We start from the raw sequence: 72,089 nt of genomic DNA, 5'->3' as shown, positions 1-72,089 counted from the left end.
AATGGTTGCCCTCCTTTTCTTGATGTCCTCATTTCTAGGAACGTTGATGGATCTTTCTCCCATGAGGTATATCAAAAGAAGACTCACACTAAGCAGTATCTTCATGCAAGTTCCCATCATTTCCTTGCACAAAATATAGGTGTTCTCAGCACGTTAGTCACTCGTGCTCTGAAAATTTCTGACGAAGACCACTTTTCTAAAGAAAAGTCCCATCTCCTTAATGTTTTTGTCCATAATGGCTATAGTAGGTAGCAGGGTATCAAAGCCTTCCTCAAAGTGAGCAAAGGTCCCAAGATCAAGAAAGAACCCATTGACTACAGTTCAGGAGTCCACATCCCCTTCATCCAAGGGACAACTGACAAGATTGCGAGAATCCTGAAGAAGCATAATATTTCCTCGACCTTTAGACCCCTCAGCACCATTAGGAGTTCCCTCAAGTCTGTTAAAGACCAAGTGAACCCCATGGATATGAAAGGTGTTTATATCATCCCTTGTTCCTGTGGAACCTCTTACATAGGTGAAACTGGTTGTTCTATAAACCAGAGGATTAAGGAACACATTGCTGATATTAAACATGGGAGGACAAAATCCTCAGCTTTAGCTGAACATGCAGAGAAGACTAAGCATCATATATGCATTGAGGAGGCTAGGGTTATTGCTAAGATTCCCCATTTTCATCATCGGAAGTTTAGGGAAGCCATTGAAATTGAGAGGTCTTCTAGTAATATTAATAGGGACGACGACTAGAAAATTAGTAGTTGTTGGATTCCCGCCCTCTCTTCTTAATTCTCTTTGCCCCCCCCCCCCCCCCCCCCCCCCGCTTTTTTTTTGTTTTGATATATAAATAATAATTGTTAACACTCTGATAGAATTTGTTCTTGCATTATAAATATTTTTGTGGTAATATTAATATAAATATTAATAATTCTAATATTAATACTTATACATAGTGATTTAGATATATTGTTTATAAACAATTTTACATTATTATTATTTATTAATATGAGTAGGTGCTTTTTATATATTTAATTGTTATTATTATTGTTTAATCCTTAGTTATGTGTATATATATATATATATATATATATATATATATATATATATATATATATATATATATATATAAAGTAAAAAGATAAAAAAATAAAAAATTATATATATATAAAATTAACCCTAATATACAATTTTATATTGATTTATATTAATATTAATTTTTATTCATAGTGAACTATTTATATATTGTTATTATATATATACAAAATTTAACATTTATATTATTTATTAATATGAGTAGGCGTTTATTAAGAATCCCACACACACACACACACATATATATATATATATATATATATATATATATATATTCAATCGATATTATTAATTTTAATCTTTTGTTATTTAAAAATAAAATAAAATAAAATATGAATTGAATATTATCAGATATAGTTTTTAGTTGGTTAACTAATAAAATAAAAAATTATATATTTATATATATTTTATTAATTTAAATATTACTAATTTGTCCCCTCTCCCTCCCATAGTCAAACATAGCCTTTTTCTTCTAGTTGTTAGGTTGACGTGTCTTCCTATTTAACCCTCTTCTTGGATTTGTTTCTTCATCATGTCCTAAAGATGAACCACACTTGCTGGTTCTAAACGCGTCGACCCAAATCTTCAATGTCACTTCTTCCGAAAACACTCTTTATACTCTTTATACATTATGATATGGATCACAGAAGCTTGAATTAATTTAATTTTTTTATTGTTTAACTTTTTTTAAATTATTATTATTATTATTATTTTTTTAAATAATTAAAATAAAATTTATAATTAATATTCAATTAAACCATTCTAATTTAATAAATTATAAATTAATTGTTTTATATGATGTAGTTTTCTTTAATTAATATTTAATAATAATTATTGTTATTATTGACTTAAACATTTTTTATTATTTAATTTAAAAAAAATTTAAATTTTAAACCATTTTAAAATAATAAAAAATAAAAATAAATTTATGATGAATATTTAATTAAACAAATATAATTTTAAACAAGAATAACATGTAGTAAATTTCTCTAAGGTTGTTAATATTGCAACCTAACATAAAAATAAAAATAAAAATTTAAGATTGCAGATATTAGTTAATTTAAAACTAATCAAACAAAATATTTATTAGGAGCCCAACTGTCACTCGCTAGAATTGATCATAGGTTGAGTGTAAAACAATGCTAATATAGAAAGCCATATAATTATTTTAAATAAAAATAGTGAAATAAAATGGATAAATTATAAATAAATTATATCGCCTAATATATATCTCGGGTAAATTTTGTATATATGAAATCAAAATATAATTTAATAACTAGAGATATAGATCCATTTGTTAAATCATTTAATAAAAAAATTGTAAATGATAACCAATTGAATTAAATAGTTAATTGAATTCTAAAATGAACAACATTCACATTTAGTCTTGAATTATTACATCTACAAATGAAAGCTCCAATACGAAAATGGTGAATTATTAAATCTTTAAGTTATAAACATGCACAAGTTTAAATTTTTTGAATAAAAATGCACAAGTTTAAATGACAAAACCAATGATAGTGTTAATTCTACTTAGACATGAAATCAAAAGTGTTTTAGCTTGTGTTGGAAAAGAAACTAGTACAAAAATGTGACTCAACCTTTTTTCAAAAATTTAGAACCTATAGCTATGTGGCAAAGATCAACTCAAATAGTTTTTACAATTTCAAAGGAGATAGTTCTTGCTCTTGAATTTTATCAACAAAACAATAAAAAAAATATACAAATATAGAATTGTTATAACATTCGAATTGATGAGGACTTTCAGCTTTTGGGATCTGATTGTTCACTACTTTAATCACCTACAAAAAAAACCATGAGGTTCAAGCATGAATTCCCAATTTGCCTCGATATTTAGCATATGCAATTGCTCAACTTTGTTATAAGTGTTAACTTTGTTTTCTTCTATTTGCTTATGCTTGTGGAAGAAATTTCGTTGGGTCTGTAGGTAGTAATTTAGTTTACTTAAAAGATGTCTAAAGCCTTGGCCACAATGAATATTTAGCCATAAAGGCAAGTTTAAACATTAACAAAATTAAAGAATTTTGAAGAGTTTTCTAAGGGATAATTTTTTTAATAGAAGAGAGAAAAGTATAAAATAAAAAATTGAAATGGTTCACATATTTTATTATGTTTAAATAGAAAATGGGGAGTTTTTGTTTGTGCCAAAAAATGACGACACACTGGATGAACGAGTTATCTCTATTTATAATAATGAAGAGAAGTAAGATATAAGTTTGCATAAAGAAAAAACTTATGACTTATTAAAAATTCACGGTGAAATTTTATGGCCATTCAAATAACAAGACAAACGGACTTGTACTCATACCTTTTTATTTCAAATTTATACTTGAGTTGAGTGCAACACAATGCCTTGAATCAATCTAGCTAGATCCAATTGAGAAGTGAAAACATAATTAGAATAATATGCATTAAAAAAGATTCAAATGATGAAGTCATAAATTTAAGGAATCAAAAGACTAGTAATAATTCTTGGAATTAGAGCATTTGCATTGATGTGGAAATCCTTCCATGAACAAAATAAAGAAAGCAAAATGTATTGAGAAACTTTGTCTGTATTGAAAATTGGATATTAACTAGCGAAAAACAAGCGTCAAGATGTTGGTCCATTGAATAAAAATGAAGAATTATTACTAATAATTTGAATGATATGATACTAGTCAAACAATTAAAAAAAGTAAACATGAATTTGTTGAATAAACAAAAATCTCATCAGCTTTATCAAATAGAAAAAGTAAACACTTTATTAATGCATGGTTTCATGATAGCAGATGTTGACAAACAAGAACATGGACATTAATATTTTAAATCTACTCAATATATATTTTGGGTCAAGTGTTAACAAGTGATCATTGGGCCACTTCAATCATCATAGGTCATTTGACTTAAGAGTAATTGCCACAAAAATCATGAACTAAGTTTTTGTCTAGATTGCATGTCAATAAATATGAAGTAGTGCCACCCACAATAACAAACATGGCTGAAGAAAATGTATTTTGAGTAGCAAAGACTTTAGTTAATCCTTTAGCAATGAAAACTACATTTGTCTGCACTATTATTCCCTAGTTAACGATATTTAATGAAAATTGTATGTATATAAATTTGACCAACCAAAGAACTTTATTCATCATTTAATAGAATTGGTTTTTAATTGTTTGAGGATAAGAATCAAGTTTTAGGTTGTTAAAATAGTGGAAAATTTATAGAAACCTAAGTTTTATAAATAATTATGATATGTGCGAAAATGATAGAAACATAGCAAAAACCCACCCAAAAAAAACAACAACATGCAAGCGTCATCAAGAATAGAATATAAAATTAATTAATTCTCATGATACCTGTAACTATGAGAGATTTCCTAGATCACTAATGTGCAAAAATCTGAAGCCTGTGTTACTAGAAACATGATCATGATACATGTTTGATGTTATATTGTTTTTGCAATGCCACTGTCATCTTGAGATTAGATTGATATATTAACCAATTTTCCTTGGAGAAAATTTTAGTTGAAAGTAATTAGTAACAAGGACATCTTTTAAAATTGATCAAAATTTTGGAAATGATAGCCTAGAGACAAAATAACTTTGAATGTAATGTCAAGTTAATCTTCTAGAAAAACAAAAAATAATTAGACTATCCCATCCTTTGGTAGTTACAATAATTGAAATATTAAACTACAAAGAAGAAGAACTAAGTAAAACAGGGTTTCACCATTGTAGCATAAATAAACCTATACTTTCTGTTAAAGAAATCCTGTTGCACTATACATTATTTCACTTGAGGAAAAGAAATCTTGAAAAATAACACATTAAGAAAGAAACATTAGATATTATAACATATCATAGGAGCTGCAATCAGTTTGACTTCATATTCATAAATATCTAAGAAAGATATAACATTACACTAATAGAGTCAAAATTTCAAAATCTCCAAACCCTTTTCATATGGTTTCATTCTCCTTAAACAATAGATCAAAATTACTTTCAATTACCACATCTAACTATGAAAAATCCTAACTATCATAACTAAATTTTACTTAATGACTTTTCTCAAAATGTTTACATACATTTTTTTTGTAAATGAGAAACCAAACAATTTCTAAATTAGTAATTTAAATAAAAACATGATCAAATGCAAAGTTCCATGCACTAGTTGTTGGTACACCAACCCTCTAGGCTTCAAATGACTACATATAATATCGAGGTCATGAAATTCCATTGGAAAGGAAACCAAGGAAAAGAGAAAGTAGGGTAGCATGAAGAAGGAAAAGGTCAAAAATGGATGTATAAATCCATCCAGGAGGAGCAGTGGAATATCATGCTCTCTACTGCTCATGAGAAACCACATAAAGAGGAGCGTGGCACTTCTGTCTTATCTAGAAATGGAGTTCCAAAACAAGCAGGGATATGACCACCTTCACAATCTGATTTACCAATAGCAAAAGGTTAACATCATTGAGGACTACTATTCCCAAACCCATGGAGATAGGAGAAGGGTTGAGTGACTCAGGACGATCCACAATTTTGTGTTGGGGGCCTTTTGGAGACTGATATTTTTTTTGTAATAGTGTAAGGGACCACACAAAGGGGAGCAGCATGAGAGAAAAAAATCCAATTCACAATAGAGAGACTGGCACAAGAAAGGGAAATGCGGTGGAGGAAGGCACCGCGTGTGGAAGATTGCAACGTCAAGTAGATGAGGACACATGTGAGTAGATATCGACAATTAGGATTTGGCGATGTTTGGTAAAGATCAGGAAGGTTTCCCTAATGGAGGAATCATAATATGTTTGTAGAGGGAGAGAGGTTGAAGGAGTAGCAAACAAATTGTTAGTATATATTTCCATCAAACACTATTCAACGATTGAACAACATGTGACAACTTTAAAAAGTTGTCAGAGAATATATAAACCATCATTCGACGTGGAGGAAAACAAAAATGAAGGAAAAACAAGCCACGGAGGATCAAGAAGCTATTAATGACCAATAAGAAGATTTGGCTGTCTCAGTTCTAGGGTTATCTAGAAGAACGAAGAGTCGCTTATGTTGTGTCTTTTGTTAAGCTGCTTTAATTGATCATAGTAGTCAGTCTTAGTTTTTTTGTATGTATATAACTACTAGGAAACATACATGTAAATAAGATGATCTATTTTAGAGTTGATAATTTTTTACTCTACAAAAAATGATGCAATGCATTATCCTTAGTTATGGTTGTAGAAATTCCTTGTAGATTCAAGTTGTAGATTGTAATATGCTAAAACAATTGACTTGAATATACTCTACTTATCAGCAGAAACAATAAGCCATCGATGAAATCACGAAGCATAAAAGAGAAGGAATTCAATCACACATAACACAATAACATTATGGGGAAAGCCACATCTAAAAACCCCTATCATCTGTATATTTCATTAATAATAAAATATGAGAAGATTACAATGCTTTTCTCAAGCCTAAGCAACCTCTGCACTATCTCAATCTATCTCAATGCTTCACAAACAAGCTCCAACCAATACTTAGCCAAATCTACTGCCTTCCAACCCCTATTTTCTTCCGCAGTTTCCTTGGGAATTAGCCCATATTTAATTTGGAAATTCCTCATCCATAACCGTGCAATCCATCAATAGGAATTCCTTTGATTTCATGCACCATCAGTTTAATTTAGATGATTTTACAACTGATTATACATTGTCATTGAACTCTAATCTCAACTGGGTCTTTATATGATTTGAATGAATGAGTTAATTATGAGTGAATCTTCAATTTACTAGTTGAGCAGTGCTAGTTACACCCCACTACTACAGGTTACACCCCACTACTAGATCTCCCACTAATTCCTCCATCAATTGGAACTATTTTAACTGAATTTAACTTAGTTAAATGAATTAAATCATTACAACTTAAAATAACTCAACTTGAGTCCCTAAAATTTAGGAACCACTCTACATGACTATAGTTAAATATTACAAGTTGCTATGAGAATTATAATTACAATTTAATTTAAAGGATAAAATTAAATTAGGATTTTCTTGTTGCATTTTTCAACACTCCCTCTCAACAAGAAAGGGATTATCTTCTATGCTGATCTTGCCTCTAAGAAACTCAAATTTTCCTCTTGACAATTCATTTGTCAAAATATCTGCATCTTGCCCCACTGTAGGAATGTAATCCAACAACATGATGTAGAATTTTCTGCAAATTCTCCACAAATCTACCTCTGAGATCTATGTAGAAAATATGACTGTAGATTAACTCGATAATGCAATATACCAAAGCAAAATACTATAATCTGCTTCTACTATCAATTTGTGGAAGCTTAAAGATTGAGCAAGAATGAGTTGAACACATATAACCAGAAGAAGAAGAATCAATGCACATGAAACGAAAATACTCAGGGGAAAGTCTTAGCTAAAAACCCCACTATTTGTATTATCATACAAGGTGGAAACACATCAAAATTATACAAAACCTTAACTCTCACAGCTAGCCAGCTCTCAGTATAATCCTCCTGGATGCTCACAGGTAAACAAAGCTTCTCACAAGTCTTCTCCTCTACCCTCCAAGCTCCTATTTCCTTGCGCAGTTTCTCTGGGTGATCCTCTTGTTACCAAGTGGAAGGCTAATCACTCACACTGATTCTACACCCTGTCAGAACTGCTCAATCCTCAAGGAACCTTTCCCTTGACTGCATGGATGAGTTTCCTTTTTAGGACAACACATGTAACTGATAGTAACCTGTCCTTGACATTTAGCTCAACTAGGTATTTCTAAAAATAGACATGTATGAGCTTTTGATGAGAGAATCTTTAGTTATCTGGAGTACACTGGTTGAGTGCATGCATGCATCAACTGACTGATAACTCACAATTAGTTCCTCAAACAGTTTGGAACTAATTTAACTGGACTTAACTCAATAAATTGAGGTAACTAATTACAGCTCAAATATAACTCAATCTTATCTCCTTAATTAAGGGATAATCTCCTTAATTTAAGGGATAACTGTTGCATGATTTCAGAAATACTTCTAACTTGAATTTCTCCAAATAATTTTTTTTTGTAAGCTGCGGTAGATCTATTAATTATAAACATATATAGTACAAAACAGAGGAGCCTCAATCTGCCCCGAGGGGAAACCAGATCTGTTGGCTCCTATCCTTCCGAGAGTCAATGAAGTTATCATTTTGAGCATTGTTCAGTATCACAAGACCAAAACACCTCTTTCCCCAATTGTCCAAAAAGTAAACCAGTTTTTCTCAGTCCTACTGTTCCTACCCAGAGAACTGTTCATATCTATTATAGACCCAAAAAACATTTTCATATCTACTATAGACCCAAAACACAGAATATTGACTTTCTAAACAGAAAAAGAAACAGGAAACCAGCCTTTTAATTCTCTGCATATCCATGATCCCTTGCGTTGCTGTCTCTGTCTTTCTTCATCTCCGTCAGCATTGTTTTAATTTCTTTGAGGAGTTCATTCTGCTGTCGCACCAGCTCCTCCAGGCTTGCAGCTTCCTGTTTTGCAATCGCTGATGCTTGCGCAATCTCCAGCATTTCCGACGCCACCTGCTCCAGGGCTTTGGCAAGGAGGTGTTTGAGGACCCAATATGTATGCAGGGCACGGCGGTACATAGTTAGCCTGCCTCGTGTGTTGCCAGGGTCTGGCAGTTGCGAGGCCCATTCGTTCATTTCCGGGTCCGAGGGCTCTTCTAAGACCCTCGCCTCCATCGCGTCCATGATGTTTCTGATGTCCGCATTGGTCTCCATGTTGTATGCTTGTTCCGCTTCATGCATTGCTGTGCTGGTCGTCCTGTTACCCCTCCTTCTCCTTGTCGGCGTCCTGTTACCTTCGTCTGCGCTTGTGGGTTGCCGGGTTTGACCTCTTCCCCCCTGCTCCTGCTTCTTCCGCCCTCTTTCTTTTCTAACATGCCTCGGTCCCCTGCTGCTCTGGCCCGAATCGAACTGTTTCCCTTTGCAGTCTTCTCCTTGCATGTAATCCATCTCCTCAGAACTCTCTATTTCAATTCTCACGCAATCTTGCTCAGGGTGCCTTCCCTCTGCCGCTTCCTTTCCTTTTTGGCCCGCTATCCCCCTCCGGTCACTCATTGTCGATCTTTGGAGTCGCTGGTTGCTATCTCTCTTCCAGAATTCCTCTGCTTTCTCCAACTCTCTCGTGTTACTAATGCCTGTCCTTCTTCCTTTGTTTCCCCTTATACCTGTCTCGCCACCTTTGTTTGAATGATGGGATTTCTTCCCGCTTCGACTGGCGTCTTTACTTCGCATGATGTCTGTTGTAATGGGAATCGTTTTTTGTTTTGGGCGTCGTCCCTGTCTTGCTGCAAAATCATTAATTCCTGCTGTCCGTAATTTAAATGTGCCGTCCTTCTGTCCTCTCCGATTTTCCGCCTGCTCTTGCCAATTACGCCCTCTCCCGATCCACGCGGGGTGAAGATTATCCTTGTCCTGCATCATTAATATCACTGCCAAGCAGCTGCTTTAGTCCTTCCCATTTCGCCAACGTGGACTGGGTTATCCAGCTGTCATCGATTCTATCCATTGGTTCCTTGCACCCCCAATTTGCCAGGCAATCTGCGGGTCTATTACCCTCCCTTCGGACATGCGAAGTGATTTTATAATCTATTCCTGTTAGCATCTCTCCAATGTCCCGGACTATGCTTGCGTTCCTCCAACTTGTCACCACTTTCTCCCAATTCTTCCCTTGAATTAGTTTCCGGATCGTCTCGATGACCAGGGTGGAGTCTCCCTCGATTTCAACCTTCCTGTATGCATTTCGTCTGGCAATTTTGAGACCTTGGTAAACAGCCATAAACTCTGCCTCATTATTGGTCATAGTTCCTCCATTTTCCGCATATATCCACTCTGTTTCCCCCTGTTCATTTCTGAAAATTCCGCCAAACCCCGCTGGACCCGGGTTTCCTTTCGCAGCGCCATCGAAATTGAGTTTCACAAACCCTTCTGGAGGCTTTCTAAACACTGTACTGCTTTGATTAGCTAAAGGTTGTCTCTGATTAGTTTCCCGATGATAAATCATTCCCTGCTCTAGGTTCAATTTCTTTAAGATGGCTGTCTCTGCTTCCGAGGTTTTCCAGTCCTCGTCGGCCCAGTTCTCCGCTAAAATTGACTCTCGAATTTGACTCAGCGTACGCTTCCACACCTCCTCCGGCCCTGTTGACTTCCCTCTGAAAATTCGATTGTTTCTCTCCTTCCACAAATTCCAGATATTAAAACCCGCAGTGACACTCCACGCTCTTCTAACTATTTTGCTATGGAATTTACTTTCTCCCCAATCCCCTATGGTTTGAATTATGTCGTTCGGGTTTCTGTTTGTTGTGGAGAAAAGATTTAACGTTTTTCCCCACTGGAATTGCGCCACACTACAGCCGTTAAGGATGTGTTCCTGCTCTTCTATAGCCGATTCACAGAGATGACATCTTGATGGACCATAAAAACCTCTTTTCTGGATTCTATCCCACGTTAGAATTCTCTTTCTTCCTACCAGCCAGGCAAACAATTTAACCTTTGGCCACCATTTTGTTCTCCAGATCTGTTTCCAGATTTGGTCTTCCTCTCCCTGATCTTGATGGGTTTTTACTTTGTAGGCCTCCTTTATAGTGAATATCCCTTTTGTTCCTTTGCCCCAGCGGAGTATGTCTCTGCCTTCTCTTCTCTTTATTTTCCTAGAGTCCATTTCCTTTCCAAAGGTTGTTTTTTGTTCTTCAGTTGCACTCCTTTCCCATTCCTCCAAAGGTTTCCAGTGTCGCCATTCCTCATTGCCTTGCTCAGCAATCCAGTAATCATTAACCGTGATCAGGTTTCTGTGCATACCTATTCTTTGGAGTTCTTGCATACCTGGAAGATTCACCATTTTTCCTCGTTGTTGCCAGGCTTCATCCCAAAACCTCGCTATCTGTCCCCCTTTGATTTCCCAGAATATATTACTGTCCACTAAGTCTCTGTTTTGAATGGATAAGTTCCATATATCTGATCCCCGAGGCATATCTTGCTTCCTGATAATTTCTTCCGGATTGTTGGGCATATTATATTTAATTGTCCAAATTTCCTTCCAAAGATCCTGTCCTCCTTGTAACCATCTCCAGCGTAGCTTGGCTGCTAACACCTGATTTAGAGTCCCTGGGTCTCTGAGGCCTAAACCTCCCTTATCCTTAGGTTTGGTTAGGCTCTCCCAAGAACATAGGGCCCACTTCTTTTCTTGCTTCGGTCCCCCCCATAGAAATTTCCTGTACATCTCTACAAGTTTATTACATATTCCTTTAGGAGCATTCATCACTGATAGGGAGTATATCGGTATTGCCTGAATGGTGGCTTTAAGAAGAACCACCCTTGCTGCTAAGTTCAGAGCTCGGAAAGTCTAGTTTTCCATTCTCTTCATGATTTTCTCAAGGATATTTTTCCAGTTCCCTATCCTGATGGTTGAAGAGTCTAACATTGTGCCTAAATATTTGGTTGGGAGCTCTCCCTTCCGATATCCCAAGACTCTGGTTAGATGATTCTGTATGGGTTCCGCTATGTTGAAGAAGAAAGTTCTGGATTTCTCATTATTGACCTCCATCCCTGTGCCTTCCATAAATACCTCGAGGATTTTTTTTATCCTTTTCACTTCTCTCAGGGTTGCTTTGCAGTAGATCATTATGTCGTCCACAAACTGTTGGTGGGTGACAGTGGTTCGATTTCCCCATAATCTGAGCCCTTGAATGTTTCTTTCCCTTAATTCTTTTTTAAAATATCTGCCTAAACCTTCTGCTGCAATGATGAAAAGAAAGGGAGATAAAGGGTCCCCTTGTCTGAGGCCTCTTGTTGCATTGAATGTTGCTGTAGGCGCTCCATTTAGCAAGATGGAGAAATTCGGAGTAGAGATCATGCTTAGCACCCAATTTACCCATCTGTCACAGAATCCGAAGGCTTTAAGGATCATTGTTAAGTACTTCCAGCTTAGCCTATCATAGGCCTTTGATAGGTCTAATTTGATCAGCATGCCTTTTTCTTTTTTTGTTTTCAGCGTGTGAATTACTTCCTGAGCCACCACTAGCCCGTCCAAGATCTGTCTCCCTTCGACAAACCCGGTTTGCTCTGGAGAAATAATGCTTGGAAGGATTAGTTTCAGTCTCTGAGCTACTATGGACGCCACAATCTTATAAATGACATTACAGAGGGCTATGGGTCTGAATCCTTCAGCTTGGTCTGCCTGATTAGTTTTAGGAATAAGTGACAGAAGGGTAGCATTTATTCCTGGCCATATTCTTTGATTTATCCTTGCTTCCTCTACAACTTCCACTACTTCATCAACAATAAAGTGCCACCCAGCTTGGAAGAATTCAACCGTGTACCCGTCTGGTCCAGGAGCTTTATTTCGCTTCATGTTTTTGACAATCTCCTCCACTTCTTCCTTCGTAATTTTCCTCATTAGAGCCTGATTTTGGTCTCTTGTCACTACTTGTGGTATTTCTCTGCTTATCTTGGCTATGGCCTCTGTTCTGTTCGATTGTGGTTCCTTCAATATATCTTTGAAGTGGTTCACTAGCACTTTCTCAATCTCTTCCTGCTGAAGAACTCTTTGTCCTTCTTTGTTTTTTATTGAGAATATTCTGTTTCCTTGGCGATGTTGGACCATGGCTTTGTGGAAGAACTTAGTGTTCCTTTCTCCCTCCCTGAGCCATTGAACCCTTGATTTCTGTTTCCATAAAATCTCTTCTTGTTTCCTTCTTTCCTCAAGCTGATTTAGAATCATCCCTTCTTCTTTTGTTCTCTCTTCCTGTATACCTTCTAAGATGTCCATTTGTTGTAGTTCTTCCATTTTCTGCTCCAATTTCTTTTTTTCCTCTATAATATTCCCAAATTCTTCTTTGTTCCATTTCTTTAATTTGGTCTTCATTTCCTTCAGCTTGAGTTGAAATGTATGCATCTTATTTTTGCCCCTTTGTTCACTCGTTCGCCACCATTCTTCTAGTTTTTCCATCAATCCTTCATTTCTTAGCCAAAAGGCTTCGAATCTGAAGGGTTTGTTGGGGGGCCTTTGCTTTAGGTCTATTTCTAGTTTGATTGGCCAATGATCCGATCCTGCAACAGGTAGGATTGATGCTTCAATGAATACATCCTTTATCATTATTTGTTCTGAGATTAAGAATCTGTCGAGGCGCGAAGCTATTTGACTAGCTCCTCCCCTTCGATTGTTCCAAGTGTGATTTCCATTTATGGTCTGGATATCAATCAATTTTTGTTCTCTTATTAAGTCTCCAAACTGTTCCGAAACCTTATCCAGTCTCCTTGTTCCTCCTCTTTTTTCCCCTGTGGCTTTAATCAGGTTAAAATCCCCACCTACTATCCACTGTTTTCCTGGCATCAGGCATCTTAATGCCTTTAAATTCTGCAAGAAGTTTTCCTTTTCATTCTGAATGTGCGGGCCATACACCCCTGTAACAATGACCTCCTCCGTCGATCCTATTATGTGAGTTGTTCCTGTTAGAATTCGTGGGAAACTCATCCAGTTACTGAACTGTATTTCTTCTGGATTCCAGATTATTACCAGTCCGCCGGCGCTTCCAATAGCATCCTGTCCCATCATTTCATACCTATTTCTGTTTCTGTTTAAAATTTCTCTCATCTTCTCAGTACTTACTTTGGTTTCTTGTACTATCATTATACTGGGTTTTTCTTTTTTCAATCTCTCATTTAGATACCTTTGTTTGCCTCTGCTATTGAGGCCTCTTATATTCCAGGTTGTGATTATCATCTTAACAGTTTTCGGGGGGTTTGGAATACCTCTGAAAGGGGTATCACTCTTCCTGAACTTACAAGCGCCTCTCCTACATCTTGTATTGTTTCACTCATAGGTCTTCTCCCTCTTTTTTTCCCGACTTTGCCAGCGCTGCCCGCTCCTATGTCTGGTTTCTCTGTTTTTTGACTTTCCCTCTCATCTGTAATTCCTTTTTTTTCCTTGTATCTTTGAAAAGCTTCTTTATACCTCTGCTTCTGTTCTTCTGGAATGAATCGTTCATCAAGCCTCCTCCATTCTTGTATCAGTTTCGCCATTTCTTGTTCTTCCTCTTCTCCTTTCGTGCGCTGTGTGTCTATCTCCATTTCTCCTTGGTCCTCTTGGGTTTCGCTTAGGTTTTCAGTACTCTGTTCTTTATTCCTTTTATCTTTTCCTTTGCTTGCATTTTCGCCAATTATCTCCATTTCTTCCACTTCTTCTTCCTCACTTGCCTCTGTCTCGAGATCTTCTTCCTGCAGAACTGTAAACTTGTTTTGTGATTCAGTTTTCTGGGTTTCCTTTTGCTTTCCCATCGGCATCCTTTTATTTCCTCTTCTTCTCCTCCTTTGGATTTCTCTGAAATCCTCTTCTTCTACCTCTGTTGGCCTTGTTGCAGTTCTTCTTGCGATCTCTGCTTCCCTCTCTTTTTCAGCTAGTGTTATGGGGCAATCTCTGACTAAATGGCCATACTCGTGGCATCTTCTACAGCGGAATGGGATATGTTCGTAATCAATGGTTTGTTTCCACATCTCATCATGATATTCCAGTTCAATAGATTCTGGGAGAGGTTCTGTTATGTTCATGTAGGCACATATTCTAGCATAGGTATTATATTTGCCTCGCTTAGTTGATTCTGCCACTTTAACAAAAGAGCCTATTGAATTTCCGATACCTTTAAGGATCTCCGGATCCCAGAATTCTGATGGTAGGCCAAAAAGTCTTATCCATATTGGGACAGCTAATAGCTTTTCCTTGTCTGGGTTGTAGCATTCGACCCAGTGTCTCATGAACAACCCCGCATTGTTCATGAAGTAGGGGCCTTCCTTAAATATCCGAGTCCTATCTTCTAGATTAGAAAATATGACCGTGAAAAACCCCTTCGCTCCCAACTTGACTTCTACATGGCCTTTTGGTTTCCATTTCAGATTGATCCACCTCATAAGATCTTTCTCAGCTGGCCAGTATCCTATGAATTTACAAATCAAAGCATAATCTCTCATATAGGTTCTGTAGTTTTCTAATTTATTGGGCGGGATTACGAACCTTGGTGTGTTCGTTGACCTTGGAAGGCATTTGCTTTGGATTCCTGCTCATCTTTGTGCTCCAGCTTCTGAAGTCTCTCCTGCGGTGGTTCGATCTCCTTCGTCTTTCCTTTCTTTCCTTGCTTCTCCTGTTATTACTTCTTTATAGGAGGGGATCTCTCCCCTCCCTGACTCCATCCCCATTCCTTCGGGTCAGTACCCTTGTTCGTTGTTTCACAGGTTGGTATGCTCCCGTAAGTTAGCTTGAAGAGGTCTGATCATCCAGATTTGTCCTGCTGCTCAGGACTCTTCCTTCGATGCGTCCCCTCTTCCTGAGAAGCAGCCAAAACCTATTCCCCTGCTCTCACGCAGCCGACCCGCCGACGAAACCCTAGCTCCGCCTGCTACCCCGTCGCTCGAGTCCTAGCTCCCCCGGCTCCGAATTTCTCCAAATAATTAATCCATAATGAATTAATTAATTAATTTCCAAGAAGCTGGTGAAACTAAATTCGAATTTAATTCACAATTTTAATTCAAGGACAAATTAAAATTGGAATATTCTGTATTCTATTTTTATCATTTCTTGTTGCTATTTTCAACACTCCCTCTCAACAAGAAAGGAACTCAACTCGATCCTGATCTTGAATCTTTGGAATTTTTTGCATGGAACACTTCTCTATAGTGTTTTTGCTCCAACAATCTCCAGAAACAAAAAAAAACATCCAACCTGAATCAATATGATGCATTTGTTATCAAAGTCTCTGACTGCTATTGCCTTTGTCAACTGAAAACTTTGCGCTTCTGCTGACTCAACCTTTCTGCATTGTTGTCAATCCTTCTTTGTGCTCTTCAATATCTAACTGCTTTAGCCTCTGTCACTTTGATTCCTGACTGCATCAATCCTACTGATTCCTCCCGCTACTATGTACTTTGGGCTCCCGTAACAAGGTATGATTCATGAGATAAAACCTCTCATTGGACCATGCCCGATTTTAGCCTTCTTGGGACTATCAATTCACATCGCCCCACCTCACACCTATAGGTATGGCTGCATGTGATCCCTCTGCCCACTTCTCCAATTGTGGCTCCTCCACAATTGTTTGAGACTTCTTCTAGGACTGCATGTTGAGAGGTAATTTACTCTCCGTCTCAACCACCAAGTCTCTAACATTTGCCTTGCTCCTCAAGGCTTTGCATGCATCTTGAACCTCAAGAGCATACAGGTTCTTGACTCATGAGCTGATTTGCTTCATCTGTCTCGTGGTGATGTGTCTAAGGAAAACCTTTCCCTTACTAAAGACAACATCGTAGCCTTTTTCCTCCAACGTTGCGACTGATACCAAGTTCTTCTTCAGTCTAGGCACATACTTCACATCTGTCAAGGTGATAGAAGCTCCATGCTCCCTCTGAAAAGCAACCATGCCCATTCCTGAAACACTAAACTTTTTGTCATCACCCATCTCTATGCGAATCTTTAGGTCTTTCTCCTCCAAGGTACTGAATAAAAGTTTATCGCCAGTCATGTGGAATGAGGCTCCACTGTCAAGATACCAACCACAACCCATCATCGATGACACCATGCATGCGATGAAGGTGAAGTCCATTTTGAACTGAGAGGCTAATGCCTCACCTTCCGATCCTTCTGAGGATCCTTTCTTGGACTTCTTCGATGGGCAATTAGTTGCATAATGACCCATCTCATGACAATTAAAGCATCTCACTTTAGACTTGTCAACCTTCTTCCCTCCATGAGAAGAATTCGATTCAGAATGGGATACCTTCCCCTTCCCTTTCCTTGCCTTACTTGCTAAGGCCAAATTTTCTTCATCATCATCCTTGGATGAAGAACCATCTCGTGTGCTCCTCCTGATCTCCTCCTGCATGAGATTCGACCATAGTCTTTCCCAATCCGACAGTTTCTCCCTTCCATTCACAGAGTCCTCGTAGCTATTCCAGCTCTTTGGAAGGCCAAGGAGACTGAAGCTCACCATATCATCATCGACAGTAGTTATTCCCACACTTTCAAGCTCATCTCTGCAAGTGGTGAGCTTATTCAGATATGTGGAAATAGTATTGTTGTTCTCCATATTGATTCTTCAAAGCTAATCCTTGAGTGCCAATTTCCTTTGGTTGCTAATGTTCTGGTAGAGGTCCTTCAATGTCTTCCACATTGAATATGGAGTATCATTCCCATGGAGACTCGAGACAATATGGTCTTGAACTCCCTCAAGGATGATCCATCTCGCCTTTGCCACACACTTCTTCCACTCAACCAACTCTTGTGCATTAGTTGAACCTGACTTTGGGATTTCTTGATCAATGAAATCCTTCAAGCCGTTGTCTTCTAATATAGCCTCCATGTGATCTTTCCATGATATGTAATTTGATCTGCCTTCCAAGGCATGCTCGAGTCTCAAGCCATAGAACGCCATTGGCCAACCTTGAAGTATGATAAGAATTCGATTTGCACCTGCAACCTCGAACTTCAAACTTCGAATTCTCTTCTCCGTATACTGTTCACAGCTCTGATAAACTTGGCTCTAATACCATGTAGAATTTCCTGCAAATTCTCCACAAATCTACCTCTGATATCTATGTAGAAAATCTGACTATAGAATAACTCGATAATGCAATATACCAAAGCAAAATACTATAATCTGCTTCTACTATCAATTTACGGAAGCTTAAAGATTGGGCAAGATCGAGTTGAATACATATAATCAGAAGAAGAAGAGTCAATGCACATGAAACACATAAAATACTTAGGGGAAAGCCTCAGCTAAAAACCCCACTATCTGTATTATCATACAAGGTGGAAATACATCAGAATTATACAAAGCCTTAGCTCTCACATCTAGCCAGCTCTTAGTACAATCCTCCTGGAAGCTCATAGGTAAACAAAGCTTCTCACAAGCCTTCTCCTTTTCCCTCCAAGCTCCTATTTCCTTGTGCATTTTCTTTGGGTGATCCTCCTATTACCAAGTGGAAGACTGATCACTCACGCTGATCCTACACCCTGTCAGAATTGCACAATCCTCAAGGAACCTTTCCTTGACTGCATGGATGAGTTTCATTTATAGGACAACACATGCAATTGATAATAACCTGTCCTTGACATTTAGCTCAACTGGGTCTGTTCTGAAACAGAAATGCATGAGTTTCTGATGAGAGAATATTCAGTTATCTGGAGTACACTGGTTGAGTGCATGCATGCAACAACTAACTGATAACTCACAATTAGTTCCTCAAATAGTTTGGAACTAATTTAACTAGACTTAACTTAGTAAACTGAGCTAATTAGTTACAAATCAAATATAACTCAATCTTATCTCCTTAATTAAGGGATAATCTCCTTAATTTAAGGGATAACTGCTGCATGACTTCAAAAAGACTTCTAACTTGAATTTATCCAACTAATTAATCCATAATGAATTAATTAATTAATTTCCAAGCAACTGGTGAGACTAAATTCAAATTTAATTCACAATTTTAATTCAAGGACAAATTAAAATTGGAATATTTTGGATTCTACTTTTATCATTTCTTATTGCTATTTTCAACACATGATTCTCTTCTGTACACAATCTCGCAGATTGTGATACAAGATGTTGATATGCTTGGACCAATCATGAAAACTAGATTCTCAGAGAGTTTGATACAACTCTGATTGTCACGGTAAATCATTGTAGGATCCATCTGCTGACCAAATAACCCAACAAGGATCTTCCTCATTAAGATAGCCTCACAAGTTGCTTGACTAGTAGCCATGTACTATGATTTTGTTGGACTAAGTGAAATTGATCTCTGCTTCTTGTTGTGCCAAGAAACTGTTGCTGACCCAATAATGAATATTCCCCTTGATGTTCTCTTCCTATCGGATGGACTCACTGCCCAATTTTCATCTGTGAAGCCTTGAAGCTTCACTCCCTTTGTCCATCTGTACCAAATACCAAACTAAGTGGTGCCTTTGAGGTATCTCAACACATGGTTAGCTGCCTTCCAATAAAGTTTGGTTGGCTTAACCATGGCTCGACTAAGCTAGTTAACTACAAAAAAAATGTATGGTCATGTGTTTACAAAATACATAAGTGAACCCACAAGCTACCTATAAATAGTAGCCTCCACTACTTCACTTGAAGTAGCATCCTCCTTCCTCCAGTTACCTTCTAGATTAGTCTCCATGGGTTTGCTTCTCTCCATGTAGAACTTCTTCAATATCTCATTGGCATACTTGCCCTAAGAGACAAACAATTCCTCATCTCCTTGCCATACTTCCATACCAAGAAAGTAATGCATGAGCCTAAGGTCCTTCATCTCGATTTCTTTTGCAAGATCCTCTTTAAAAGATTTTATCAGCTTCTCATCACCTATCAGAAACAAATCATTGACATATAATACTATAATCAACACTTTACCTTCAACCACAATATGGTAAAGGTTCGCATCTGCTTCACTTTTGGTGAATCCCAATGTAATGAAATAGTTGTCAATCTTGGTGTACTAAGCACAAGGTGCTTGTTTTAGTCCATACAACACTCGCTTGAGTTTCACACATGCGAATCTCTGTTGAAGGTCTCAAATCCTTCTAGCTACTCAATATACACCTCTTCCACAATCATGTCATTAAGGAATGATGTCTTCACATCCATCTAATGTATATTCCATCCCATCTGCACTGACAGTGCTAGAATAGATCTGATTGATGAGTACCTTGCTACTGTAGAAAATGTCTCCTTGTAATCAATTCCCTCCACCTGAGACAACCCTTTGACCACAAATCTGGCCTTGTGTTTCTCCACACTCCCATATGCTACTTTCTTTACCTTGTAAATCCATCTAGAACTCACCACTTACTTGTCTACTAGTCTTGGGACAACTTCCCAAACATTGTTTTTGATATTGGAGTCATACTCCTCAACCATGGCACCAACCCATACTGGTTTCTACACTACTTCCTCGAATGACGATGGCTCAATCTCCACACTCTTGCTTATCAGATCCATGTATCTAGTGTACCGATCTAGTGACCTCCTCTTCCTGCGATGTGAAGTGGGTACTCCTACACTCTCTTTAGCATCATGCATCAATTTGTTAGCCTCATTGGTGTGCTTCCTTCCATCTCTAGAAGTCTTTTCATGAGTGGGTGTTTCCACTCTCTGCTCCTTTGCATGTGGTTGCTCCACATCATCGTAGGTTCCTCCTTTGGAGATACAATTTCCACTTCTGCATGCAACTGAAGCTCCCTCTCAAGGGAACATATCATGGCCTTCTCTTTATCGAAATTCACATCTCTACGAACCACTATCATCCTATTGGATGGTAGCTACACTCAATAATTGTGAGGTGTATCAGTGTACCCCACAAATATGCCCAACTCAATTGTTGGCTCTAGATTTTTCCACACATCCTTGGTAACATGATAGTAGACTGATGAACCAATGATTCTGATGTGTGCCACATCTCATCTCTTACTTGAAAAAGCTTCTTCTAGTGTACTCATCTTGAGAATTGGATGAGGGCCTTTGTTATGCAAATAAATAGTTGTGTTTCATGCTTCAGCCCACAAGTACAACGATAGACCCTGATCATGAAACATCACCCATACCGCACCCATAATACTTATGTTCTTGTTTTCAACCACCCCATTCTGCTGTGGTTTATGAGGTTCTATTAACTCCTGTCTAATGCCTTTTGATGCACATAAGTTCTTGAATTCATTTGACACATATTCTCCACCATTATCGCTTCTCAGAGCTTTAAATTTCCTACGAGTATCTTTATCGACAAGTGCCTTAAATTCACAAAATTTAGAAAATGTCTAATCTTTATTCTGAATGAAGAAAATCCAACACTTATGAGAAAAATCATAAGCAAATATTACATAATACTTGTGCTTGGCCATGGACGTTATCGAGAACAATCCACACACATCTGAGTGAACTCTATCAAGAATCGCTTGCACTCAACTGTCTTTATCATGAAAAGAAGCTTTGGTATACTTCCCTAATGTACACCCTTTGCATGTCTCTCTGCTCTAGTGTACCCTTGGGAAGTCTTTTAGAAATTTTCTGCATGATCTTCAAAGCTCTATGGTGCAAGTGACCCAATATTCTATGCCACAAATCATCGATGGCTCGACTTTGCACCTTCTTTGCTTTGGTGCTCAAAACAACGTAGTCTTCTACATGAAATTTGTAGAGGTTATTCATCCAAACCTCGATCCGCTTCACTTGTCCTAAGGCTATGTGACAATTGAAAGCATTTCCCTTGCTAAATATCACATCGTAGCCATGATCCTCCAACATGGCAATAGAAACCAAATTATTCTTCAAATCCAGGACATACATGAAATCTTTTAATGTGAGAGGAGAACCATACTCCCTCTGAAAGGTAATAGTACCGATGCTGATCACGCTATACCTCCCATCATCTCCCATCTCGATGTGCATCTAGAGGCCCTTCCCCTCCAAGTCGCTGAAGAATTCTTTATTTCCAATCATATGGAATGAGGCTCCACTATCCACGTACCACACACTACCCATCACCGACGTCAGCATGCAGGTGACGAGGGTGAAATTTAGTTCGAATTATGAATCAAGAGCTTCACCTGTCACTCCTTCTTAGACACTCTGTGGCATAGTTTCGTAGCTAGTGAGAGTTAAAAAATTTAATCTTTGACATGTCCTTCTTCTTGCTGCCCTAAATGGAATATGATTTGGAATGGGATGAATTCCCCTTCGCTTTCTTCACCTTCCTAGCTAAGGCACAATTCTCCTCATCACCATGCTTTGATGAGGATCCATCTCTGGTGTTCTATCGAATCCCTTCTTGTACCAATTCGGACCACAATCACTCCCATTGTAGTAGCTTCTCCCTCCCATTAAATGAGTCTTGGTAGTTGTTCCAGTTCTTGGGAAGTCCTAGAAGTGCTAGGCTCACCAGATCATCTTCAACAACCATAACACTGACACTTCCAAGCTCATCCTGACATTGGGTGAACTTGGTCAAGTACTTCGGTATCGTGTCACCCTTCTCCATCTTGATATTTATGAGCTTGTCCTTTAGTGACAACTTCCTATGGTCACTATTGTTTTGAAATAGGTCTGTCAAGGCCTTCCACATTGCAAATAGTGTTTCCTTACCATGGAGGTTTGAGGGAATATTATCTCGAACTCCTTCTAGGATAATCCTTCTCACCTTTTCCACACACTTTCTACACTCTTCCATATCTCGAGCATCAACTGGCTTAGGAATATCATTGTCTATGATTTCCTTAACTCCGCTATCTTCCAACACTACCTCCATTCCTTCCTTCCAGGACATATAGTTCGAACTACCCTTAAGGGCATATTCGAGTTGTTGAAAAATGTGTAACTAGGTTCGGTCTTCATAAGAATGAAATTTACTCTTGTAATTAATAAAATTAAAAGAAATTATTATTATTAGAGCATGGGTTTCATGCTCGAGTTATTTTTTAGGTCAAGAACCCATTAAGTGCTTCTAGGGTTAGTCCTAAGTTTAAGAGTCATTTTCATATATTGAATACCCTATGGGCACATTGTATCTTGTAAAGTTTTTTTTTTTTGTCTTTAAAGTGTTGAAATACCTCCAAGATCAAGTAAGCCTAGAAGTTGTCAAGTTGGCCAACATGAAGAGTCACGTCTACCCTTGAAAGGAGCCTATATATAGAGAGGAACTTGTCGTCCATTAAACACACTCACTCATCTCATTCTATGTCAAGAAGAAGAAGAAGAGAGGTCGAAGAAGAAGAAATGAACAGGAAGTCGAAGTGCTTGGGTTAGTTCCCTCTCTCTCTTGTAAAAGTCGAAGTTAGGGTTTCTACACTGAGACTATCTCTGGTTTGATATTGGAAGAAAGAAAGAAGGGAAGGCAAGCGAAGGTCACTTAGGGTGTCTCACTAGACGTAAGTCTCAATAAAAGGCAAGATATGGGAAGATAAGTCTATATGAAGGAGATCAAAGTCTCTAAAAGGAGCAACAATAGTTGCCGGAAGACAAAAATTCAGATCTTTAGTAGGATGTCAAGTCCTTGTAGTGGGATGCCAAGTTGATCTTGATCTTGGAGGGTATTTCTCTAAGTCACTAGGTCATGGTATTCGTCAATTGAAATATCTATAAGAAGAGAAGAGATTAGGGTTTTCCCCTCAAGAGGAGGGGTTTTGGCCCTGGCTTGCAGCCTATATACCATGTCATTGTTCTTATTGTTTTGGTAGCTATTTGATGTATCTCACAATGTAATAACTAAGGAACAAAGCTAATAAGGAAAAAGGTAACACAAACAATTATCAATTTAAAGAGAATTAACATAATTACTACCCTAGTGAATTCTCAACATGGTTTCAGAGCTAAGGTTATCTAAGGACATCATGAAGATATACTATACATTGAAGAAGCTCATTAAGAAGATCGCAATCCATCTCAAGAAAGGTATAAAGGGAGCATGCAGTTTCTTATTTACTTCAAAGAAGGTATCTGTCAAAGAAAAAAAATGAAGGTCTCTTCTCGGCTCTCTTTGGCACATTCCAAGATAAAGACATTTGGGTAATTGAAAATGATGTATTAAGGCACATGACTGGCCATTCCAATCGATTGAATACCTTATCAAAAGGAAAATCTTCTTATTCAATGGAACTTGGATATAACAAGAGCTATCTCGTGAAATTCATTGGATCAACCTCCATAAAACTAGAAGACAAAAGCAACATTCAACTCAGTAACATTCTATTTGTTCCGAACTTACTTTCTATTTCAAGTCTAGAAGATAAGAGTGATAGAATAGCGTTCATTGATGGAAAGATCATTGTTTGGGGAAAAGACTCAAGTATAGATCAAGCGAAAGTTATTGGCATTCGAGAAGGAAGACTCTACAGACTTATATCTCCTGTGGCCCAAGCCCTAGTTCACATTGAAATTAGCCCATGTGAACTTTGGCATCGAAGATTTCGTCATCTATATTTCAAAATCCTTCCAACTCTAAGTTCCATAGTAGATGGAAACCCTAATATGAAGGAAGATCATGAAGGTGTTTATAAGGGATGTGCATTGGGTAAGAATACCAAGAGACCATTTGGAAGGAGTGCTTCACGGTCAAAAGAAATCTTGGATCTCATTCACTTCGATGTATGTGGCCCTATGACTCTTAAATCACTTGGAGGTCATCTATATTATGTCACATTTATAGATGATCCTTCAAGAAATACATAGGTTTACTTAATGAAAAACAAGGATGAAGTATTTACAAAACTTCAAGAATTCAAACCTGAAGTGGAGAACCTTAGAGAAATAAGAATGAAAATTCTAAGATCTGATAATGGAGGAGAATACACATCCAAATAAATTATAGAATTCTGTAAGGAGTTCGGGATTAAAAGGGACCTGATAGTCCCATATAATCCCCAAAAAAATGGAGTTGCAGAAAGAAAGAATAGATCCATTGAAGAAAGTGTAAAAACAATGTTAGATGATTAGGATCTACCTAAATTTCTGAGGGGAGAAGCCACGAAGAGAACTGTTTGCATTAAAAATTGAAGTACCCACATATCTCTAGACAACAAAACTCTGGAAGAAGTGTTGGGTTGTGTTATATTCTTTCCACAACTACCCCACGCGTGGGGTGCTGCCGGGGGGTCACAGGAGGAGTGGCTACCCCCCTTGTCGGGGGGTATACAGGGGGCGGTAGCCCCCCTATATGGGGTACGGGGCAATAGCCTGGGAATTGTTTTTTGGACCCTATATTAGGTGGGTGGACCTACCTATAGTTTGTGAATGGATTTCGGACATGGTTTTGGGCATGATGGTTTTCAGTCCATGGTATTTTGTAAATTTGGTCAAGGGAACTACACTTATGTTCTAATCCAGGTTAATGGATTAGGGTTTATGGATGCTTTGGAATTTATATATATGTATTGTAACATTGAAAGGAATAATGAAAAATCAATATGGTAGTCCTGGTTTTAGGATCCAGGGGAAAATCTCTGTGTATATCTATTTTATGTTTTATGCTCTCGCCATTGTTTATTTTCTATTTTTTAGACTTTGTATGTGGGTAATTTCTATACAGGGATAAAACCTAGAGAAAGAAGCCATCAGTGGACCATCTCCGGATCTTTGGGTGTGCTGTATATATCCATATACCAAAGGACAAAAGAAAGAAGATGGATCCTCCTGGCATGAAGGGAACACTTGTTGGGTATAACAACTCATCAAAAGCTTATAGGATCTACATGACATATGGACATCACATAGAAGTTAGTCATGATGTTATATTTGATGAGAGCATAACATTCAAGAAATCAAAGGAACTTTCCATAGACTCTAATGATGAATAATTTCCGATATTTGAGGAAGAAGTTGACCAAGGGAAAGAAGAATCACACGATGAAGAAGAAGGTCCCTATGAACCTGTTCAACCTGTGGTCATCCCTGAAATAGAAAAAATACCTAATTGGTTGAAATGTACACTACTTGATGCAGAAGGTCATGGAGTAGCAACAGGGTCATTTAGAGAAAGCAAGAAACCCAAGAGATATTATGGATATGCTTCATACATGAAAAAACTGATAGAAGAAGAACCATCCTCCTTTGAAGGGGCTATAAATAATCAAGAATGGAAGGATGCCATGAATGAAGAGTATTAATCTATAAAGAATGGAGCCTGGGAGATCGTATCGAGGCCCGAAGACAAATTTGTTGTTACTTCCAAATGGATCTATAAGATCAAACATGCAATTGATGACCTATCTATACTTATCTATGACGTGATGTTAATCCACAATAAATGGTTCAAAACATGTGGATAAAAAAAATTGATATGTGGTTTCTCTAAAAAAATAACTTTATTAAACATTTTTACTATTTAATTGTTTAATAATTTTAAAATAATAAAAATAAAATTTATGATTAATATTTAATTAAACAATTGCAATTTTAAATAAAAGTTGCATCAATAATGTTAGGATTGCAAATATGAAAACCTAAAATAAAAATATATTTAAGATTGCAAAAATTAGTTAACTTAAAATCGGTAGAACAAAATATCCATTAAAAGCTCACGTGGATTATTAAAAAAGTACTTGTATAAATTTGAATAACCAAAGAATTTTATAAATTTGAGATAATGATTCTAAATAAATTATAAAAATTAATTATTTAATACTTTATTTAATTAATATTTAATACTAATTATTTTTATTATTAATTTAATTATTTTTATTGTTTAACTTTTTTTAATTTTTAATTTTTAAATATTAAAAATAAAATTTATGATTAATAATCAATTAAACCGTTATAATTTAATAAATTATAAACTAATTATTTTACATGAGGTAGTTTTCTTTAATTAATATTTAACAATAATTATTGTTATTATTGATTTAAACATTTTTATTATCTAATTTTTAAAGTTTTAAAATTTAAAAAAATAAAATAAAATTTATGATGAATATTTAATTAAACAAATATAATTTTAAACAAGAATAACATCATTAAATTTCTCTAATGTCGCTAATATTGCAACCTAAAATAAAAATAAAAATAAAAAGTTATGATTGTAAATATTAGTTAACTTTAAACAAATCAAATAAAATATTTATTAGGAGCCCAATTGTCACTCATTAGAATTGATCATAAGTTGAGTGCAAAACAATGCTAATATAGAAATCTATATAATGATTATAAATAAAAATTGTGAATAAAATGGATAAATTTTGTATATATGAAACCAAAATATAATTCAATAACTAGAGATATCGATCTCTTTGTTAAATCATTTAATCAAAACAAACTCTAAATACTAACCAATTGAATTAAATATTTAATTGAATTCTAAAATGAACAACATTCACACTTAGTTTTTAATTATTATACTTACACATGAAAGATCCAATAAGACAATGGTGAGTTATTAACTCTGTTAGTTATAAACATCCACAAGTTTAAATGACTTGAATAAAAAATTTAAGACAAAACCAATGATAGTGTTAATTCTACTGAGACATGAAATCGAAAGTGTTTTAGCTTGTGTTGGGAAATAAACTAGTACAAAAATGCAACTCGACTTTTTTTTTTCAAAAATTTAGAACCTATAACTATTTGGTGAAGATCTAGTGAATTAGTTTTTACAATTTCAAAGAAGATAGTTCTTGCTCTTGAATTTTCTCAACAAAACAATAACAAAAACATAAAAATATAGAATTGTTACCAGATTTGTATTGATGGGGACTTCTAGCTTTTGGAATCTGATTGTCCACTTTTTTAATTACCTACAAATAACGATGAGTTTCAAGCAGGAATTCCCAATTCCTTGAGATTTAGCATATGCAATTGCTCAAATTTGTTAGAAATGTTAACTTTGTTTTCTTGTGTTTGCTTCTATAATGCTTCCGCTTGTGGAAGAAATGTCTTTGGATATGTAGGTAATAATTTAGTTTCCTTAAGAGACTGAGAAATAGATTTTATAAATTTTATTCATGTATAAAGCCTTTGCCACAATGAATATTTAGCCATAAAGGCAAGTTTCAGCGTTAATAAAATGAAATAATTTTGAAGATTGTTTTAAGGGATAAATTTTTAATAGAAGAGAGAAAAGTATAAAATACAAATTTGAAGGGTCCATGTTTTTTATTATGTTTAAAAAGAAAATGGGGAGTTGTTGTTTTGTGCCAACAATTGACGACATACTGGATGAACGAGTTATCTCTGTTTATAATAATGAAAAGAAGTAAGATATAAGATTGCATAAAGAAAAAACGTATGACTTATTAAAATTTCATGGTGAAATTTTATGGCCATTCAAATAATAGGAAAGAAGGACTTTTACGCGTACTTTTTTATTTCACCTTTATCATGAGTTGAGTGCAAAACAATTCTCTTAATCAATCCAGATAGATCCAATTGAGAACTAAAAACATAATTACAATAATATGCATTAAAAATGATTCAAATGACGAAGCCATAGATTTAAGGAATCAAAAGACTAGTAATAATTCTTGAAATTAGTGCATTTGCATCGATGTGTAAACCCCTCCATGAAAAAATAAAGAAAGCAAAAAGTACTGAGAAACTTTATCTTTATTGAAAATTGGATATTAACTAGCTGAAAACAAGAGTCAAAATGTTGGCTCGTTGAATAAAAATGAAGAATTATTACTAATAATTTGAATAATATGATACTAGTAAAAAAATTAAAAAAAACATGAATTTGTTGAATAAACAAAAAAGCGTCAAGATGTTGGTCCCTTGAATAAAAATGAATAATTATTACTAATAATTTAAATGATATGATACTAGTGAAACAATTAAAAAAAATAAACATGAATTTGTTGAATAAACAAAAATCTCATAAGCTCTATCAAATAGAAAAAGTAAACACTTTAGTAATGCATGGTTTCATGATAGAAGGTGTTGACGAACAAGAACATGGACATTAATCTTTTAAATCTACTCAATATATATTTTGGTTCAAGTGTTAACAAGTGATCATTGGGCCACTTCAATCATCATAGGTCATTTGACTTAAGAGTAATTGCCACAAAAATCATGAACTAAGTTTTTGTCTAGAATGCATATCAATAAATATGAAGTATTGCCACCCACAGTAACAAACATGGATAAAGAAAATGTATTTTTAGTAGCAAAGACTTTAGTTAATCCTTTAGCAACGAAAACTACATTTGACTGCATTGTTTTCCTAGTTAACGATATTTAATGAAAATTACACGTATATAAATTTGAATATCCAAAGAACTTTATTCATCATTTAATAGAATTGGGTTTTAATTGTTTGAGGATAAGAATCAAGTTTTAGGTTGTCAAAATAGTGGAAAAGTTATAGAAACCTAGGTTTTATAACACTTCGGATATGTGCGAAAATGATGGAAACATAGCAGAAACCCACCCAAAAAAAAAACATGCAAGTGATAATTGCATCATCAAGAATAACATATACACTTAATTAATTCTCATGATACCTATAACTATGAGAGTTTTTGCAGATCACTAATGTGCGAAAATATGAAGCCTGTGTTACTAGAAACATGATCACGATACATGTTTGATGTTCTATTGTTTTAACCTTGCCACTTTCATCTTGAGACTAGATTGATAGATTAACCATTTTTCCCTGGAGAAAATTTCTAACTGAAAGTAGTCAATAAAAAGGAAATCTTTTAAAACTGATCAAAATTTTGGAAATGATAGCCTAGAGACAAAATAAATTTGAAAGTAATGTCATGTTAATCTTGTAGAAAGACCAAAAATAATTAGACTATCCCATCCTTTGGTAGTTACAAAATTTGAAATATTTAACTACAAAGAACAAGAACTAAGTAAAACAGGGTTTCACCGCTGTAGCATAAATAAACTTGTACTTTCTATTGAAGAAATTGTGTTACAAAATACATTATTTTCACTTGAGGAAAAGAAATCCCGAAAATTAACACATTAAGAAAGAAACATTAGATAATGTAACATATTGTAGGAGCTGCAATCAGTCTGACTTCATATTCATAAATCTCCAAGAAAGATATAGCATTACACTGATAGAGCCAAAATTTCAAAATCTCCAAACCCTTTTCATATGGTTTCCTTCTCCTTAAACAATATATCAAAATTGCTTTCAATTACCACGTCTAACTATGAAAACTCCTAACTATCATAACTAAATTGTACTTAATGATTCTTCTCAAAATGTTTACATACAATTTTGTTTGTAAACGAGAAACCAAACAATTTCTAAAATAGTAATTTAAATATAAACATGGTCAAATGAAAATTTCGATGCATTGGGTGTTGGTACACCAACCCTCTAGGCATCAAATGGCTACATATAATGTCAAGGTCGTGCCAATCTATTAGGAAATCAAGGAAAATAGGTGGGATAGCATGAAGAAGGAAAAGGTCAAAGATGGATTTAAAACTCCATCCAGTGGTAGCGTGGAAGATCCCACTCTTTACTCCTCATGAGAAACCATAGAAAGAAGAGTGTGGCACTTCCCTCTTATCTTGAAATGGAGTTCCAGGACAACTAGGGCATCTGACTACCTTCACAATTTTCTTTACCTATAGAGAAAGGTTAACCTCATCGAGGACTACTATTCCTGAACCCACGGACATAGGAGAAGGACTGAGCGACTCAAGACGATCCACAATTTTGTGTTAGGGGCATGTTGGAGGCTGATATATTTATGGTAATAATGTAAGGGACCACATAGATGAGAATAACATGAGAGAATAAAATCCAATGCATAGTAGAGAGGTTGGCACATGAAAGGGAAATGCAGTGAAAGAAGGCACTACGTGTGGAAGATTGCAACGTCAAGTAGACAAGGACACATGTGAGTAGATATTGACTATTAGGATTTGGGGATGTTTGGCAAATATGAGGAAGGTTGCCCTAGTGGAGGAATCATAAGATATTTGTAGAGGGAGAGAGGTTGATAGAGTGGCAAATGAACTGTTAGAAGATATTTCCAGCAAACATTATTTGACGATTGAACAACATGTGAAAACTTTAAGAAAGTTGTCAGAGAATATATAAACCATCAACTGACGTGGAGGACAACTAAAATGGAGGAGAAGCGAGCCAAGGATGATCGAGATGTTATTGATGACCAATGAGAAGATTTGTCCATCTCGGTTCGGGGGTTAGCGAAAAGAATGAAGAGTCGGTGATGTTGTGTCTTTTGTTAAGATGATTTAGTTAATTACAGTAGTTGGTATTAGTTGTTTTGTATGTCTATGGCTACTATGCAACAAACATGTAAATACGATAGTATGTTTTAGAGTTGATAATTTTTTACTCTGTAAAAAATTATGAAATCCATTATCCTTAGTTATGGTGAGGATGATGAGATGGATTTAAATGATTGTCTACTCTAGCATGTCATGCATGTTTCATCATTATGAAGTAATGAAAGAGCAATGCATTTATCACATATATGTTCATGTATGAATATGCTATCTTATTACTATTGTTTGGTTACTGGTTGTAGGACTTTATAATGTCAATTCAATACTCTTTAATGTCATGTGCAATAGGAGGAATTGACAATGTCGTTATATTCTTGTCATGCTAATCTCTTGCATGCTAAATGGTGAACTACTCAGATAGAGCATAAAACCTGTGAAGGTCCATGCATGGTAGAAAAACTTATGATGATTTTCATAAGTTTGGGTAATAGTTGTCATGATTCTCAGATGGAAAGTTATGCCCGTAGTGTCACAAAAACCCAATAATCTCATATAATTATGGAAACTTGGTTCCAGCAGCCCCCCCATGGCACCTCGGGTCGGATTTCATCCACTTTCTCAGTGATACTGAAAGGGCCAGTGTTGAGTGGGTTTGTTTGTCGAAATTGCACACCAACCTAGGTCTATCACAACCCCAATCTAATATGTAGACTCATGATAAAATCCATTGAGACCTCCTCCCAACACTAACTTGGAATAGCTAATGGTTGTAAAAGTCATGGGGTCTTAATTGTATCAACTTTATTTTGTTGGAAAACCAAGCATTTTTCCAAAAACTTCTGTATATCAAATTTAAGGTCATCCCCAAAAAAATACTTTCTTAACCCTGTGGTAAGTTTTTAAAAATCCTGAGTGCCTTCCTATAGGAGAGGTGTGTAATTCCAAAAGAACCTTTTATTTAAGTTGGGAGTTGTTACATAGATATAAGAAATCTTTGTAGCATAGTGAATCATTTTTCCATGGAAATGTATCATATGCATTAGGATCTTGCTGCAACTTTTGAATGAGTGTCAAACCTCTTCATCATTCTTCCATTTATCCCTTGCTTCAGTTATCCAATGAGATTGGATAATAAAAATAACATAGAGAAATTCCTCCACATCCTCATCTGTTCTTGAGAGTGCATCTACAACAACATTTTGCTTCCCTTTTTTGTAGATGATTTCAAAGTCATAACCCAACATCTTTCTGACCCATTTTTGTAGCTCTTCTAAAGATAATCTTTGTTCCAAGAAGTATTTAAGACTATCATGCTCTATTTTTACTTTGAAGTGTCTTCCCATTAGGTAATGACACCATTGCTTCAGGGCATGTAGTATTGTTCCTTTTCATAAATAGGATTGTCTAAATTGTCTCCCTCGATTGGATGAATTTCAAAGGCAATGGGTCTTCCTTATTTCATTAAAAAGTCAACAATGCCATTTCCCGAGGCATCACATTTCGTAATAAAGGTTTTGTGTAGTATAGCTAAAGCCAAAGCTCAACTCATTGCATATTTAAGATGTTTAAAGGCCTTATTTTATTTTGAAGTCCAAGAAAATGCATATTTCTTCATTAATGTTGTTAGAGGTGATGCTATCTTCCCATAATTCTTAACAAACTTGTGACAATATCCTATCAATCCTAGAAATCCTCAAAGATCCCTTAAGGTTTTGGTAATTTTCCATTCCTTGATGGCTTTAATTTTGGTAGGTTCTACCCTAATACCCTCATGATACAATATGATCCAAATATTCTACCTCCTTTACCCCAAAGAAACATTTGGATGGTTTTGCATACAATTGTTTCTCCTCCAATAGTTTAAGCACATTGCCAATATATTGAACATGATATTTCCAAGACTAGATGTAGATTAGTGTATCATCAAAAAATACTAACACAAATTTCCTGCGAAAGGGTTCGAAAGTGGAATTCATTAAACCTTGAAATGTGAAAGGCACATTAGTAAGGCTAAAATGCATGACCAAAATTTCATAATTACCTTCATGAGTTCTGAATGATGTTTTCAAAATGTCTTCAATATTTATTCTAATTTGATGATATCTTGAATCAAGATCCATCTTGGTGAAGTAAATTGATCTATATAATTCATCCAATAGTTCATCAATGACATGAATGGGAAATTTATCTTTAATAGCGAGCTTGTTTATCTCTCTATGATCCGAATGCATATGCCACAATCCATTATTTTTGTGCATTAATACTACTAGAGAAGAGAAATAATTTTTTCTAGGTTGGATTATACTAACCTCTAGCATTGTTGCACCCATGCGTTCAATTTCACTATTCTAGGCATAGGGATATTTGTAAGGTCTGATGTTTTGAGGAACACTTCCTGGAATTAAGTGAATATCATGGTTATGATTATGAATAGGTGGGATACCTTTGGGAGTCTCAAATACCTTGGAATGATTGTCAAGAACTCTTTGGATATCCAGAGAAATGGGTGACTTAGATTTTTGAACATCTAGTGAGAATAATTGTGCAATTACACCTCATTATTCCTTCTTAAAAAGCTTTGTCATGCCACTAGAGATTATTATCTTACTAGGTCTCCATGTGATACCTCTCAATTTCCTTTCCTTTCCTTCACATAATTTTTTTAATAAAATTTCTTGAAAATTAAAAGGCCATCCCCAAATATTGTAACCATTGGACTCTTAATCCAACATTAACACCACCCATTGGAATGGAAATATTTGCACTATTAAATACATATTCCCCCATGGTTAGATTGATATTGTGGCACTTTATGAGAAATTTATAGTCCCTCCATTTGCTATTATCACTTGAAACTCTGATGCCAGATATAGAAATAAATTCAAATCCTTGGCTATCTTATAATGAATAAAATTATGGGTACTACATGAATAAATCAACACTATTACCTTTTTCTTCTTGATATATCCTTCTATATTTAGAGTTTGAGAAGTGGTAAATCCAACTAATGCATTACAAGATATGTTCAGATGGATTTCTTCAATCTCTAGAGATGGTTCCTAGTGAATATCTTCTCTTTTAATGTTTCTTCTTCCTTTTCTTCCTCCTATTTACAATCTATGTAAAATAATATATTCTCAACACACTTAAAAACTTTACTAGTTTTTCTATCACAACTATAACAAAGCCCTTATTCTATTTCTTCCTCCACTTGTTGTGGTTTCAACCTTTTAGGTTGTGGGACTAGGAGTGACAATACTTCCATCTTTATAGTTGTGAGTGGTAGACATCATTGTTTCCATAATTTTTCTTTCAGTATTTCTCACCACCCTGAATGCATTCTCCAATGACTTAGGTTCCAAAAGGCCAACCTCATGTTGGATTTTATCCCTTAAAGTCATTATGATGACATCAATAATATGCTCCTCTGGAATATTAGTTATCTTGATATTTAATTTATGGAATGTCTCAATGTACTTTACAACTAAACCCCTTTGTTTAAGATTTATCAATTAGCTAAAGAAGTTATTGTTCTTAGTATCCTCATACAGTGCTATCAATTCCTCTGTAAAAATTGTCTAAGTGAGAAGTGATTTATGAGGACAAAGCCATAGACACCACACAAACTGATTGAGTTCTTAATATGAAGCTGCAATGCATACCTTTTGAGTGTGTTGCACATCATGTAGATCAAAGAACTATTCCATCTGTACTATCCATGTTACTGGATCCTTGCCATCAAACTTCCTCATATTGATCTTTGGAATGTGGTTGGCCTTCAACCTAAAGTTGGATTCTCTAAAATCACGATTTACATTTGTTTTTCTCTCATTATGAGTTTCACGGAATACATTATCATCGCTAGTAAGTATTTCTTATAGCAACATTGTTAAACCTTCCTTCAAACCTTCCATGCCCCATTTTATTTTTTCTCTTAAACCATCCTTTAGACCTTCCATGCCCCATTTTAATTCTGATTTTAAACCATCCACATTAAAATTCATCATCATTTCCATTCGTCTTTGCTTGTTCTTTGTGAGAGCGAAAATTGTTGCACATTTTCCTGTAATTTTGATATATCATGTTGCATTTCTTCCTCTTATTCATGTGTCATAGTAGATTTTTTTGTGGACTTAATGGGTGTATCATTTTCTTGTTTGTGATTCATTTTGAAACCAAATAATGATATATGTTCTTCACTACACCGTTTGAATCACTTCAAACTAATTTTTCAAACAAAAGTTATGCAATTTTAAAAATACACACCTTTTTTACATTAAGAGCTTGATTTTAAGCTTGTTGATTTGGCTGACGTTGAAATTGTTATATATCTATGAATTCAACCTTTGATGGTTTGAAATTTCATCCTGACATATCTTGATTTTCCTTCTTTCGACATCCACGAGTTAGACTAATATTGGATCCTTTGAGATGAAGTTATGCCAAATTGCCTACATTGACCTCATTATGGAATGGTTCAATATAGTGAACATGTCGGTGAGCACCAGTATTGCAACAATAATGTTGCAACTCCTGGGCTGCCTACTTTACTCTTATCAACTCGGTAGTTCATAACAAACTTGGAAGTGTCAGTGCTGTATGCACAAGTACTAGTTCTCACTGCAGGTTGTCACTTGGTCAGTCGACGCAAGATTACTAGGAGCTCAACCCAACTTGTATAGGTTTTAGAAGAAGCTCTATGTCTAATGAAAGAAAGGAAAGATTACTCTACAGAGGCTATTCTAATTGCAGAAAGGAGAAAGACTGAAATGTAAAGCAAGCCTAGTAAACCCTAATTAACCAACTAATTTTACTTTTGCAGAAAGCACTATGAAAACCATAAAATGAATGCCATTACCTACTCAAGGAAGTAAACAACATCTAACCATGCTATTTCTGGAAGTAATTAATTTTGGATTTTTATGTGTTTTTATGTGAATTTGACATACATGTAATTTATTGTGTGTAGCGAACAAGTGGCATTAGAGGGCAGTTTTGGGACTTGAGAGGATGTAGGATGGTGTGGATGGGTCCTAGGAGGTCTCAAGTGTCCTTCTGGAAGCTTTTCCCACCCTCGGCCTTCAAGAGAAAGCCTACAGGAAAATCTACAGGAGGACACAGGAAATCTATAGGAGGAAAACAAGTTAACTACAGGAGGCCTACAAGAGGAGGCCGAGAGCAGTTTTCACTGTTTTGAGGGTGTGAGAGTGGGTGAAAGAGGTGGATGAAGGTTGGAATGAGGTGTTAGGGCACCTAAGGTCTACCATGAATCACTAGGAGAGAGAAAGATGATTGGGTTTGCTCAAGGAGAGAGGAAGAAGTTCTATGGAAAAATGCAGAAAACTAGGGCATAATTGAGGTGAGATTTGGGAGACCTATAAGGCATGGATCACATGGAGGGTGTGATTGCTGATAAGCTGGCCTACTGTTGGAAGAGATCTGCTACATAGAAACTGACAGTCAACCAAGGAAATCAAGAAACAAGTGAAATGAATGCATTTAGGAAAAACAGAGTTTTGCATAAAAATGGTCTAAACTATTATCTATGAAGGAAATGCTGAGAAATGTTGTAGGACAGGAAAGAATGAAAGAAGACTATTGAAATAAGGAAATGAGCATGATGAAGAAGATCTAAAGCAAAGCAAAACTGGGCAATTAACCTACTAAAAAGCTGCAAACACTAGAAGTCCTATGAATGAGGAAAATCTGTGTTTTTGGGGCAGCAAGAGTCTTTGCCTCAAATCATGGTCCCAGAGGGAGGAAGAGAGGCCAAGGCACTATTGCTAGGCTTTTAAATCTTTGCTGATCAATTATTAACCTGCTACATAAATCACAAATGGAAGCAAACTACTGAATCATCAAAAGCAACCTATTCTTAACCATAAAATAAATACTTCTAACAACAAACTAATCTACAACCTGAAATAAAACATGAAAATAAAAGTAAAGAGGAGCTTGGCTTCTTGGATTGGGCCCTAACCCAAGAGCTTCATCCCTTTGAGGTAACTTAGTGCTAGCTCAAAAAGGATTCCATCTTTATTATCAAAACAATAGCGATATTACATGAAACTGTCACAAAAATAAGCTCGAAGTTTGAGCAAAGTTTACATAGAAAAACCCCAACAAAAATACAACCCTAGTGAGGCCCTAGGCCTCTCTACTTATACATCTGAAGCTACCAACAACTCCCTTAAAATCAGGGAGGCTTGGCTCCCAAAACTCGAGATAACTCTCAATCATCTTCCACTTGCTTGGCTGCCTTCTAGTGCATGATTCGACTGCTTGTACTTCGAGCTAAATGAAGGGAAATTCGAAGTGAGGAGTAATAAATGAGGGGGATTCCCTCCTATAAGTCCTCTCTTTTGTCCACTTGGAGTTATTGCTGCCATTTGACCACTGGATCCTTTACTTTGACCTCAAAATCCATCAATAATCTGCATTAAATACATGTTAGACCACATGGCATAATAACTAACTCAACTCACTCTATAAGCATAAATATAATCAGAAAATCATTCAATAAGCTAAGAGAATGGTTGATTTGACTAGGTTAGGAGGTAAAATGAGGCCATATAATTACCCATTTATGAGGCTCATCATCACCCCCCTACTGAAGGTGTTTCTCATCCTCTGAGCAACCTAGTCAAGCTCCTCATCTTTTATGCCCTTGGTGGCCTCCTTAGAATCCCAGGCTTATGAAGTGGTCTGCTCATGTGTGCCATAAAATCCCGCCTTCTTGTCTATGTCCTTTCACTGCTCCTCCTCCTCTTCTTCTCTTCTGCCTTCCATCATGCCTAATAGGAGTGGAGGACTCAGTTTGAGGCCAATCCAATTGACCTTCAGCCTTTGCATGGAGTGCCTGTACATTGGCACTCTTTTTAATGCCTCCCTTAGCCTCATGGGGGAATGGTATTCCCTGATTTTCAAACTGTGAGGTAAGGTGTTCCATCTCCTCATGCATGCATGCACATAGTCATCCCCAAGTAGCCTTTGCATATCCTCAAAGTGTGCAATGGCTTGTGCCTGATTGGTGAGATATCTAGGGGCAATCTGAGGGTCATTAGCAAGAACATTTTGTGTGTTGATCAGTGCCATAGGATTTTATGGCTCAGCTCTTATCATTAGTGGCTCATTCTGCTCCTTTATCATCAATCTTTTTATTTCTGCTTCTCTCAATTCTTCATGGTTCATCCATGATGCCATGGCCATTAATTGTAGGTCCCCTAGCTTGGCATTGGGGTCCCACACATTCATGTCTGTGAGGGACATGTTATGTAGGTAGAATTCTGCCATCTTTTCCTTATCCTCTGATGTGCTTTGGTCACACAGATCCATAAACTTCCTGTAATCTTGGAAAGACATTGTGCCTCTTTGTGCCAAAGTATTTATCTGGAATCGTAACCATTGGTCCTTGAGATAGAGGCCATAGGATTTTGTTGGTGTTCTACACTGCAATGCCTCAATGGATAAGCTGGACATGCATTCCAGCTAAGTTTCTTTCTCTTGTAGCTACCTCCTTAACAATTCATTTTCAATTTCGAGGTGGCTTCTTGTAATTGCTTCCCTGTTTTTGAGAGCACTCAACTCTCTGCCCATTTCTCTGAGTTTGTTTCCCATATGGCCAACATCCTCAACTCCTTTGGATTTGGCTATTTGCATCCACCTATGTGTTCTTATTCTTTCTTTCTTTAATTCAAAGAATAGTGGAATTGCAATTTTTTGTGGGATTATCCTTCCTCCCTCAAGTAAATTGTAATAGAAGGCAAGACTAGGCTGGGGATCAGGTTCTTGTAGCTCTGTAGCTTCCTCCTTTACCTGTGGCTATCCTTCCATCCTTTTCTCAAGCTTTTGGGTCTCCTGTAGTTTTGACAGTGTCTCCTGTAGAACTGTCTGAGCCTCTTGTAGAACTATTTTTGGGTCCTGTAGTACTACCTTTTCTTTCCATGTGGAAGATCTAGGAGTCCCCCATTCATATGTGATAGGTGTCTTGGAAGGGGATTCTTTCCCCTTGGCAGAGGATGAATCTTCAATTGTAATTGGCACTTTTGAAGAGGGCTGAGGTTTTCCTGTTTTGATTCTTGTGCTTTTCCTAGCCTTGAAATACATGGAGGCCTGTCTTTTCCTCTTTTGCTTTGGCTTGATTGGTGTACTGAGGGCCATGAGGGCAGCTGCTGCCTCCTTTTTTAGAGTCTCAGGGGGATCTTCTCCTTGTTCTACCTTTTCTGCCTCTTTTTCTGTCTCTTCCTGTTTTGTTTCTTCAGCTCTCTCCTCCTCTCTACTAGTAGGAATGGCATCATAGGTTAAGGCCTTTATGTCATCCTCAACTGTCATGTTTCGGAAAACTTCCCATGCTATAGGGAGTGTAAATGTATGGAGGGCTTCCTCCACTAGGATTTTAATTAACCCATGGTGAGCTAGCTGCTTTGAATTTCCTGCTTGAACTTTAGTGATGGAGTCAATGAGGGACTGCAGGAGGAAGTAGGGGATACTGAGCTTTTGAGGTGCCGGAGTTTCCATGCCATACCTTAACTCATGGAGGATTCTAAAGTGATAACCATAGACAATGCTATACCTCCCTTCACAATAAATGTATTTGATTATTTGATAGCTAACCTCATCCCAAGGATATGGTATGCTAGCCCTTCTAATGCCATTTTTATCTTCTTTAGGGGTTTCATTGTTTTGGAAAAAGTTTTTCTTGGCAACCTGTCCAATTGGTTTCTCATCTTTTCTCCACGACAGCCCAAGAGGAAGGGTAGTGACCCTACTGATAAATTCAGGGGTTATCTCCATGGAAAGACCTCTAAAGGTGACAGTGGCATGAGTTCTTGTGTGGTGTACTAGAGAGAGGGAAAGCTCTTGGGCAATTTCCTCATCAAACCCTTGGAATTTCTCAAAGAAATTCATCCAATTTTCCCTTGTGAAGATGTCCACCACTTGTGGATGTGCATGGAGCCTAGTGGAGTTAGTGGGCTCCTTTCTCATAAACCCTCCCATCTTTTTGTTTATAATCTTTTGGGAAACCAAATGTGGAGATGGAGACAACAAATTTTGAGAAACAGAGGAGACTGTGTTTTTTTTTAAATAAGCAGATTTTATTTTATTTTATTATTATTATTATGTATTTTCTCCTCTCCTAAAGACTTATTTCCTCCTTCAATTGAGACCAATTCTTGCATATATTGATATTCAATAGGGGGCATGCATGAACCTTGCCTCTTCAGACTGAAAATTGTGCTAAAACTCATGTTTTCTCCCTTCAAAACAACTCACTGCCCCTCCTGTAGAAGCCCGCTGTCCCTCCTGTAGAATTCCTGTAGGTGCTCCTGTAGAAAATGCCAAGACCAGGAGTATGGGAGAGATCAATGGAGGACGATGGTTACGAGGCTGTGGGGGCACAAGGAGACTACTATTCCTGAGTTACGAGGAGAGAATGAAGGAAAAGGTGATGAGAATGCTCAGGGAGGAGTAATTATTACACTTTATGGATATTTCTGGTGATGAGGGGTGAGCTGGCAAGGTATACGTTGGCCATATTCAGACCATAGGTCCCCACCTGCTTGGTCATCATGGCTTCTCCTCGTAATCATCTCCCATCATTGCATCGGAGTTCACACCTCCTCCACTACCTGTCCTTGGCATCTTGTGTTGGAGTTGGCTGTGCGCATGTGTGGGTGACATTTCGGATGAGTGGAGTCAACTAGATGAAGGTGGACAAGTTAACTAGCCACCTTTCCCTCATTCAACCTAAACCATCTCGTTTTTTTTGCATGAATCTTAATTATACAAATGCAAACAGAGGAGCGATTTAGTTACTTACCTGTGATCTGAATGTATTTTCTGTGAGGTGTTGTGGCTCTCTCTGCTACATGCCTTTATTTCTTTTGATGCATGCTATCTCCTTGCTGATGTGTGGCTGTGTGCTTGTGCAAGCTCTTCTCTGGCTGGGTCTAAGTTTTAGGTGCCTTCTCAACCTTTATGTGTGCATTCTCTTGCTGCTGGTGCTGGGTTTTGATGGGATCAGCTGCTACAGGAATTCCTACAGGAGCTCCTGTAGCTGCTTCTCCCCTTGAAACTTCAGCTTCTTCCTATACTTGGAGCTTGAGGATGATGCCATAGATATAGATAAAGATAGAGAGGTAGTAGGTAGGCTTCAGGTGAGGTGGATGGTGTTGCTTCCTCTCTATTTTTTTGTTTTTTTTTTTTTTTTAATGAAAAATTGTTTTTTCTCTGTTTTTCTTGGACAAGAAGAAAAATGATGCTCGGGATGTGATCCAGGCTTGGAAATGATGGCAAGGAGGTTTGAAGACTGTAGGATGGTTTTTAGGTTCTTCATGAAGCTTCCCTGTCCCTCAAACTACCTTTTGTATCCCTTTCTGGCTCTCCGTAATTCCTACAGGAGCCTCCTGTAGAAAACACAAAGCCTCCTGTAGAAAACACAATTTTTGAAAAAGAAGCATAGTGGGGTGAAAGAAATGCCAAAAATGATGGAGGAAGGTGTGGAGAAGATGAGATGGATGCTGGTGTGAATGTCAGTCTCCCCTTGGCACCCTCTCTTTCTCCCTGTAGTCCTCCTGCAAACCTACAATGTAATAAAAATTCATTTTTCCCTTTTCTCTTTTTTTTTTTATAATTTTTTTTTTTTCTTTTTTTTTGAAAACAACCAGGGCACCTCAGAGAGGTTTTCACCTTAGTTTCCTTCCCTAGGTGCCTCCAAGGGAGGTTTTCACCCCGGGATCTTATTCTTTCCTTTTTCCTCTCTTTTTTGACATCACTGGACTGCCTCAGAAGGGGTTTTCAACCCAATGATGGGACTCAAGCGCCTCATGGAGGTTTTCACTTAAGCCCTTTTTTTTCTTTTTTCTTTTTCTTTAGTGAGTGGGTGAAGTGGAAGCTAAGACATGCTCCACTACCATCACTATTTTATTCAAACCTTCAACAAACTCTCGCTTGGAGAGAGGTTTCTTGTATACTTTCAACCGATGTCCATTGACAAGCATGGGGATGGCTTCATCATCAATGGTTCTGATCAGAACTGAACCATTATCATTTCACTTCTCCACAGTGTAGGGTCCCAACCATCTTATCCTCAGTTTGCCTTTGAAATATTTGTATCTTGAATCATAGAGTAGTGCCCCAATCTCCCTCTTAGAATTGCTTCTCCTTGATATTTCTATCATGCCATATTTTCTCTGAAGTTGAACTACTTCTGTACGGAGAAGGGCTTGCAATTTGTATTCATCCAATGCATTGAGCTGAAGTAATCTCTCCTTCTGTGCATGGCTGAGGTCTAGGTCCAGCTAAGTTGCCATCCTTAGTGTATTGAACTCAAATTCTATTGACAACAAAGCCTTCTTCCCATAGATCAGTTCATAGGGTGTGAACCCGGTGGTGGTCTTCCATGTGGTGTTGTAGGCCCAAGTGGCCTCAATTAATCTGTCCACCCAGTCTTTTCTGCTACTGCTCACTACCTTGGTTAGGATCCCTTCCAATGCTCTGTTAGTGACCTCCACTTGCCCATTGGCTTGTGGATGGTAAGGGGTGGAAGTCCTGTGCTTGATTTTATGATGTGTGAGAAGGTCTTCAATCAAATTGGAAGTGAAATGACTGCCTTAATCTGTTACCAACTCTCTTGGATACCTGAACTTGTAGAATATATTCTCTCAAAAACTCAGCTACTTTTTCCTCTGCCGCTGCTTTGATTGCTTTTGTCTCTGCTCACTTTGTTAGGTAATTGGTGCACATAATGATGTATTGTTTCTTCTTTGAAGGAGGGCTGATAGGACCCACAAAGTCCATGCCCCACTTCTCAAATGGCTCACAGGTCACTTGAGGTTGCATGGGCATCTCATCCTTTGGAGTAGGTTTCCCCATCCTTTGACACTGATCACACTGGCTGGTATATCTCCTCACATCCTGATGAAGAGTGGGATAGTAGTAGCCTGCTTGCAATATCTTGAAGGAAGTTCTTTTTGCTGCAAAATGACTTCCACAAGGTCCGTCATGACAGGCCAGGAGGATGTCAAAGACTTCCTCCTCCTTGACACATCTTCTCAAGATCTAATCTCAGCCAAGTTTGAAGAGATTGCCCCCAATCCAGGTGAAAGGGGCACTGTTCCTTACTATCTTGATCTTCTCTTTTAAGGACAGGTGTGGTGGGAACTGTGCTGGAACCAAGTAGTTTGCTATATTAGCAAACCATGGAGAGAGTACTAAGATAATGAACAGATGTTCATATGGCATTTGGTCATCCTCCATTCCTTCTTCACCTGTAGGCAAATTTACTCTAGATAAAAGGTCAGCAACAACATTCTCTTTACCAGGCTTATAAATAATAGTCAAATCAAATTGCTACAGTAAAAGCAACCATCTAATAATGCGAGCATTTACATCTGGTTTGTTCATTAAATATCTAATTGCAGCATTATCAGTGTGCACAAAGGTTTGATAGCCTATGATATAATGTCTGAATTTGTTTAAGGAATGCACAACAACTAGGAGTTCCTTCTTAGTCACTATGTAGTTTAACTCTGCCTTTGACAAGTTTTTGCTTATAAAGTATATGGCATAAGGAAAATTTTCATCAATTTGTCCTAGGGCTGCTCCTATCGCTTTGTTCGAGGCATCTATGTGAATGTGAAAGGGTAGGGCTCAATTTGGGCCTCTAAGAATTGGGGCAGTCACTAACTTACTCTTCAAGGTAGCTAGGGCTTCTTGATAGTTTTCTGACCATATGAACTCAACATCTTTGCCTAAGAGGCCAAACAAAGGAGAGGCTAGCTTGCTGAAATCTTTAATGAATCTCCTGTAATATCCAGCTAAGCCTAGGAAACTTCTGACATCTCTCACCTTTTGAGGAGGTGGGACCCTTTGTATGATAGCAATCTTGTTGGGGTCCACCTGCAGTCCTTGTTGAGATATTGCATGACCTAGCACGGTCCCTTCAGTCATAAAAAATTCACATTTTTCCAAACTGAGGGATAGGTTCATCTCAATACACTTATCTAGAAATTTTCTTAGGTTAGATAAAGCTTCCTGAAAGTCAGAACCATAAGGAGTAAAATCATCCATGTATATTTCTACTGCCTCATGAACCAGTTCAGAAAATATACTCAATACCGCTCTTTGGAAAGTCGCTGGAGCGTTGCACAAACCAAAAGGAAGGACCCGGTATGCAAAAGTACCCCAAGCACAAGTGAAAGTGGTCTTATCTTGGTCTTCCGGGCTGATTTGAATCTGATTGTACCCGCTATACCCATCTAAGAAGGAGAAAACTTTTTCCCTGCCAAACCGTCTAACACTTGATCTATGAAAGGTAAAGGAAAATGGTCCTTTTTAGTGGCTTTGTTCAATTCCCAATAGTCGACACAGATTTTCCACTTATCATTTTTCTTTGGCACTAGCACCAAAGGAGAGACCCATTCACTGTCAGAGATGGGATAGATGAATCCTGCATCAAGCGGTTTCTGTAGTTCTTCCTTAACAATATCCTTAAGTGCTGGATTCATCCTCCTTTGAGGCTGCCTGACTGGTTTGCAATCTTCCTTGATGTATATATGATGAGTACATACTAAAGGGTGCACTCCCTTCATCTCCTTATAACTCTAGGCGAAAGCATCTAGAAGTTTTCTCAATAGGTTGCACAGTTCCTTCCCCTGGGAAGTGGATAGGGATGGATTGATTTTCAAGGTTCTTTTTGGGCTGAATTCTATATTGTTAACACAGAGAGAAGTGGAGTCAGCCGCACAAAGATCAGTTGAGGGGCTGTTTTAGGTTTCTCTTACTATGTCCTCTAATGGTGATACACTGGGAGGTGGATTCTGAATCAAATTTTCAATCATATCATCTTCATATTTTTGTATCCCCCCATGGTGATTCCTAATGCACAAAGCAGTGAAGAATAAACTTCATCCTCATCTTCCTCCTCCAACCAGAGAGGTAGATCATGTTCTAGCAAGGGTTGGGTAGGAGGATATAGGATTAACTGCTTGGACATGTGCCCGTTCTTTATGGTCATGTTCTAAGCTCAACAATTAATGTAGGCATTGGCTGTAGCCAGCTAGGGCCTTCCCAAAATGAGAGGATACCCATTAAGCTTTGCCTTTGGCTAGAGAACTAAGGAATCAATAGGGTACTCCCAAGAATCAATGGAGACCATCACATCTTCCACAATCCCCTCAAGGGTCACGGTAGAACGGTTTGTTAGCTGCAGCATTGTCGTGGTCTTTCTCAAGGAGCCCTGGAGGTTAAGTTTGAGCATTGCGTCCTTTGTCATCACATTAATAGCAGCTCCCAAATCAATCAAGGTATGCGGGATCATTGTGCCATTGATGTGGACATCAACTACTAGGTTTCTAGGGTCCAGATATTTTGGACAGATTACCTACCCCAACACCAGGTCGGACAGTTGTCCTATGACACTGATGGTTGGGGCATCTCTCTTGCGCCTTCCTGAATGCCTAACTGTTTCAATTCTCACAGGAGTTTAGTTTCTTCTGGGGTAGGTTGGACTATCATGGATAGTCTCTCAGGAAAGGGTGGAATTGCTTTAGGTTCACTTTCCTCTTTATCTTCCTTAACCTCCCTGGGTGGAGGCTGGCTATCTGGGAGAACTTTCCTAGATCGCAAGTTAATTTCCTGAATCTCCACAGCATAAGTTGGGCATGATGGTTCCCCACTATACACTTGTTGAGCCTGTATGTTGTTCGCGTTCGGATTTGGATGGGTAGGCATTTGGGGTTGCCTTGGTGGAGTAGAAGGTAATGGTTGTGGTTGGGCAGGTGGTGGAGGCAAAAGAGCGGGAGGAGAGTTGTATTGGGGCCTCCACCCCTGATGTGATGCATTCCACTGAGGTTGCGACTGAGCATAGGATTGAAATGAATGGGAGGCTAGTTGGGCATGATATTGAGATGTGAAGGACCAAGGAGGAGGTGTCGACCAGGAAGGATGAGTAGGAGGACCCCAAGAAGGTATGGAGGTGACTTGGTTGGGGTGGTAGTATGCCTAAGATGTCCCTTGCATCCCCTGCTAGTATGGTCTAGGTCCATGTAGTCTCCTTTGGTTTATGTATTAGATTGGTTCAGTGGCTCCTTTGGCCCCTTGGTATACAGCTTTAAGTACGGGCAAGGAAGGGCACTTATCCGTAGAATGATATTCTTCACAGACTGAACAAACCTCTATAGAGTTCAATGGGAATTTGTTCCTAGGATTCCTCCTGGTGCATCTAGGACAAAAAATGGCCAAAGCACTTTCTGCTTCCTCTTGTTTTCTTTTGATATGTAAGGTATCCATTTGCATTGCAAGATTCTACAACATCTCACTCTTGAAGTCTTCCATCATGTTTCCAATTTCACCTATAATGGATGAATTGGAAGAAGAGGTACTGGCTATGGGTTGACTTCCCCTACCTTTCTTTCTGGCTGCTCTAAAATGGTTTCTGAAAACAGTATTTATGTCCTCATAAGAGTGTTGGTATATGTCTCCGCTGGCCAGCAGATGGAGGGTGTCTAGAAGGTCTTCCTGAATTCCCCTGAGCAGGACCAACTTCAGAGACTCAGGGTCAAGTGTACACCTGGCCCTTTTGTAACTGAGTTGGAACCTCTCTTCATAATCTTTCAAGGACTCATCTCTTCCCATGGTCACTCAGAAGATTTCTTCTTTGGTGTCTTTCGACCTACAAAAGTCTCAATACTTGTCATTAAAGGCCTGTTACATCTGAGCCCAAGTTGTGATGCTATTGCCAGGTAATCCCATGAACCAGAGCAATGTTGCATCCTTGAGAGTAGAAGGGAATAGTTTCAACTTTTGCTCATCTTTTGCATAGTCATAAGTTCGACGGATGACAACAAACTCAAACAAGGTGTCAAGATCTTCTATAGTCAGACGATGGAAGTGAGGTAGGGCTGAAGGACTTATGTTCTTCATTTTGGTGTGCCCATTGGTCTCCCGAATGGGAAAGGTACCCTCTATTCTATCTCCATTTCCCCTAGCATTTATATTTTTAGCCATTGGCTCAGGAGGGATGTTTTCTTCTTCTTCTTCTTCCCCTATAGGTTCTTCAAATATTTCTGCCTGTTCACCTAAGGGTTCTTCTTGATCGCAGCCACCGAAGAAGAGAGAAGGTTGGCTGTGTGAGGCAGTGGGGGTGTTGGGAAATTTTTTTCCTGAATTATCTCTGTTCCTACGAGGCATGAAAGGAAATCTTTTTGGTTGGTTTTTGTTTCTTTTTCCCCACACTGAAAACAACTGTAGGTGTTGAAATTGTGAGTAAACAATGACAAATTGCAACTAGTTGAAATGAACTTGCTGAAATGAAATTTGCAGAATTGAAAAAGAAAGCAAAGAAATGCAAAAACTGAAAGAAAAGAAATGACTAGTCTACTTTTGTTGAAATGAAATTTTTAGAATTGGAAAGGAAAGTAAGGAAATGCAGAATTTGAAAGAAAATAAATGACTAGTCTACTTTTGCTGAAATAAACTATTAGCATAATGTTGTAATAGGAAATGGATGGAAGCAATAATCACAGAATACTCTAACGCTTCCTTGAAAACGACACCAAAAAGCAGTGGGCACTAGTATTGTAGCAATAATGTTGCAACTCCTGGGCTGCCTACTTTACTCTTATCAACCCGATAGTTCATAACAAACTTGGAAGCGTCGATGCTGTATGCACAAGTACTAGTTCTCACTGTAGGTTGTCACTTGGTCAGTTGGCACAAGCTCACTAGGAGCTCAAGCTAACTTCTATAGGTTTCAGTAGAATCTCTATGTCTGATGAAAGAAAGGAAAGATTACTCTATAGAGGCTATTCTAATTGCAGAAAGGAGAAAGATTGAAATGTAAAGCAAACCTAGTAAACCCTAGTTAATAAACTAATTCTACTTTTGCAGAAAGCACTATGAAACCATAAAATGAATGCCATTACCTACTCAAGGATTCTAACAACATCTAACCATGCTATTTTTGGAAGTAATTAAGCAAAAACATACTTTTGGATTTTTATGTGCTTTTATGTGAATTTGACATGCATGTAATTTATTTTATGTAGCGAATAGGTGGCATTAGAGGGAGGTTTTGGGACTTGAGAGGATGTAGGATGGTGTGGATGGGTCCTAGGAGGTATCAAGTGGCCTTCTGGAAGATTTTCCCACACTTAGCCTTCAAAAGAAAGCCTACAGGAAAATCTACAGGAGGACACAGGAAATCTACAAGAGGAAAACAGGGTAACTGTAGGAGGCCTACAAGAGGAGGCCGAGAGCAGTTTTCACTGTTTTGAGGGTGTGAGAGTGGGTGAAAGAGGTGGATAAAGGTTGGAATGAGGTATTAGGGCACCTAAGGTCTACCATGAATCACCAAGAGAGAGAAAGATGATTGGGTTTTCTCAAGGAGAGAGGAAGAAGTTCTATGGAAAAATGCAGAAAACTAGGGCAGAATTGAGGTGAGATTTGGGAGACCTATAGGGCATGGATCAGATGGAGGGTTTGATTGCTGATAAGCTGGCCTATTGCTGGAAGAGATCTACTGCATAGAAATTGAGAGTCAACCAAGGAAATCAAGCAACAAGTGAAATGAATGCATTTAGGAAAAACAGAGTTTTGCATAAAAATGATCTAAACTATGAGCTATGAAAGGAAATGCCCAGAAATGTTGTAGGAAAGGAAAGCATGAAAGAATAAAATTGTAAATTAGGAAATAAGCATGATGAAGAAGATCTAAAGAAAAGAAAAACTGGACTATTAACCTACTAAAAAGCTGCAAACACTAGAAGTCCTACGAATGAGGAAAATCTATGTTTTTGGGGTAGCAAGAGAGTCTTTTCCTTAAATCATGGTCCCAAAGGGAGGAAGAGAGGCCAAGGCCCTATTTCTAGCCTTTTAAATCTTTTTTGATCACTGCTTAACTTGCTACAGAAAGCACAAATGGAAGTAAACTACTGAATCATCAAAAGCAACCTATTCTTAACCATAAAAGAAATACTTCTAACAACAAACTAATCTACAACCTGAAATAAAACATGCAAATACAAGTAAAGAGGAGATTTACTAATTGGATTGGGCCCTAACCCAAGAGCTTCAGCCCTCTGAGGTAACTCTGTGCTAGCTCAAAAAGGATTCCATCTTTATTATCAAAACAATAGCAAGATTACATGAAACTATCACAAAAATAAGCTCGAAGTTTGAGCAGAGTTTACATAAGAAAAAATCCAACAAAACTCCAACCCTAGTGAGGCCCTAGGCCTCTCTACTTATACATTTGAAGCTACCAATAGCTTCCTTAAAATCAGGGAGGCTTGGCTCCCAAAACTCGAGATAACTCTCAATCATCTTCCACTTGCATAGCTGCCTTCTAGTGCATGATTCAGTTGCTTGTACTCTGAGCTAAATGAAGGGAAATTTGAAGCGAGGATTAATAAATGAGGGGGATTCCCTTCTATAAGTCCTCTCCTTTGTCCACTTCGAGTTATTGCTACCATTTGACCACTGGATCTTTGACTTTGACCTCGAAATCCATCAGTAATATGCATTAAATACATGTTAGACCACATGGCATAATAACTAACTCAACTCACTCTATAAACATAAATATAATCAGAAAATCATTCAATAAGCTAAGAGAATGGTTGATATGACTAGGTTAGGAGGTAAAATGAGCCCATATAATTACCCATTTATGAGGCTCATCACATGTACATGATGCCACGTGTCACTGTTTTAACCTTTAGACTTGAAATCTCTATCCAAAAAATAAAATCCATTCACCTTTAGTCACCTTTTACAAAATTCAAATATGATGCACAAAGAGAAACTTATGACGATTTTTCCTGGGACACCTATTTGAGACTGAATTACAAAGCATACAAAAACCCAAAATTTCTTATACCATATCTATAAAACTCTATAAAACCAATGTCTAAAATTTTAATCAGTTGTTCATCCACATTTTTCCTCGACGTGGTAAAGATTTCATGGTTTGAATCTTCACAGTAAAAAATTATAGTGAAAATTCCATAATGACCAATTTGAACCAACAAATCCCTAGGGTCAAGAGCTCTGATACTAAATATTATGCATCCAAATCAAAATAACACAAAAACATAAGAAAATAAAGACTAAAAAATTAGTAAACCTCCTTTTATGTCACATAAATGAACAATTCTTGGATTCTTCAAATGAAAAGACCTCCTTTGCATATATAAGAGTCTAAAGGGTAAAACTATAATTAGGGCCTACATAATAGTAATAATATAAGGACACAACAATAACAATAGTGGGCTTCTACAGGGTGCAACAATACCAATATAGGGGCAACACTAGTATTATAGGGACCTAACAGTTCATTTGTGGTTGTACATAAGGATTCACTTGTAGCATATATGGGGTATATTATGGATTTTGAGGATAAGGTATAGGAACAAATTATGGAGATATGTTCCCATAGATATTCGACTGCTAGTCTTTTTGTTGCCAAGGTTGGTTTGGTTTTTGAGGCTTGGTATGATGCAAAGGAATTTGAGCATTCCATTTAAAATCATAAGATGGAAAAATTTGAGAGGAAAAGTTTTATGCCATACCTTTCATAGTGCCTATCATTGATACAGACTTATGCAGGAACATATTAAAATATAGATATAAACATAAACATAGAGATGTTGCAGAAATAAAACTTCATTTTATTAATATCAAAGAACTAAAATATGCTTACATACAGAATGGAAATAAACTAGCTTGGGAGATGATAACTTATCTCTGAGAAGAGGTGGCGACTACATGCCTCTGAACTGTGTTACAATGAGGCTCAAGGGAATTTTTATTATTTAACAACAAGGGGAAACCCTAAACAACTAAAAACCTAACCTGAAGCGATGGACACCAAGAGTTTGTTGGCCCCATTGGGGTTAGTTGGGTAGCCAACTTCCTAGGGTTGTAACTTGGTCATATAATCTCCATTTGGCGCTTACAATACCTTGTTGGAAAAATATCTTTGAGTACTACAAGATTTTCCATAGACCAATGGACCCTACTATGGACCTCATAAATTGCCTTTTATGGTGTCTAAACAACTTCAGAAGTTTAGGACCCAAAAAACTGCTAAAAATAGTAAATGCTGCTATAATCAAGGAAACTAATGAAATTGACTAGAGGTCTAGGTAGAATAGGCAGGTGGCCACCAATATCCACCTATATTAACCATGGTCTCCTTGGTGCAACTGAAAAATAAGGTTCAACTACCTTACCACTTCATTTAAAACAACTTTCAGTCCTAAAAGTGAGGGGAAAATCTCCATACTATCGTCCTCTACACAAATGACACAAACCATATTGTTATTCAATGAACACTCTTTAAAAGGATGATTTTTTCTACATTGAGAACAGAAAGTAGATAAAGGTATATTTTCTTCTTCCTGCTTCTTTTTAAGTTACATTGTATCAAATTGCGACTAAGGGTGCCAAGGATTTCATTCTTAAATTTTTCTAAAAAATTTCCTCATTCAATCCTTGTTACTTCCTTTGCAGTTTTAGTTATCATAGAGAAAAGGCCCGTTATTCCTTTATTAGTCTTAACTCTTCTTTGTTAATACCTCTTGCATAAATCACGAAATCATTAAATTTTATATAAGAAATGTCACCAAAACCCATTAAAGTTAACATATCTATATATTCATCATGTATCTCTCTCAGAAAAATAGTCTTAATTGTATCATCACTAAGAGCACTAGATTTAGTCTTCTAAAGGCTATACAAGATTTCATCTTTAATATTTTTAAAGGCCTTAGTTGCTTTTTAATGTCCAAGAAAATGCACATTTCTTCATTAATGTTGTTAAACGTGATGCTATCTTTCTATAATTCTTAACAAACTTGTGATAATACCCGTCAATCGTAGAAATTGTCAAAGATGCCTTAAGGTTATGGGAGTTTTCCATTCCTTGATGGATTTAATTTTTTTAGAGTCTACCCTAATACCCTCATGAGATACAATATGATCCAAATATTCTACCTCCTGTACCCCAAAGAAACATTTGGAGGGTTTTGCATACAATTGTTTCTCTTCCAATAGTTTGAGCACACTATCAATATGTTGAACATGATCTTTCCAAGACTAGCTGTAGATTATTGTATCATCAAAAAATAATAACAAAAATTTCCTATAGAAGGGTTTGAAAGTGGAATTCATTAAAACTTTAAATGTGGAAGGAGCATTAGTAAGGCCAAAAGGCATGACCAAAAATTCATATTTACCTTCATGAGTTTTGAATGATGTTTTCAAAATGTCTTCAATCTTCATTCTAATTTTATGATATCTTGAATCAAGATCCATCTTGGTGAAATAAATTGATCCATATAATTCATCCAACAATTAATCAATGACATGAATGAGAAATTTATCTTTAACAGTGAGCTTGTTGATCTCTCTATAATCCAGATGCATATTCCATAATCCATCCTTTTTGTGTACCAATACTACTAGAGAAGAGAAAAAAAATTTTGCTAGGTTCAATTATACTAGCCTCTAGCATTTTTGCAACCATGCATTCAATTTCACTCTTCTCGGCATAAAGATATCTGTAAGGTCTGAGGTTTGGAGGAACACTTCCTGGAATTAAGTGAATAACATGATCATGATTATGAATAGGTGGGATACCTTTTGGAGTCTCAAATACCTTGGAATGATTGTCCAGAACTCTTTGGATATCTAGAGAAATGGCTGACTTAGATGTTTGAACGTCTAGTGAGCATAATTGTGCAATCACACCTCATTATTCCTTCTTCAAAATCTTTGTCATGCCATTAGAGCTGATTATCTTACCAGGTCTCCCTGTGATACTTCTTAATTCAATTTCCTTTCCTTCCCATTTTTTTTTAATAAAAGTTTTTGAAAATTAAAAGTTGTCGTCCCCGAATATTATAACCATTGGACTCTTAATAGAACATCAAAACCACCCACTGGAATGGAAATATTTTCACTATTCAATACATATTCCAACATGTTTAGATTGATATTGTGGCACTTCGTGAGCAATTTGTAGTTCCTCCATCTGCAATTATCACTTGAAACTCTGGTGCTAGATATAGAAAGCAATTCAAATCCTTGGCTATCCTATAATGAATAAAATTATGGGTACTACCTGAATCAATCAACACTATTACCTTTTTCTTCTTGATATATCCTTCTATATTTAGACTTCGAGGAGTAGTAACTGAAACCAATACATTACAATATATGTTTAGATGGATTTCTTCAATCTCTAGAGATGGTTCCTAGTGATTATCTTCTTCTTTTGATGTTTCTTATTCCTTTTATTCCTCCTATTTACAATCTGTGTAAAATAATTTCTTCTCAACACACTTATCACAACTATAACAAAGCCCTTGTGCTCTTTTTTCTTCCACTTGTTGTGATGTGAATCTTTTAGGTTGTGGGAGACTAGGAGTGGCAACACTTCCATCTTTATAGTTGTGAGTGGTAGACCTCCTTGTTTCCATAATTTTTCTTTCAACATTTCGCACGACTTTGAATGCATTCTCAAATGACTTAGGTTCCTAAAGGCGAACCTCATATTGGATTTTATCCCTTAAAGTCACTATGATGACATCAATAATGCGCTCCTCCAGAATATTAGTTATCTTGATATTTAATTTATGGAATTTCTCAATGTACATTACAACTGAATCCCTTTGTTTGAGATTTATCAATTAGCTAAAGAAGTTATTGTTCCTAGTATCCTCATAATGTGTTATCAATTCCTGAGTAAACATTGTCTATATAACAAGTGATTTACGAGAAAAATCCATAGAAACCACAAAAATTGATTGAGTTCTTAATATAAAGATGCAGTGCATACCTTTTGAGTGTGTTTCACATCATGTAGATCAAAGAACTATTCCATCTATAGTATCCATGTTACTGGATCCTTGCCATCAAAATTTCTCATATTGATCTTTGGAATGTGGTTGGCCTTCAACCCAAAGTTGGAGTCTCTAAAATTATGATTCACATTCCTTATTATCTCATTATGAGTTTCACGGAATACCTTATCATCTCTAGGACACATTTCTTGTAGTAACTTTGTCAAACCTTCCTTCAAACCTTCCATGCCTCCTTTTATTTTTGCTTTTAAACCATCCTTTAGACCTTCCATGTTCCCTTTTAATTATGATTTTAAACCATCCATATTAACATTCATCAGCAATTCTAATTCATTTTTTGTTGCTCTTTGTGAGAGCGAAAATTTTTGCACTTTTTCTTGTAATTTTGATATATCATGTTGTATTTCTTCCTCTTCTTCATGTGTCATAGTAGATATTCTTGTGGGCTTAATGGGTGTATCATTTTATTTTTTATGAGTCATTTTGAAACCAAATAATGATATCTATTCTTCACTATTCCCTTTGAATCACTTCAAACTAAATCTTCAAACAAAAGTTATGCAATTTTAAAAATACACATATTTTTTTCTTTAAGAGCTTGATCTTGAGCTTGTTGATTTAGCTGACCTTGAAATTGTTATATCTCTATGACTTCAGCCTCCCAAGGTTTGAAATTTCATCCCGAGGTATCTTGATTTGTCTTATTTCCACATCCACAAGTTAGACCTGACCTACATTGACTTGATTATGGAATGGTTCAATATAGTGTACATGTACGAGATGTCACATGTCACTATTTTAACCTTCAACCTTGAAAATTCTACCCTAAAAATACAATCCATTAACTTCCAGTCACCTTTTACATAATTCAAATCTAATGCACGAAGAGAATGTTATGACGATTTTTCCTGGGCCACCTGTTTGAGATTGAATTACAAAGCATACAAAATCCAAATTTTTTTAGATCATATTTATAAAACTATAAAAAACAAAGGTTTGGAATTTTAGTAAGATGTTCATCCACATTTTTCCTCCATGTCGTAAAAATTTGACGGTCTGAAACTTCACAATAAAAATTTATAGTGAGAATGCCACAATGACCAATTTGAAGCAAATAATCCCTAGGATCAAGAGCTCTGATACTAAATATTATGTATCCAAATGAAAATAACAAAGATACATAAGAAAAGATAGACTAAAAACTTAGGAAACCTCCTTTTACGTCACATAAATGAACAGTTCTTGGATTTTTCAAATGACAAGACTTCCTTTGTATATATAAGAGTCTAAATGGTAAAACTATAATTAGGGCCTACATAAAAATAATAATGCAAGGGCACAAAAATAACAATAGTGGGCTTCTATGGGGCACAACAATACCAATATAGGGGAAACACTAGTATTATAGGGACCTAACAATTCTTTTGTGGTTGCACATAAGGATACACTTACAACATTTATGGGGGATATTATGGATATTGAGGATAAGGCATAGGAAGAAATTGTGGAGATATGTTACTACAAATATTCCGTTGCTAGTTTTTTGTTGCCAAGGTTGGTTTGGTTGTTGAGGCTAGGTATGTTGCAAAGGAATTTGAACATTCCATTTCAAATTATAAGATGGTAAAATTTGAGAGGAAACATTTTATGCTATAACTTTCATAGTGGCTATCATCGATCCAGATTTATGTAGTGTTGGGTTGTGTTATATTCTTTCCACATAGTTAACATGGGGTTTGAGGGGCACCCATAACCCCACTTTATGGGGTCCAGCGCAGCGCCCCGGAAATTTTTGGTTTTGGACCCTATGTTAGGTTGGGCAGACCCACCTATGGTTTTGTGCATGATTTTCGCACATGTTTTTTGGACGCGATGGTTTTCAGTCTATGGTATTGGACGTGATGGTTTTCGGTCTATGGTATTGGACACGATGGTTTTTAGTCCATGGTATTGGATGCTTCGGCATGTATAAATATGTATTGTAACTTTGAAAGTAACATAATGAAAAATCAAGCTGGTAGTCTCGGTTTTGGGATCCAGGGGAAAATCTCTGTGTTTTATGTGTTATGCTCTTGCATTGTTTGTTTTCTGTGTTTTAGAATTCATATGCAGGTAATTTCTGTACGGGGTTAAAACCTACGTTTGGTATCAGAGCAGTTTTGGCTTCAAGGGGACGCATTTGTTGCTAAGGGGTTTTGCTCGGGCTTGTGGTAGATCCTATTCAGTGGGAGATCTGCGAGATCGATTTTGGTGGTGAAAGAAGATGGTGAGCAGTGGAAAGATAGAGATCGAGAAATTTAATGGTCAGAGTTTTGTGTTGTGGAAACTCAAGATGGAGGATCTATTGGTGGATAAATATCAATGGATCACGGTAGAACCAAGTACTAAACCAATAGGAGTGTCTGATGAAGAATGGAAGAAGTTGGATCGGAAGGCAAAGAACACAATACGATAGTGTGTCTTAGATTCAGTATTGCCGAATGTAGCAGGGGAAGCTACAACGAAGGCTTTGTGGGACAAGTTAGGGAATTTGTACCAATCTAAGTCTCTGGTGAATAAACTGTTCCTGCAGAAAAAGTTGTATAACCTGAGGATGAAAGATGGAGATTCGGTGACCGAGCATCTGAATGCATTTAATACTGTGGTAAGTTAGTTAGCATCTGTTGATATTAAAATTTCAAATGAAGATAAGTGCATTAGTTTGTTGTGTTCTCTACCAGATTCGTGGGATAATCTGGTTATTGCAATAGGTAGCAATGCAAATGCCTTGCATTTTGATGAAATAGTCTCATCCTTACTGATGGAGGAGGCGAGACGGAAAAATATGGAGAGCCAGAATGGTGATGCCTTGTCTATACAAGGACGGTCTCAGAACAGAAACAAAAATAAATCATCGAGTGGGAGATCTAAATCTAGAGGGAGATCTAAATCTCCAGCAAAACTTGTAAAGGTGGTGTGTGGGAAATGCGGAAAGGAAGGGCATTTCAAAAGGGATTGTAAATCTAAATCTCCTGATAAAGGAAAGGGATCTAATGATGCTCCTTCTGTAGAGGTGAAAACCACCTCAGATGAAGGTGGGGATGTGTACCTAGCTTCTTCAAGTACACATGTAGATCATGAGGCATGGTTGATTGACTCAGGTGCATCCTTTCACTTCACTCCCCATAGAGAGTGGTTCTGCGAGTATGAAAAATATGATGGTGGTGATGTCTTCTTGGGGAATGACAGGAAGGATAGAATCATTGGTCACGGAAAAGTAAAGCTGAAGTTACAAGGAAGGGTTAGAACACTTCCGGGTGTTCTACATATTCCTGCATTGGCTAGAAATCTGATTTCTATAAGCAAGCTGGATGATGCAGGTGTAAAAACAATGTTCGAGAAGGATACCTGCAAGATGGTTTGGGGAGCACTAGTATTGATGCGGGGAGTTCGGACTGGAAATCTGTATAAGCTACAAGGTGGCACTTTTGTTGATGGAAGCAACAGTTCTCTGGTAACTGAAAGTGGAGCAGGAAATCTAGTGGTCTCTAGAGAGAGGACCATGCTATGGCATCAAAGGCTTGGACATATTGGAGAGAAGGGCCTTCGAATACTTCATGGTAAAGGTATGAGTAATAGCTCTCTAGATTTTGATTTGTGTGAAAATTATGTATATGGGAAGCAGAATCGGGTGAGTTTCCCCTCTGGAAGTAAGAGGGCGAAACATATATTAGAGCTTTTGCACAGTGATGTGTTTGGACCTGTGAAGGTTCCATCACTAGGTAAGTCTGTGTACTATGTATCATTTATAGATGACTTATCAAGGAATACATGGATATATTTCCTTAAGAAGAAATCTGAAGTCTTTGACAGGTTTAAAGAATTTAAGGCTCTAGTGGAAAACCATACAGAGAAGAAGATAAAGGTGCTGAGGACAGATAATGGTGGAGAGTTTTGTAGTAAGGAATTTGAAGAATTCAGCAAGAAGTGTGATATAGCACGACAAAAGACTACTCCATATACACCTCAGCAAAATGGAGTTGCAGAAACAATGAACAAGATGTTGATGGAAAGGGAAAGAAGCATGCTCAGTGGTGCCGGGTGAGGACAGGAATTCTAGGGAGAGGCGGTGGATATTGCATGTTACCTGGTCAACAGGCCACCTTCATCAGTGTTGGAGGATAAGACTCCACAAGAGGTATGGACTGGTAAGAAACCCTCTCTTTCACATCTGAGGGTATTTGGATGTGATGCATATGTACATGTTCCAAAGGAGAAATGAACCAAGTTGGATAGTAAATTTGAAAAGTGCATATTTATTGGGTATAAGGATGGTTTAAAGGGTTATAAGCTTTGGAACCCAGTCACATAGAAGGTTGTGTACAGTCGAGATGTGGTGTTCAGAGAGGTAAAAGATGATATTAAACATGAAGTCCAAGCAAAGGAACCTGAGAAGAGAGATTTTGAGCTAAAGGAGGAAGAATCACACTCTACAACAAAGGAGGAATTAGAAGATGAAGAGCCACAAACTCCGGCTGTAAGATCAGTTCGAGAAAGAAGGCAGCCAAAAAGGTATAGTCCATCTACTTTTTGTTCAAATTTTTCTTTGTCTGTTACTGATGATGATCCCAGAACTATGAAGGAAGCAATGGATTTTGAGGATGGAAAACTCTAGAAAAAGGCCATGGTTGATGAAATGGCATCTTTGCACAAAAATGAGGCTTGGGATCTGGTGGAGTTGCTGGCTGGAAGGAAACCCATTGGTAGCAAATGGGTGTTCAAAAAGAAGACAAATGTAGAAGGAAAAGTGGAGAAATACAAAGCTCGGTTGGTAGCAAAAGGTTATTCCCAGGTGCCGGGAATTGATTGTGGTGATATTTTTTCTCCTGTTGCCAAGGTAACTTCTATTAGATTACTATTATCTGTTGCTGCTACTTTTGATTTTGAGGTAGAACAGATGGATGTGAAGACACTATTTCTTCATGGGGATCTGGAAGAGGAGATCTACATGAAGCAACCTGAAGGCTTTGCGGTGAAGGGTAAGAAACAACTGGTGTGTAAGTTAAATAAGTCTTTGTATGGGTTAAAACAGTCACCAAGGATGTGGTATCAGAAATTTGATACATTTATATGGGGACTTGGCTTCACCAGAAGCAAAGCAGATCACTATGTGTATTTTAAATTAATTGGTGACTGTGTTATTTATCTGGTCTTGTATGTGGATGATATGTTGCTGGTTGGAAATGAAAAAGAAATTATCCAGGATTTGAAGACCCAATTGTCCTCCAAATTCGACATGAAAGATCTTGGTGCTGTAAACTATATTTTGGGCATGGAAATTAAAAGAGATCATACAAAGAGGAAGCTCTGGTTAAACGAGAGGAAGTATGTTGAGACAATACTTCAGAGGTTTAATATGCAGGATAGTAAACCGGTGAAGGTTCCTATTCCTGTAGGTGTGAGGTTATTTGCTGAACAGTGTCCCAAGACACAAGAAGAGGAAGAGGACATGTCCCGTGTTCCATATGCAAGTGAAGTCGGTAGCCTGATGTATGCAATGGTCTATACTAGACCAGACATTGCACATGCAGTGGGAGTATTGAGCAGGTTTATGTCAAAACCAGGGAAGGAGCACTGGACATCAGTGAAGCGGGTTTTCAGGTATTTGCATGGCACTAGTGATTATGGTTTGTGCTACCAAGGAAGAACAGGATTGGACAGAGTGTTGGATATTCATGGCTTTGTTGATGCAAACTAGGCTGGAGATTTGGATCAGAGAAGATCTACAAGTGGGTATGTGTTTAACCTATTTGGAGGTGCAGTTAGTTGGATGAGTAAGAAACAATCTGTAGAGGCACTATCAACTACAGAGGCAGAATACATGGCAGCCACTCATGAAAGCAAGGAAGTAGTTTGGTTGCAGAGATTGTGTTCAAGTATGGGGTTAGCACAGGGAGCTATAAGGATAGATTGTGACAGCCAAAGTGCAATTTTCTTGGCAAAGAACCCTGCTTATCATTCAAAGACAAAGCACATTGATGTTTAGTATCACTTTGTGAGGGATATGATGGAAGAAAAAAAAGTGTTTCTAGTAAAGGTGGACACTTTGAAGAATACTGCAGATGCATTGACAAAATCTGTGAGCTCTGAGAATTTCTCCTGGTGTAGAGAAACAATGGGTATTTCAGGGTTGGAAAAATGACTAAGCTCTCCTGTGGCCCCCTGTGGAAAGAAAACAACAAGTGGGAGAATGTTGGGTTGTGTTATATTCTTTCCACATAGTTAACATGGGGTTTGAGGGGCACCCGTAACCCCACTTTATGGGGTCCAAGGTAGCGCCCCAGAAAATTTTGGTTTTGCACCCTATCTTAGGTTGGGCGGACCCACCTATGGTTTTATGCATGATTTTCGCACATGTTTTTTGGATGCGATGGTTTTCAGTCTATGGTATTGGACGTGATGGTTTTCGGTCCATGGTATTGGATGCTTCGGCATGTATAAATATGTATTGTAACGTTGAAAGTAACATAATGAAAAATCAAGTTGGTAGTCCCGGTTTTGGGATCCAGGGGAAAATCTTTGTGTATATGTGTTTTATGTGTTATGCTCTCACATTGTTTATTTTCTGTGTTTTAGAATTCATATGCAGGTAATTTCTGTACGGGGTTAAAACCTACATTTGGTATCAGAGCAAAGGAATTTGAACATTCCATTTCAAATTATAAGATGGTAAAATTTGAGAGGAAACATTTTATGCTATACCTTTCATAGTGGCTATCATCTATCCAGATTTATGTAGGAATGCAACAAAATATAGATATAAACATAAACATAGATATGTAGCAGAAATAAAACTTCATTTCATTAATATCAAAGAACTGAAATATGCTAACATATAGAATGGAAATAAACTAGCTTGGGCGATGTTAGATTATCTCTAAGAAGAGATGTGGCAGCTGCATGCCTTTGAAATGTGTTACAATAAGGCTCAAGGACATTTTTATTATTGAACAACAAGTGAAAAACCTAAACTACCAAAACCCTAACCCGAGGAGATGGAACACCAAGAGTTTGTGGGCCCCGTTGGGGTTATCTAGGTAGCCAACTTCCTGGGGTCGTAACTTGGTCATATAATCTCCGTTTGGCATGTACGGTGCCTCGTTGGAAAGATATCTCTGAGTACTATAGGATTTTCCATTGGCCCTTAGCCCCTTCTTTAGACCTCAAAAAAATGCCTTTTAGGGGGTCAAAACAACTTCATAATTTTAGGACACAATAATAACGATATCGAGCTTCTATGGGGCACAACAATACCAATATAGGGGAAACAATAGTATTATAGGGACCAAACAATTCATTTGTGGTTGTACATAAGGATACGCTTGTAACATTTATGGGGGATATTATGGATATTAAGGATAAGCCATAGGAACAAATTGTGGAGATATGTTCCCATAGATATTACCCCAGTAGTTTTTTTGTTGCCAAGGTTGGTTTGGTTCTTGAGGCTTGGTATGTTGCAAAGGAATTTAAGCATTACATTTCAAATTATAAGATAGAAAAATTTGGGAGGAAAATTTTTATGCCATACCTTTCATAGTGGCTATCATTAATCTAGACTTATGCAGGAACATAAAAAAATATAGATATAAACAAGAACATAGAGATGCAACAAGAATAAAACTTCATTTCATCAATATCAAAGAACTGAAATATTATTACATACATAATAGAAATAAACTAGATTGGGTGATGGTAGCTTATCTATGAGAAGAGGTGGCGACTACATGCCTCTGAACTGTGTTACAATGAGGCTCAAGGGAATTTTATTTCACAACAAGGGGAAACCCTAAACAACCAAAGCCTTAACCCGAGGAGATGGAACACCAAGAGTTTGTTGGCCCCATTGGGGCTAGTTGGGTAGCCAACTTCCTGAGGTCAGAACTTGGTCATATAATCTTTGTTTGGCACTTACGATACCTTCTTGGAAATATCTCTTCGAGTACTACAATATTTTCCATAAACTAATGGCCCCTACTATGGACCTAAAAAAATGCCGTTTAGGGGGTCAAAAAAACTTCAGAATTTTAGGACTCGAAAAATGGCTAAAAATAGTAAATGTTGCTACAGTCAAGGAAACTGATGAAATGGATTGGAGGTCAAGGTAGAATAGGCGGGTTGCCACCAATAGCCACCTGGATCAACCATGGTCGACTTGGTGCAACTGAAAAATATGGTTCAACTGCCTCAAAACTTCCTTTATAACAATTTGCAGTCTTGAAAGTGAGGGGAACCCTCCATACTATGGTCCTCTACACAAATAACACAAACAATATTGTTATTCAATGGACACTCTTTCAAAGGACATTTTTTTCTACATTGAGAACAACAAATAGATAAAGGTATATTTTCTTCTTCCTGCTTCTTTTTAAGTTGCATTATATCAAATTGTGGCTAAGGGTGTTAAGGATTTCAGTTCTAAATTTTTCTTAAAAAATTCCTCATTCAACCCTTGGCAGAAGATGGTAGGTTTAGGGTAGAAAAATTTAATGGCCAAAACTACCAACTGTGGAAGATATATATGGAAGATTATCTGTATCAGAAAGATATGTACCTACCATTGAGCGGAAAGACAAATAACCTATATCCACACAACGTGGTTATGTACAAAATCTGCATGATGATATTCACAATGATTATCAATGCATCAACCATCAAACACTATAAATAAAAATATATATGTAGAAAATAACTATAGAACATATGTGCATAAGGGAAATGATACATTACAAATTAGAAACAAATATGTGAGGGGCCCTCCCAAAGGTAGCACCTAAGTAGATTACTATCAAGAAAGACAAGAAATCACAATGCAATCATGGATTGAACTAGTCTTCTACTAATCATGACCAGAGTACAATAGGCCTGCTAATGCATGGATTATATAGGGTTACAATATAAGAAATAAGATAACAATCACAATATCAACTAGCTAACTCCACATCACACTGTTTGGTTCTATTTATAAATGTTACGTCAAATATTACATCAAGATCTTGCGTACAAGGGGACATGATACAAAGATAATATCCAAGCCTTTGTTCTAGGAACAAAGCTCCCCACAATAGCCAAAATACCAAAAATGAGATATTCTTTTGCATCTGTGACCTTCATCAAGACCATTCTTGGTGTAGTGATATTATCTAGATCTTAAGTGTGCACTTGGTCGATATCAAAATAGGGGTTTTCTTATGACTTCATTACCGACAAGTGAACTATGGAACCTTTGGTGCATCAATTTGACTATAGGATTTCTTGAAGGGACTCAAATGTACATTGAGAAGAAATGTGTTATGTTGTCATGTACTCATCTAAGCTTACAAGTTAGACTCCACGTGCATGGTCATGAATGTGATGCACAATGACCTTATGATTCCTTTGGGTACTGGAATCCTTGTGTCAGTACTTGAATCGAGCTACATTTCCATCATTAGCAACATAACCTATGAATGCACTGATATATAGCTAAAAACACAAGATTTTAATAAGTTAATCAAGATGTACCTCATCATACTAATTATAGGTGTTAGGAGTCAATAATATGGCTTTTGAAAACAAAAGAGATATAATAGGTTCGGAACAGTATGGAAAGAGGGCAGCTAAAGATGCCAATGTTGGGAGCAAACACTCATTTCACTAGATATTGATAAATACCCCCCAAATCCTTTTTTTGAACCCCCCTCTTATTATAGGCCATTTTGTCGCATCTGGTCAATTGTCCTTCAAATGGGACTAATTCACATCCTTCAACATATTGTCGTCATCCCTACACAAATCCCTAAGCATGAATCTAATGAATCCCTGAATTTTTTCTCTTGACTACTGAATTTTACAGTTTTTAAGGCCCAACACACCTTGGCCCTTTAGGGACCAATGTTGACTACCAGGTTGACCCTCTCTGTACATACGCTGATCACTAGTAGGTTCCTCAGTCTTCGGGGCATGCGAATTCTAGAAATCCAAGAAAAATAAAAAGAATCTAGAAGCTTCCTCTTCTAGAAGTTTTAGGTTGTTTCAACCATTTACCTTGGATAAACATTCAAATCCTATCTGATTCCACCTTGGAGAAATCACCATATTATCCCTTGAGCTTGTCCTCCCATCACTTTTGGATCTCCTATATTGGTAAATGGATAAGAATTCATGAACTACGTCCCACATTTATATATTTATAGCTATCCATGGGAAACGAGTTAGATTTTGGATATTGATTCTAGCCTTATGTTGTTGCTTTGAGACTCATTATTCCATGCATTAGGGTGACATATAGGCACACTTTGTGGAAAGGAAAGGACAAGTTAGCGTGGGGAGCTATTCTACAAGATCAACTGCTATTTTTTGTTGTAACTCTCTCCATTTCTAGTAATACAAAGAGTAGACTATTTTCCTATATATGATGTTATGATTTCATGTATTTCAATACCATGTTGATCTATTGAATGAAGTGATTGAATTATGCTACATAGATTCCGTAGAGCTTTGGCTTGTGTTGTTTGATTGTGCAGGTTCTAATTATAGTGATTAGAGCTAGGATTGGAGCATACAAGGGAGAAAATACCCATTGAAGTTTTTCTTACAACTAGGTAAAAAGGTGATCCATAATGGATCTTGTTAAGTCAAGTCAAATTTTTCTATATTTTTGAAGACCAAGATGGTCCTAGGTAGCAAACCTATTCTCAACATGTGTAGAGTTTTAATTTCCTAGTACAAGGGACAAAATGCTTGTTGAAGTTTTTCTTACAACCATGTGAAAAGTAAAAGTTAACACAAGTCAAAGTCAATATGCAAATGTTGGTCAACGCTCAAAGTTCCAGTTTACATTTAGGCAAGCCTGGATTCTGCCAAGTAGTCATTTTGGTTTATCAAATTACTATTGGTTGATTTGTTTTAATTGAGCCAAAAAAAGAGTGCCACGTGGGCCAATGAATGGTTGCCACATGGCCTCTCAATAGCCTTTTAAAAGTTATCATGAGTTTCATGGTTCTAAGAGATTCGAACTCTCAACCTCAGCACTGTCATACAACACAACTTCCAACTTGCCAACTACATTTTTGTTGTAATGGTAGGGCACCTAGATGTTTAAATGTGCTAGACAATATGGTTTACAAACTATATACATGGTGAGCGCAAAAGAAACATGGTGTCAAGTCTGATGGTGGAGGTTTATGTTACAAACTTGTATAAAAAATATATGGTGGAGGTTGAATTAAATGTGACAATATGACTTTCATATACATTGCAATAAAGTTTTGTGATGTGACATAGTTATGTGGCACGACAACGTGGAGGAGGTGGCACGAATTATGTGGCAGGACAACACAGAGGAGGTGGCACGAAGCATCAATATATTAACACTGGTGAGAATGGTATTAATGTATACATGTTAACATTTTTACAACATGGCGGAGGATTATTTAATGAAAAACCAAACCACATCATTCGGTGTAGAGGTGGCACCGCTATATGGTAGTCCAACAGGGTGGTTACGTGACATGGAGATGGCACGATTTTGTTATGCAAAAAATGTGGTAAGCACTAGACAATGGCGGAATATGGGTTATATCTATATGCCACACAGTCAAACCGTATGTGCCAGCAAGGTTCATAACAACACACAGTTGTTATAACAAACAACTCACCTCCCAATTCACAAGCCATGGGTCTGTGTTTCTTTAGACCGTCGGGTGTATGGTTATATAACTGTTGGGGCAATGCATATGCCACAGGTGAAATGATGAGTCAACACCAAATCACCGGGGAAGAAGTTCAACAGTTGGCGCAGGGTTAATGTGGCAAAGTGGCATCAGAAATGGCACAAGGTTGCAATGTTGATGGCTACATCACCTACCATAGGACAAAGTTCAAATGGACTGCAAACAAAAAGCATTAAAGTTATATCTGGTAATGTGATATGTGCCAATATAATTGTAACGCTTTGTAACATTGGCCAACAATAATGTGCCAACCTTAAGTGTTAAAACCCATTTTCCATGTTTAATCACATGGAGTCATGGTTGTTACAACCATTTGAAAAATTAGGATAAGGTTTAAGCCACGGTCCAATAATTTAACAATGCATATGAGTTGTAATTGAAATTGCGCTATCTCGATTTAATTCGAATAGCCAAAATTTGTAATTTTGTTACATACAACTCCAAAATTAGCATTGTAAAATGATATAAAAAGGAGGTCATAGCACCATCCTAACACATGCCATTCAGGAAGCAAAGGCAGGGATTCCAGTGAAGCCTTTCAAAGGCAAGTCAAGAAAGCCAGAGTGGTGTTGCAGTCCAGTTTTGAGCGTCAGGAGGTGTGGAGCCACTGCAGCATCTGGGAATTGTGCATTTTGAATTTTTAGTCAAGTTATTTTTTGGCTTTTCAGAAGCATACAAAAGCTGAATTGGACACTTGAAGAGCCAAAATAGGGGTTTTGGCACGTTCTGGATTCAACGATAGTACTTTTTCATCAGAAGCAACAATGAATTCCATAGAAGACTATACCTGAACTGTGTCTTACCTAGGCAGGCGAAGATGAGGTAATAATTAATGTATTGTTGATGCTCGAATGCTCGATTTTAGTAGAGGTCAGAGTCATTGTTAGAGACTCTATGTTTTTGTTGTAAATGACACGTCATTTGTAGAATGTCAAGTGAAAATGCGAGATTTCCCTAAAGGATAACATTTCCATATTAGGGAAATAGCTGCAATTGTATCAACAATTTTGATGTACCTCTTCCTATTCACTGAAATACGAACGACCTAGCCTTTTGAGAAGGGATTAGAGACGTAGCCCAGGAGGGGTGAACTCCACCAACAATATCGTTGTGTTTCTATTTGATGTTGCATGATTATGTGTGTCATGTCCTTTATGAGTAACTTAATCAGTTAAATTAAGTCATAGTCTTGAAAGGTCCATTTCAAAACTTGCCAAGTGTCAAGTAGCGATATTTTTCTACAATTTCAGATCATATTTTGGTATCAGATTAGGTCCTCACCAAGAGAAAGAATGGGGGAAAAGCTCAAGACAACTTCGATTGCAAGAACTTGAAGAGTTCAAACAATAATTTCAACAGGAAAATGATGCATTGCGACTAATGGTGCAAGCTCTGCAAGAGGACAAACAAAGATTACAGGCGAATATTGAAGCCCTATAGAAGAGTCGAAGAAGAAAAAGTTCGTCAATTCGAAGTTCATCTACTGTAGGGGAAAATGAAGTCTCACCTCTTCATCAGGAAGATGAAGACAATTCATCTCTGTCTACCACTCCAAAAGTGCAATCGGTAGAAGAATCCATTGGAACCTTTTCCTCACCTTCTGAGGAATCTCCTTATGCACCAATCTTGCCAAGAAATGATTCGGAGAAGGATGAGGCTTCCAATAACCATGGGATTGGAGCATTTGAGAGGCATACCAGAGGAATGGGTATGATGCTGATGAACAATATGGGATATCAACAAGGACAAGGCCTCAAAAATCATGGCCAAGGCAGGCTCCAACTGATCTCTGTGCAGGAAAGGATGAAACATGAAGGTTTGGGCTATGACCAATTGATATGTGTGACTACTGTGGGAAGAGAGGTCACATTGTAGATCAATGTTGGTCCCTACACCCTAACCTAATGTTGAAGAAGTTGTAACACTGCAAAGGTAAATAGATGAATCACTCTAGCAGTGATTCAGAAGGTGAGTCCTTAAATAAAAACTTTATGTTGAAAGTCATTAAAAGGATTTATCCATGTACCTTTTGTGGGAGTAACACGCATTGTGTAGAGGAATGCTGGAAGCAGAAGGTTTTCAACAAAAAGATGGGTGCTACAAGGAGTAAGCCACAAAAAGATGATGCAACACTACAAGTGAAGAAACATCCTGGGAAGACTTTGCTTCAGTCAGACAAGGACTCAGCATCATCAAAACAGAGCTCGGGAAAATCCAGCAAAAAGACGACCAGTACAAACTCTGGAGAAAGAGTTTGTCCTCAATGCAAGCTGAGAGGACATTCGAAGAGCATATGTATGATGCTGCCCCATGATACAACACCAACACAAGCTGAGAAAGAGATAGTTAAATAACCTGGAGCAGAGGAACGCAAGTCTCCATACCAGTCTCCTACTTGGGATTGGGTAGATTTTATGCCATATGTATAAATGTGTGTCTGTAAATTATCATCACATCAGTAGGCCTAGTCAAATATGTAACTAGGGTATATATGGTTTTTATACTAATGCATGTTTATAATAAATATTTTGGAGGTCTAAAAGTCTTTTTGTTGGGAGGTGTGATCCATAATGGATCTTGTTAAGTCAAGTCAAAGTTTTCTATATGTTTGAAGACCAAGATGGTCCTAGGTAGAAAAAATGTTCTTGACGCATGCCTAGGTTTAACATCCCATTTTCTCGTGAAATCAACGCCAATTCAAAGAGCTTGATGCATTGATTCCAATGGTATCTCTGGATCCAAATTTGGCTTTTGTACAAGGGAGAAAATGACCATTGAAATTTTTCTTACAACCAGGTAAAAAGTCAAAAGCTACCACAGGTCAAAGGTAAAAAGTCAAAAGCTACCACAGGTCAAAGCCAAAACACAGATGTTGGTCAACATTCAAAGTTCCGGTTTACATTGTAGCAAGCTCAGATTCCACTAGGTAGTTTTGGTTTATCAAAGTATTATTGGTTGATGTGTTTTAGCACCATCTAGGCCAATGAATGGATACCACGTGGCCTTTCCAAAGCCTTTTAAAAGTTATCGTGAGTTACAGGGTTCTAAGAGATTCGAACGCTCAACCTCAGCACTGTCATACAACACAACTGCCAACTTGCCAACTACATTTTCCTTATAATGGTAGGGCATCTGTGCTAGACAATATGGTTTACAAACTATATAAATGGTGAGTGCAAAAGACACATGGTGTCAAGTCCGGTGGTGGACACTTATGTCACAAACCTTTATAAAATAATTACGGTGGAGGTTGAATTAAATGTGACAATCTGACTTTGATATACATTACAATGGAGTTTTGTGATGTGACATAGTTACGTGGCACGACAGTGTGGAGGAGGTCGAATGGATTATATGGCACGACAGCACGGAGGAGGCGAGATGGAGCTTCAACATATTAACACTGCTAAGAATGGTATTAATATATACAGGTCAACATTTTTATAGCATGGCGAAGGATTATTAAATGAAAAACAAAACCACATCATTCGACGTAGATGTGGCATTTCTATGTTGCAGTTCAACAGGGCGGTTACATGACACGGATGTGGCACGATTTTGTTACGCAAAAAAAGTGGTCAGCACTAGACACCGACGGAGTATGGGTTATATGTATATGCCATGCAGTCAAACCGTATGTGCCAGCGGGGTTCATAATAGTGCACAATTATTATAACAAACAACTCACTGCCCAGTTCACAAGCAACGAGTTTGTGGTTCTTTAGACTGCTGGGCGTATGGTTATATAACCACCGAAGTAGCGCATAGGTGAAATGATAAGTCAACACCAAACCTTCGTGGAAATAGTTCCACAGTTGGTGCAGGGTTAATGTGGCACGGTGTCATTAGAAATGGCACAAGGTTGCATGGTCGATGGCTATGTCACCTGCCACAAGACGAAGTTGAAATGGACCGCAAACAACAAGCATTAAAGTTTATGCAGTAATGTGATATGCACCTATATAATTGAAACACCTTGTAATGTTGACCAATAATAATGTGCCTACCGTAAGTGTTAAAACTTATTTTCCATGTTTAATCATGCAGAGTCATGGTTGTTACAACCATTCAAAAACTTAGGATAAGGTTTAAGCCATGGTACAATAATTTAACCTTGCATATGAGTTGTAATTGAAATTGCGTATCTCGATTTAATTCGAATAGCCAAAATATGTAATGTTGTTACATACAACTCCAAAATTACCACGGTAAAACGATATAAAAAGGTGGTCATAGCACCATTCTAACACAGTCCATTCATGAAGAAAAGGTGAGCATTCCTTTAAGCCTTTCAGAGGCAAGTCAAGCAAGCTAGAGTGGTGTTGCCCATAGAAAATTTTAGGGGCGAATGTTCGCCCTTTGGCGAAATTAAGGGGTTTTAAATTTTTAGTGGGCGAATATTTTGTATCATAGTACATTTTTACAAATCACCTCAAATAGCCACCTTATTTTAAGGGAGATGGTAAAAAAGGTAAATTTAGCCCTTGAAATTAGGAGTTACAACCTTCCATTCGCCCATTTTCAAGAATAGATTTTATTTAAGTGAATCCAATGGACCAAATACCATATTTATAAGAGATGTATGGTAAATTAATAAAAATATAAATAAATGAGAGGTATGGTAAATAAATAAAACATTTTTTATATTTACTCCATAAGTCACCTTATATACATGCAAGGGTGTAAACAAATAAAAATATAAGTAAAGTGGAGGTATGGTAAATAAGTAAAACGTCTTTTTATACTTACTCAAAAGGTATGGTAAATAAATAAAAATATAAATAAACTAGATGTATGGTAAATAAATAAAACCTCTTTTTATATTTAGTCCATAACCCTCATTCTATTTATCAAAGCTCAAGAAAGAGGTTTTATGTAAGTGAATCCTATGGGCCAAATACCATATTTGTAAAAGAGGTATGGTAAATTAATAAAAATATAAATAAACGAGACGTATGGTAAACAAATAAAACATTTTTTTATATTTACTCCATAAGTCACCTTACATTTACGAACACTCAAAAAATGCGTTATATTTAGGTGAAACCTATGGGCAAAATACTATGGGACAAATACCATGGACTAGATTGTTATTAATATCATGCAAAAAAACATTATTAACCTTAATATTAGTATTAATAAAAATAAAAATGGCACATGGTATTCACCAAAATAGCACATGGTATTGACCGATGGTATTCACCTAGAATGTAGCCTATTTAAATGGGGGAATTAAACCAGCATAGATCCATCTTTACTCTAGATATACTAACCCCGAGAGGTATCAAATATCGTGATATGCAAACTAGCATAGACTAAAAAAATATTTGATCCCTCGGGGCTTGGTGGATCAAGAGTAAAAATGGATTCGCCAAAAGATTATATATACATATTATATTATTGATAAAATCGCCTTCCATTTTTCCTATATACCATGGAGATTTGCCCATTTATTATACATATAAATTTAGGGGGGTTCTTAAAATTTTCCCTGACTGTGCCATTCGGGAGTTGTGTAGTTTGAAGTTTTGATCAAGTTAGTTTTTGGCTTTCCAGAAGCATACGAAAGTAGCATTGAACACTCGAAGAGCCAAAATAGGGGTTTTGGCATGTTTTGAATTCAATGACAATACTTCTTTTCAGTAGCAGCAATGAATTCCATAGAATATTGTACCTAAACTGTCTCACCTAGGCAGGTGTAGATGAGGTAAATAATTAATGTATTATTGATACTCGAATGCTCGATTTTAGTAGAGGTCAGAGTCATTGTTAGAGACTCTATGTTTTTTTTGTAAATGACACGTCATTTGTAAAATGTCAGGTGAAATTATGAGAGTTATTTGAAGGAGAGAATTTCCATACTGAGGAAATAGCTGCAATTGTACCAATAATTTTGATGTACATCTTCCTATTCATTGAAATATGAGCGTCCTAGCCTTTTTAGCAGGGCCCAAAGATGTAGCCTAGGAAGGGTGAACTCCGTCAACAATCTTGGTGTCTTTCTTTTTGATGTTGCATGATTATGTGTATCCTGTCCTTTGTGAGTAACTTTCTCAATTAAATTAAGTCATAGTCTTGAAAGGTCCATTTCAAAACTTGACAAGTGTTAGGTAGCGATATTTTTCCACAATTTTAGATCACAACATACCATGACCCTTTAGGGACCAACATTAACTACCAGGTTAACCCTCTCTACACCTGCATTGATCACTAGTAGGTTGCTCAGTCTTCAGGGTCCGTTGATTATAGAAATTTAGGAAAAATAAAAAGAATCTCAAAGCTTCCTCTTTGAGAAGCTTCCTTAGGTTGTTTCAACCTTTTACCTTGGATAAACATTCAAATCCTATTTGATTCCACCTTGGATAAATCACCATCTTATCCCTTTATCTCTTCCTCCCATCACTTTTGGATCTCCTAGATTGGTAAATGGATAAGAATTCATGAACTACCTCCCACATCTATATATTTATAGCCATCCATGGGAAGCATGTTAGATTTTGGAGACTGATTCTACCCTCATGTTTTTGCTTTGAGAGTCATTATTCCATGCATTAGGGTGACATATAGGCACACTTTGTGGAAAGGAAAGGACAAGTCAGCTTGGGGAGCTATTCTACAAGA

The sequence above is a fragment of the Pinus tabuliformis genome, chromosome X (genome assembly GCF_031772625.1).
Source record: "Pinus tabuliformis cultivar Carrire ecotype Pingquan chromosome X, CPIR1, whole genome shotgun sequence".
Lineage (NCBI taxonomy): Eukaryota > Viridiplantae > Streptophyta > Pinopsida > Pinales > Pinaceae > Pinus > Pinus tabuliformis.
This window is presented reverse-complemented; position numbering follows the sequence as displayed.